The 72,089-nt window shown below is 36.1% G+C and overlaps 1 protein-coding gene across 2 annotated transcripts; it reads right to left on the bottom strand.

Annotated features, from left to right (window-relative positions):
- Window positions 1–24,749: 24,749 nt before the first annotated feature.
- LOC140497115 (cytochrome P450 3A4-like) lies at window positions 24,750–66,988 on the bottom strand. 2 transcript variants are annotated; one of them, XM_072597679.1, is made up of 14 exons: window positions 66,814–66,895; window positions 65,050–65,121; window positions 54,254–54,347; window positions 46,167–46,219; window positions 42,673–42,772; window positions 41,631–41,744; window positions 41,086–41,174; window positions 37,110–37,258; window positions 36,439–36,566; window positions 35,126–35,198; window positions 32,783–32,943; window positions 32,177–32,403; window positions 26,304–26,466; window positions 24,750–25,613 (listed from the first exon to the last, which is right to left on the bottom strand). In XM_072597679.1, exons 4-14 carry the CDS (start codon window positions 46,199–46,201, stop codon window positions 25,518–25,520), a joined length of 1,335 nt encoding a protein of 444 aa, XP_072453780.1. In that variant the 5' UTR covers window positions 46,202–46,219; window positions 54,254–54,347; window positions 65,050–65,121; window positions 66,814–66,895; the 3' UTR covers window positions 24,750–25,517. The 2 variants fall into 2 exon arrangements, with proteins under 2 accessions (XP_072453780.1, XP_072453779.1); XM_072597678.1 differs by lacking the exon at window positions 65,050–65,121 and having other exon boundaries at window positions 66,814–66,988.
- Between the last annotated feature and the right edge of the window lie 5,101 nt (window positions 66,989–72,089).

Below are 72,089 nucleotides of genomic sequence, written 5' to 3'. Positions count from 1 at the left end.
CTATTGAGGAGGGGAAGGGAGATGGGAGAGCTAAAAGCACAAATGGTGGAAAAGAGGATGGAGGGAAATACACAAATTGTAATCATAACTGTGAATGTGAATGGAATGAACTCTCCCTTAAAACGGAGACAGATAGCAGAAGGGATTAAAAGCCATAATCGAACAATATGCTGTTTACAACAAACATATTTGAGACAGGGGGATACACACAGGATAAAGGTCAAAGGTTGGAGCAGAATATATTGTGCTTCAGCTGATGTAGGAAAAGCAGGAGTAGCAATCCTAATCTCAGCAAAGCAAAAGCAGAAATAGATCTAATCAAAAGACATAAGGATGGAAACTATACCCCGCTAAAAGACACCATAGACAATGAAGCAATATCACTACTAAACATGCATGCTCCAAGTGGTATAGCATTCAAATTCTTAGAGGAGAGGTTGGGATAGTTGAAGGAAGAAATTGACAGCAAAACTATACTAGTGAGTGACCTCCTCCTCCTCCTCTCTGAACTTGATAAATCTGACCTCAGAATAAACAAGAAAGAGGTTAAGGAGGTAAATAAAACTCTGGATAAGGTAGATATGATAGATCTCTGGAAAAAAATTGAATGGGAATAGAAAGGAATATACCTTTTTCTCAGTAGTACACGGCACATTTACAAAAATTGACCATGTACTAGGACATAAAAATCTCACAATCCAGAGCAGAAAGGCAGAGATAACCAATGCATCCTTCTCAGATCATAATGCCATAAAAATTATATGTAATAAAAGGCCATGGAAAGATAAACCAAAAATCAATTGGAAACTAAATAATCTAATCCTAAAGAAGGAGTGGGTTAAAGAAGAAATCATAGAAACAATCAACAACTTCATTCAAGAGAATGACAATAATGAGACAACCCACCAAATCTTATGGGATACTGCAAAAGCAGTTCTTAGGGGAAGTTTTATATCTTTGAATGCCTACATAAATAAAATAGAGAAAGAGGAGATCAATGATGTGGGCATGCAGCTGAAAAAGCTAGAAAGAGAACAAATTGAAAATCCTCAAGTAAATACCAAACTAGAAATACTGAAAACCAAAGGAGAAATTAATAAAATTGAAATTGAGAAAATTATTGAATTAATAAATAAAACCAATACTTGGTTTTATGAAAAAACTAATAAAATTGATGAATCTTTGGTCAATTTGATTAAAAAAAGAAAGAAGAAAATAAAATGACTAATATTAAAAATGAAAGGGGTGAGCTCATCTCCAATGAGGAGGAAATTAAAACAATAATTAGAAATTACTTTGCCCAACTTTATGCCCACAAATTCTATAATCTAAATGAGATGGATGAGTATTTTAAAAAATACAAATTGCCCAGATTAACAGAAGAGGAAGTTGAATACTTAAGCAACCCCATCTCAGAAAAAGAAATTGAACAAGTCACCAATGAACTCCCTATGAAAATATTTCCAGGGCCAGATAGATTCACAAGTGAATTCTATCAAACATTTAAAGAACAGTTAATTCCAGTACTATATAGACTATTTTTGAAAATTGGGGAAGAAGGAGTCCTCTCAAATTCTTTCTATGATACAAATATGATTTTGATACCTAAACCAGCAAGAGATAAAACAGAGAATGAAAATTATAGACCAATTTCTTTAATGAATATAGATGCAAAAATTTTAAATAAGATTTTAGCAAAACGAATACAGCATCTTATCACGAGATTAATACATTATGATCAGGTAGGATTCATACCAGGAATGCAGGGCTAGTTCAATATTAGGAAAACTACTAGCATTATCGATCATATCAACAACAAAACTAACAAAAACCACATGATTATCTCAATAGATGCAGAAAAAGCTTTTGACAAAATACAACATCCATTCCTATTAAAAAACACTGGAGAACATAGGAATAAAAGGAACTTTCCATAAAAAAATAATCAGTATCTATCTAAAACGTTCAGCAAGCATCATGTGCAATGGGGATAAGCTAGATGCATTTTCAATAAGACCAAGGGTGATACAAAGATGTCCATTATCACCACTATTATTCAATATGGTATTAGAAATGCTAGCTGTAGCAATTAGACAAGATAAAGAAATTGAAGGAATAAGAATAGGCAAAGAAGAAACTAAGTTATCACTCTTTGCAGATGATATGATGATATACTTAGAGAATCCCAGAGACTTAAGTAAAAAACTCCTTGAAATAACAAACAACTTTGGCAAAGTTGCAGGTTACAAAATAAACCCACACAAATCTTCTGCATTCCCATATATTAGCAACAAAGTCCAACAGCAAGAGATAGAGAGAGAAATCCCATTTAAAGCTAGGGTAGACACTATAAAATACTTGGGAGTTTACCTGCCAAAACAAACCCACGGACTATATGAACACAATTACAAGACAGTTTTTGCACAAATAAAATAAGATTTAAATAAGTGGAAAAACATCAGTTGCTCGTGGTTAGGGCGTGCTAATATAATAAAAATGACAATTCTACCTAAATTAATTTACTTATTTAGTGCCATACCAATTAAACTATCAGATAATTTTGTTCTAGAGCTGGATAAAATCATATCAAAATTCATCTGGAAGAAAAAAGGGTCCAGAATATCAAAGGAACTAATGAAAAGAAATGCTAAGTAAGGTGGCCTAGTGCTACCAGACCTCAAATGGTACTATAAAGCAGCCATTATCAAAACCACTTGGTATTGGCTAAGAATCAGAAGGGTAGACAAATGGAATAGACTTGGCACGCAAGACACAGTAGGCAAGGAATATAGCAACCTCCTGTTTGATAAACCCAAGGACCCCAGTTTCGGGGATAAGAACTCACTGTTAGACAAAAATTGCTGGGAAAACTGGATAACAGTGTGGTGGAAACTAGGCATAGACCCTTGCCTGTCACTGTACACAAGAATAAAGTCCAAATGGGTACATACTCTAGGTATAAAGATTGATACCATGAACAAACTGGAGGAACAAGGAATACTGTATTTATCAGATTTACGAAGAAGGAAAGAATTTTTTACTAAAGAAGGGATAGAAATCATTTTGAAATGCAAGATGTATAATTTTGATTACATTAAACTGAAAGTTTTTGCACAACCAAACCCAATGCAATCAAAATTTGGAGGGATGTAATAAATTGGGAAAGCATTTTTACAGCTAATCTCGGGGATAAAGGCCTTATTTCTAGACTATGTAGAGAACTGACTCAAATGTATAACTATACAAGTCATTCCCCAATTGATAAACGATCAAAGGATATGAGCAGGCAATTTTCAAAGAAATTAAAGATATCTATAATCACATGAAAAAAAGTTCTAAATTACTTTTGATTAGAGAGATGCAAATCAAAAACAACTTTCAGGTGCCACATCACACCTATAAGATTGGCAAACATGACAGAACAAGAAAATGATAATGTTGGAGAGGATGTGGGAGAGTTGGAACACTAAATCATTGTTGGTGGACCTGTGAGCTCATCCAACCATTCTGGAGGGCGATTTGAAACTATGCTCAAAAGGCTACAAAAATGTGCATACCCTTTGACCCAGCAACATCACTACTAAGACTGTATCCCCAAGAGATCATAAAAATGGGAACGGGTCCCACATTTACAAAAATGTTTAAAGCAGCACTGTTTGTAGTGGCCAAAAACTGGAAGTCAAGGGGATGCCCATCAATTGGGGAATGGCTGAATAAATCATGGTATGTAAATGTAATAGAGTACTATTGCACCATAAGAAATGATGAACAAGAAGATCTCAGGGAGGCCTGGAGGGTCTGATGCTGAGTGAAAGGAGCAAAATCAGGAGAACTTTGTGTACAGCCACGACCACAGTGTGTGAGAGTTTTTTCTGGTAGACTTGGAACTTTGTAATAACGCAAGAACTTAAAAAAAAAATCTCAGGGGTTTTCTAAGGCAAAATGCCTTCCACACTCAGAGAAAGAACTATGGAATTCATTCGCAGAATGTAGCAGATCATGTTTGTGTGTGTGTGTTTGTGTGTTATGTTTTGATTTGTTATATGATTTCTTCCATTTATTTTAGTTCGTCTACATAGCATAACTATAGGGAAAACGTATTCAATAGGAAAGTATATGTTGATCCTATATAGAATTTTATGCTGTCTTGGGGAGGGAGGGAGGTAGTGGGGGCAGGTGTGGGGTGGTTAAAATCTAAATTTTATGGTAGTGATTGTAGAACATTAAAAAAAATTAAATTAAATTAATAATAAAAACTATTATGTGCCAGACTCTATACTAGGTGCTTGGACACAAAGACAAATTTAAACCTGTGACAACTGGACTTACTATGAACAACTAAGAAGCCAGTTATATCCCTTTCTATCCCAATTCAATATTCCCCACATATCTATCATATCTTAAATTTTGTAAAATTCTATTCATCTCCTTAATTTTTTTCTTGTGTAATTTTATTAGATTTATCTAGATCTGAAAGAGTTAAATTGAATCCACAACTATTAAAATTTTACTATTTCTCTCTGTACCTCTTGTAACCTTTCCTTCAAAAATTTAGATGCTAAGCTACTTGATGAATATGTTCAATATTGCTATTAATTCATTGTTTATGACATCTTTGAACAAAATTTAGTTTCCTTGTTTATCTCTTTTTATAAGATCTTTTTGTGCTTCTGTTTTGCCTGATATCAGGATCACTAACCCTTACCTGTTTTATGTTATCTGAATTATTGTAACACTTTCTGCTCCAGCTCCTTATTTTAAAGGTTTGTGTAGCTTACTGTTTCAAGTGTGTTTCTTGTAAACACTATCTTGTTGGACTCTGTGTTCAAATATATTCTATTCATTTTCTGTTTGGTAGGTGAGCTCATCTCATTTACATTCACAGATATCATTGCTAACTATGTATTCTCCTCCATCCTATTACTTTATCTTTTCCCCAACCTCTCTTTCCTTATTTTGCTTTTCAATAATTCATCCCTTAATTTATCTTCCCTCTTTCCCCCATTTCCTCAAAATCCCTTTCTTTCCTATTCTCCTTTTCAGTGAGATATGTGATTCCATGAGCAAGTGTGTGGGGTGGGGTAGGGGGGAGAGGGGATGTGTTCCTTCCTTTTTACCACCTAAGATAAATGTTGCCTCTCCCTCTGCCACTATCACATCCTTGTTTTTCAAATTCCTCCTTGCATACTACATTTATATTATTCTTTCTCACCCTTGCCCTCTCTCCCATTGTACTTCTCATTCTTCAAACCTACTTCTTGATTTTGGACTTTTGATAAATATAGTTGGTCAAATGAGAGAAAAATCCACTGAGGGGAACAATATGCAAAGTAAAATTGGCCAAATGGAAAGGGGATGCAAAAGTTAAGTGGAGAAAATAATTCCTTGAAAATTAGAATTGGGCAAGTGGAAGCTTGGCAGTGAGACACAATATGAGACATCAAGAATCAGTTCAACAATGCTTTTAAAAAAAGAAAAAATGGAATAAAATGCAAAATGCTTTATTGGAAAAACAATTGATCTGGAAAATACATTCAGGAGAGATATTTTAAGCAGTATTGGTCTACCTGAAAGCTGTGGTGAAAAATAGAGTCTGGGCAGCATCTTTCAAGAAATTATCACAGAAAACTACCTCCTGTCCTAGAACCAGAGGTAAAATAATCATTGAAAAAATTCACCAATCACCTCCTGACAGAGATCCCAAAATCAAAACTCCTAGGAATATTGTAGCCAAATTCCAGAATTATTGGGTCAAGAGAAAATATTGCAAGAAACAATTTAAACATTATAGAACCACAATCAGGATTACACAGAACCTACTGGTTTCTGCATTAAAGGACTGGAGGGCTTAGAATGTGATATTCCACAAGGCAAAGGAGCTTGGATTACAACCAAGAGTCAACTACTCAGGAAAACTGAGCAAGATTTTTCAGGAGAGAAGATGAAAATTCAATGAAATAAGGGACTTCCAGACTTCATTTATTTATTTTGCCCCCAAATCTCTTAATTTATCTGACCTTCAGTTTTCAACATCCACTTCCATAAGTTTTAAAATTTCTCCCCTTCTCTCCCCCTTCACCTCCCCAAGAGGGCATGCAATCATATATGGGTTCTACCCATACATTTCTATTAAACATATTTTCTCATTAATCATGTGGCATGGAAGAATCATAATGAATGGTAGAAAACATATGAAAAACAAAACAAAAGGGAAAATAGTCTGCTTCATTCTGCATTCCAACTCCACAGTTCTTTCTCTGGATGTGGATGGCATTATATATTCTGAGCCCTTTGGAGATATTTTATGTCCTTGCATGGCTGAGAAGGGTTAAGTATATCAAAATCAGTCATTACACACAGTGGCTGTTACTGTGTATAATGTTCTCCAGGTTCTGCTTGCTTCACTCATTATCAGTTCATATGAGTGTTTCCAGGTTTTTCTGAAGCCTGCATGTTCATCATTTCTTACATCACAATAGTATTCCATTACAATTATATACCACAGCTGCTTTAGCCATTCCACAACTGATTAGCATCCCCCTCAATTTTCAGTTCTTGCCTAATACAAAAAGAGCTGCTATAAATATTTTTGTACATGTGGATCCTTTTCTCATTTTTATGATCTCTTTGGGATACAGCCCTAGAAGTGATATTGTTGGATCAAAGGGCATGCACATTTTTATATCCCTTTGGGTAAAGTTCCAAATTGCCCTCCAGAATGGTTGGATGAGCTCACAGCTCCACCAACAATTGATTTCAATTATTTCCAACTCTCCCACATCTTCTCTAGCACTTATGATTTTTCTGTTTTGTGATGTTAGCCAATCTGATAGGTACGATGTGGTACCTCAGCGTTGTTTTGATTTGTATCTCTCTAATAAATAGTGATTTTGAGAATTTTTTTTCATATGACTACAGATAGCTAAATTTTTTTCCTCTGCAAACTACCTGTTCATATCCTTTGACCATTTATCAATGGGAAATGACTTGTATTTTTGTAAGTTTGACTCAGTTCTCTTTATATTTTAGAAATGAAGCCTTTATCACAGACACTAGATGTAAAAATTCTTTCTCAGTTTTTGGCTTCCTTCCAAATCTTGGTTGTATTGGCTTTGTTTGTACAAAAACTTTTCAATTTAATGTATTCCAAATTATCCATTTTGTATTTCACAATATCTACTTCTTTTGGTCACAGATTGCTCCATTTTCTTTTCTTCTTTTAATATATAATTTATTATATATTATATATATTATTATTATATATTATATTATATTATATAATTTATTATATATATATAATTATTATATAATTTAATATATAATTTATTTATTTTCCAGTTCTTAAGATTTGCTTCAATTCAAAATTTTCTCCCCATCTCTCCCCATCCCCCACCCCAGGACAGCATGCATCCCATGCACCCCTTCTTCCAATCTATTCTCCCTTCTATTACCCGTGCATCTTCCATCCCCTTTTTCCTCTTCGTGTAGGGAAAAATAGATTTCTATACTCCATTTCCTGTATTACTTAATTTCCAATTATATACTGAAACAATTTTTAACATTCATTCTTGAAGCTTTGAGTTCCATATTCTCTCCCTCCTTCCCTACCCACCATCACCGAGAAAACAAGCAATTCAATATAGATCATACATGTATAACGATGCAAAGCACTTCCATAATAGTTATATTGTAAAAGACTAACCACATTTCCCTCTGTCCTATTCTGTCCTTTATTTATTCTATTCTTTCACCTGACCTGTCCTCCAAGAATAGTGTTTGCTTCTGATTATTCCTTTCCCCAATTTGCTGTTCCTTCTATTATTTTCTCTTTCTTATCCCTATCCCTTTGCCTTCCTGCAGGGTAAAATAGATTTCCATATCCAATTGAGTGTGTGTTATTCCTTCCTTAATCCAAATCCCATGAGATTATGTCTCAATTATTTCCTCTCATCTCCCCCTTCCCCTCCATTGTAAAAGCTCTTTCTTCCCTCTTTTACGTGAGATGATTTGCTACATTCTACCTCTCCCTTTCTCTTACTTTCAATATATTCCATTTAACGGTGAATTTTATTTTTTTAGGTATTCTCCTTTCATATTCAGATCACCCTGTGTACATATACATATACCTACATACCCATGTACATATACATACCTATGTATATATAGTAAGCACATATATAAGCTTACATATCTATCTATCTATCTATCTATCTATCTATCTATCTATCTATCTATCTATGTATTCAGATAGTTAGATGGAATATATAATAGAGTCCTTCATCAAGTGCAGTGTATACTCGAGGGACCTGTAAGTTTTCAGTCCCTCTAAGGTGACACAACCAAAGAATAGGAGTCCACCCCACTCCTGGCTTATGTTCTGTTCTGTGAGCCACCACAACCATTCTTATGTGCCCAGGATCTGCGAGTAGGATTTCCTCTTCACAGTCAACACCAGCTCCACCATGCCAGAGCTCTTCTTCACCCCAAGACTGCTAGTCAGAACTGAGACCCAGATAAGCTGCTCAGTTGACCCAGGCTCTTTAGGTGGAGGGCTCCCCCAAAATGGCTGCCACTGTCCTGGATTCTGACTGAAGCTGGACTGTGCTCCAATCTCACCCAGGTGAAAGAGCTTTCTTACTAACCTTTGGAACTGTCCTGGGCATTTGTGCATTGAGAAATCTGGGAACTGCAGTTCCTACCATGATTCCACACCCTGAAGCCTACACCAGTCCTGTCTGTGCTGTGCTGTGTGGCCAAGGATGAACTACGTTCCTCTTTGAGCCTGGTGTGATAGACCCTTCCTGTTGGCCTTCCAGGATGTCTTAGGCTGGATACATCTTTCATTCAGTCATTTTGCTCTAAAATTTGTTTAGACTCATTTTTTACAGGTTTTACGGACTATGGGGATAGAGTTTCTACAGGTCTGTCCTTCTACTCCACTATCTTGGCTTGGCTCCCCGTGCAACTGCAAATTCCTTCATTTTCCATAAATCTGACAAATTAACTATTCCTTTCTCCCTTATTTTATTTATAGCATCAGCCTTTATACCTTGGTGATGTACCCATAGGTATTTTATTCTGGTATGCGGTGTCCAGTTTCTGCCACACTATTATCCAATTTTCTCAGCAATTTTTGACAAAAAGTGGGTTCTTACCCCAGAAACTGAGGTCCTTTGGTTTATCAAATAGTAGTCTGCTATAATTATTGACTGCTCTGTCTTGTGTACATAATCAATTTCACTGATCTATCTCTCTGTTTCTTAGCCAGCAGCAAGTGGTTTTGTTGATTGCTGCTCTACAATACAAATCAAGATCTGGTATGGCTAGGCCACCTTCCCTAGCATTTCTTTTCATTAATTCCCTTGATATTCTGGATCTTTTGCTCTTCCAGATGAATTTGTACATTATTTTTTCTAGCTCTACAAAATTTTTTTGTAGTTTGATTGGTATGGCACTGAATAAGTACGTTAATTTAGGTAGAATTGTCATTTTTATTATATTAGCTCAGCCCACCCACAAACAACTGAGGTCTTCTGATTCTTTAGACCCGACTTTATTTGTGTGAAAAGTGTTTTTTAATTGTGTTCATTTAGTCCATGAGTTTGTTTTTCCAGATAGACTCCAAAATATTTTATAGTGTCTACAGTAACTTTAAATGAATTTTCTCTTTCTATCTTTTGCTGTTGTGTTTTGTTAGTAGTATAAAAAATGCCAATGATTTGTGGGGGTTTATGTTGTATCCTGCAGCTCTGTTAAAGTTATTTACTATTTTAAATAGGTTTTTTCCCTTGATTCTCTAGAATTCTTTAAAGATATCATCATAGTATCTACAAAGGGTAATAATTTAGTTTATTCTTTGTCTATTCTAAATCCTTAAATTTCTTTTTCTTCTCTTATTTCTAACACTAATATTTCTAGTACCAACATTGGTGATAAAGGACACTCTTGTTTCACCCAAGATCTTGTTGGAAATGCATCTAGCTTATCCCCATTATATTAATATTTGTTGATGGTTTTTGGTAGATACTACTTATTATTTTAAGGAAGGCTCTATTTATTCTTATGCTCTCCAGTGTTTTCAATAAGAATAGGTGTTGCTGTTTGTCAAAAGCTTTTTTGCATCTTTTGAGATAATCATATGGTTTCTGTTAGTTTTCTTCTTGGTATGATCAATTATGTTGATAGTTTCCCTAATATTGAACCAGTCTTCCATTCCTAGTATAAATACTACCTGATCAAACTGTATAATTCTTGTGATAAGTTACTGTAATCTTTTCACTAATATTTTAGTTAATATTTTTGCATATTTATATTTACTTTTTCCCCAAAATCTAGTTTGTTGTCAGTTTCTTCCTGTACCTCCCTTAACTTCTCATCTAAGAATTTGGATGCTATACCACTTGGTACATATATCTTTAGTAAAGATATTGCTTCATTGTCTAGGGTGCCTTTTAGCAGGATATAGTTTCCTTCCTTATCTCTTTTGATGAGATTTTTTTTTTGCTTTTGCTTTTTATGAGATCAGGATTGCTATCCTTGTTTTTTATTCTTCAGCTGAAGCATAATATATTCTGCTCCAGCCTTTTACCTTTACCCTGTGTGTATCTCCCTGTTTCAAATGTGTTTCTTGTAAACAACACATTGTAAGATGATGGTTTTTAATCCATTCTGCTATCCAGCTCCATTTTATGAGAGAGTTCATCCCTTTCACATTCAAAGTTATGATTACTATTTATGTCTTTCTCTCCATATTGTTTCACCTTATGTTGTTTATGCTCTTATTTCTCCTTTCTCCCTTCCTCTACTCAAAAGAGTTTTACTGTTGACCACTGCATCCTTCGATATTCTCTCCCTTCTATCAACCCTTCTCCCCTTTCTTTTCCTTTTTCTTTAGGACTTCTTCCCTTCCTTCTAACCACTCCTCCCTTTTTTTTCCCCTGTCCCCTCCTATTGTTTGCAGGGCAAGTTAGATTTCTATACTAAACTGAGCATGGTATTCCCTCCTTGAACTAAATCCAAAGAGAGTGAAGTTCAAACAATGCTTGTCATCCTCCTTTCTTTCCCTTTAAAGTATTGTGTTTTTTGCCTGTTCATATGATGAAATTTACTCTTTTCTCTCTTCTCCTTTCCTCTTCTCCCATTACAATTCATTTGCACTTCTTAATTAGATATTTTATCATCACATCAGTTAATTTATGCCCACACCCTCTAGCTGTGTATATCCCTTTTAAATTTCATAATAAATATACCATTCTCAAGATTAACAATTATTGTCATCCGACATCCTGATTTACAAAGTTTGTCCTTATTGACTAACAATTTTTTTCTTTTTTTCCTGCTCTCCTTTCTATGTCTCTCTTCAGTGTTGTAATAGAAGAGCAAATTTTCTATTGAGCTCTGCCCTTTTCATCAAGAAGGTGTGAAAATCCTTTATTTCATTGAATGTTCATCTCTTTGCCTGAAAGGTTATGCTCAATTTATACTGGCTAATTGATCTTTGGTTATAGTCCAGCAGTACTGCAGATTCCCAAACCTCTCAACATTTTGCCTGACCAAGTATCATATTCCAGTCCCTCTGGTCTTTTAATGTAGAAGCTGCAAGGTCCTGTGTGAGCCTGATTGAAATTCCTTAATATCCGAACTGTTTCTTTATGGATGCTTGCAGTATTTTCTCCTTCATCTGATAATTCTGGAATTTGGTTACAATATTACTTGCTATTTTCAATTTGAGATCTCTTTCAGTAGGTGATCAGTGGATTCTTTTGATGACTATTTTGCTCTCTGGATCTAGAACCTCAGGGCACTATTTTTTGATGATTTCTTAGAAGATATTATCCAGTCACTTTTTTTCATCATGGCATTCCAGGAGACCAATTATTCATAGATTTTTCTCTCCTGGATCTATTTTCCAGGTTAGTTGTTTTTCCAATGAGACATTTTACATTTTCCTCTATTTTTTCTTTCTTTAGATCTTGTTTGGCTGATTCTTCACGTCTCATAGAGTCATTAGCTTCTACTTGCCCAATTTCAATTTTTAAGGAATTGTTTTCTTCAGTTAGCTCTTGTACCTCCTTTTCTATTTTTCCAACTGTTTCTTTCAAGGAATTATTTTTTCCAGTTAGCTTTTGTACCTCCTCATCGATTTGGACAATATTATTTTTTAAGGAACTTTTGCTTAAGTGAATTTTTTTTTCATTTTGTCAATTGTATTTTTAAAATCATTGATTATCAAAATCTAATTTTTCTTTCAACATCCTTCTTGAGCTCTTCCAGAATTGCTTTTTGGGCTTGAGACTAGATCACATTCCCTTTTGAGGTTTCAGATGTGGTTATTGTCAATGCTGTCCATTTCTAGGTTCATATTTTGACCTTCCCTGTTCCCATACTAAAATTCTCTCATCTTTGTTTTTCTAATTTGTTCCTTGCTCACGGTGATTGCCTTTTTCCAGGATTTTAAAGTGGATCTCTGCTTCTGTGGCACAGGAGACTTCATCACACATTTCTTGTGCTGGGAGCAAGGGATCTGGCTACTTTCTTTGTGTCTTGTGGCCTCTGATTCTGTCAGATGGAAGCCATATAATGCTACAGGTTGCCTGGTGCTGAGTTGACTGGTATGTGCCAAGTTGGAGGCCAGGTGAAGTCTTTCTGAGTTTCCCTGGGGTTCCACTTAAGCGTGTGAGGTGCGGGAGGTGAGTGGTCTGGCCACTGGAGATCTCCCCAAGATATGCACAATAGCACAGGCAGGCTCAGGGACTCTTGGACCTCCGTCTGTGTGGTGTCTGTCCAATTCCCCTGGCTGTGCTGAGGCATGCCTGGGGTCATGATGTTGGCAGTTATTGACTACACACCCTTAGGGCTAAAGATTTCCTATTGGTCTTTGGAGGTGGGGCTTGCTGGCATGCCTCTGGTCCTGACGTAGTCTTCTTCAACCACCACAAGAGTGACCCTTCCTATCAATCTCCCTAGGCTTCCAACAGAAAAAAAAGACTGCTGTACCCCTTTTGCTGGTCCCACTATTCCAGGATTTTTCCTGGGGCAATATTTTCTGGATTTTTCAAGGTCAACAAGTGTAAGGTGAGAGCATCCACAGTTTACTCCACTATCTTGGCTCCCAGAAGTTTAAGTAGCTGACCACCTCAGGAATAGCTATGGACCCTGCATTTCTCTCTCACCCAGCTCCACCAGACTCCCAACTTGTTTTGAGAGGTTTGAGGATCTGCACTGCTGCTGAGTCTGTACTGGTGTATTATGCATGTTCTGTGGTTCTCCCTGACTAGTGCAACAGATTCTTCCTGTTGAGTTTCTGGACTGTCCTGGGTTGGAAATCTGTCTCCTAGTCAATTCCATCACTCTTAAATTTGTTCAGATTCACTTTTTAGAGGTATCTGAAGGAATTTGTGGAGCTGAATTCTGCTTTCACTCTGCCATCTTGGCTCTGCCCCCAACTTACAGACTTTTTTTTGGTGAAAAGTCCAGATTTTAACAGAAAATTCAGTTTTCAAATACAAGACTCAAGGAAAGCATAGAAAAGAATCTCCTTTTAAGTTATTGTAAGTCAAATTTGTTCTAATTTCTCTTTGTATTATTGCAGGGACTATCTCATAAGAAATCAAGTGATGTGCGAGGAGATCCCTTTATGCTGTAATTTCACAACAAGTCACTTTCCATTTAAGCTACCCTGACTCCATGTAGCATCCCATAGGAGGGTACAAACACAAGGTCCTCAAGCAAAGCATTCCCACTTAGAGAGAACCTGCAAATGGGGCACAGAGACCCCAAACGATTCCCAATCTGACTGGGTGCCAGAAGTCAAGGGAATGGGCTTATGGACTTACCCAGATTTGGAGAGAGTCTAAGGTGCAGGCAAGCCCATTGGGTGCCAAAATAATGAGGTACACTGGTGCCCAAAATGTTGAGGTGCATGCTATTTGTGGCCCATGGTGGCATCACAAAAATTTTCATTCCAGCTGTTTCCAATTAATGAAAAGGCATTTATTTCAGGTAATGCAACATACCAAGTAGACTCCTTCTTGAGGGAGGTCACCCTTTAAGGGAGACCTCAGCTTAAGGTAGACCCCAGTTTATGGGGGCAACTCCTTAAGACAAAGAGCCCACTTTTAACAGACATACCCTTTAAAGGAGACACCCCTTGGTATTTATTTTGCAACCTATTGTTTTAATCAAGGTACTACCTCTAGCTTCCTGACTGATCTGTGATTGTTTAAGTAAACCACAATGCCATCTGAAAATGGAAATAATTATATCTTCTCTTTTCTAATGTTTCACCTTTAATTTCTCTCACCTTTTTCTTATAGCTCTTGGTAGAATTTTAAAATCTGAGTTTAATAATAATAAGCATATTAATTTTATCCATCTATTTTAGAAAAGCTTTAGTATTTCTTCATTGCAAATAATGTTAGCATTTGGCTTCAAATGTATGCATTTTCTAGTATTAAAATATCCTTCAATGCATATGTTATTTAGGTTTGCATGTTTGTTTTTGGTATAAATGAGACTTTGCATGTTATCATGCTTTTTTTCCCCTAAACCTATTGGTACAATTTTGTGGTTTATTTTTCTTTTTAAAATAAGATGAGTTATGTTAGCTACTTTCTTAATATTGAACCTCCAGGTCCATTCTTCCTATTGCTTTCCCCTCCTCCCATGAAATGGAATTCCCATTTGTGAAACACTGCTGAAAGTATATCCCCATACTAAGATGATTTGTCTTGGTGATGGAGACTATAGAGTCAATGTGATATTCACAGGGCCTAAGACAGCCATGAATATACCGGCACAGTTGTGAATAGAAAAATGCAACAGATTCTCTACATGGAAGACAGAATCAAAAGATTTATTCAAACACCAGAAAGCTGAATCCCAACAACAGAAAGCCAAATCCATCATAGCAGCGAAGAAATCTGTACACAGTAACAATGCAGAGGGCACTACCACCCCCAAGCCTTCCCTCTGTTAGGCTTCCCACAAACCAGTTTCCTTAAATAATTCACAAGCAGGCTCCATTAAACAAAATCACAGACAATCTCTTCCACTCCTGATAGTTGCCTGCTCTCTCTTTCCCACTTCTGATTACTCTTTAACTTCCTCTCAGCTCTACTTTAGCTCCACTTCTTCCTGTTCCATCCTTCCTGCTCCAAAACTTCCTGTATGTGACTTAACTCATGTGACTCAGGCTTCCATGTGACTTAAGCAGGTCAATGGGGCTATTAATGGATGGGAAAGATCTTCCCATTAACAAGCAAAATTACATTAACAGTAAGTAAAATTATTACTTTATCAATTACTTTATTACATTATCAATACATTTAGGCCCCAACTCTATTTTATCCATTACATAGGTCAATTGGGCAACTGGTATCAACAGAAATTTAACTGAGATAACAGAAAATAAGCATATAAAACAATATATTAAGCAACTGGCATGAACAGAATTTTACCACAATATAACAAGGATCATACAAAATAAGCACAAGAAACAATATCTTAGCATGGGGCTTGAGCACAAACACCTCATCATATCCCCTTTCAAAGAATAGGGCACAAAATCTTGGGATAAAGGCTGAAGGTCTCTTCTTCCACAGATACTTTCTATTGAAATTGGAAATAGAGCTGTCCCTGCCCCAAGAGATTCCACTTGAAGAGTCAGTTCTGTAATTGGCATCAGGAGATTAGTCAATGCCAGATCTCAATAGAGCAGTAAACAATTTTTTTTTTTTTGTCAGTCTATTCTGACTTTGAATCTGCTGGCTCTTTACTCTTTTCTCTTGAGGACATTTTATCTTTTTCACTGATTCTCCTCCAAGATAACAATGATTCCCCCATCCTTTAGGTGAAATGACTCAAAATACCTGTGGACTCTTGCAGAGTAAATCCTGAATTACCTATCCAAACACTGCATGGCCTCCTTGATTCTCCTTTTTTTTTTTTAACTTAGTATTGAATGTACTTCTTCTTCCTGGGAGACCTCACATGCATCCTGGGGGCAGGTGTGTGGTCCCCAATCAAGCCTCTTGTTACTTTTTAGCTTCTTTTTGTGAGCTAAACTAACAACAGCTTTTTTTCTTCTACCACTTGAGACTTCTTTGCTTGCTCTTCTAAAGGAGAGTTTGAATACCGCAACATAAAATGCTTCTCATACAAACCAGCCAACTCCATTTCTATCGGAGCTTTCTCCTCCAGCAGCTTTTCTCTGCCTTTGCACATAAGATGATAACTTGTTAGACCCAGCCTCTCCTACATACCCCTGCCATTTATTTCCCTGATTCTACTGGTATTACCTACAAACATCTTACTAAATTTCCGGGTCCTCCATTCTGTAGCCCCAGTTCACCGTTTTCCTTGAAGAAAATCACAGGCATGCTCTTATATTCATGCTAGTTATCTGCTTTCTCTTTCCCAGATCTCATTGCTCTCTAATTTCCTCTCAGTTCTGTTTCCTGTTAAACCCTTCCTGCTCCACCCCTTTCTGTTCCATGTGACTTGACTCATATGACTCAGGCATCCATGTGGTTTAAGCCTATTAATGTATGGGAAAGATATTCCAGTTAAGAAGCAAAACTACATTAACAATAAGCAAAAATGCATCATCAATACACAGACTCATAGAAAGATAATGTATAGTCCTTCATTTACAACCCTGAAACCACTGTCTCATATAAATGGGGCAAGTAAATTTAGTATGTTTCCAGCAGTAGTGGTGCATTTATATCTATCAATTAGCTATGATTTTTGAAAACTTACTAATAAATTATATTAAATAGAGATAGTAGAGAATTTAAGTGAAGAACAAAATGAAGTAGTTCTCTTCAGGAACTTAAAGTCTCATTGTGGAAATAAACATTCATAAGTTAACAAAAAACACCTAACAAAGGGCAATGCAGGACAAATTCAGGGAATAAAACATGAGTGCTATGCAAAGTCAAACATTTCCAGGGACTCTCATGTGATCTCACATGTGTTTTGGAGGGATCCCCAAAACCATGGAAGGACTTGAGGCAGACTTGGAAGAATAGCAGCATTGGATACATTAGTCACATCATTTTCAACTAGAATAACATGAATATAGGAACCAAGAAGGTGATCTCGAAATACAGAGTATATAGCAGTGTGATTTTATTCAATTCTTTCTAGATAAAGAGAGATTTTTATTAGTGTAATAATGATAAGTCAGGTTTACTTGGCACTTTAAGACTTAAATGTGCTTTCCTCATAACAATGTTGAGGGCATAATAAGTATTTCTCCCATTTTAAAGAGGAGAGAACTGAAGCAACATTTGTCAAATAGCTCTGAAGCAACAGTTGTCAAATAGCTTGCTGATGGTCCCAAAGCATATGTTTTTGACAACTGTATTCAATTCTCCTTTTATACTGTATGAGCATTTATTTTACACAAAAATGTTTAAGGTTATTTTTGGTAATGAAATGGAATACAAAATGCCAAAAATTTGTATTTGACTCTGTAAAACAATTAAAAAGCAATGGAGAATTTTATTAGTGAAGTGTTGTGAAAGTGGAATTTTATTTTATTTTTTAAATGTAATATATTTTATTTGTTATTATTCCTATTAATTTTTAGTTTTCACCTTTCACTTCCACAAGATTTTGAGTTCCAAAATATCTCTACCAATCTCTCTACCCATCTCTCCCTTCTCCCATCCCAACATGCATTCTGATTACCCCTTACCCCAATCCACTTTCCCTTCTATTTTTTATTTAGTGCAAGATAGATTTCTGTACCCCATTGTCTATATATCCTATTTTCCAGTTGCATGGAAAAATAATTTTTAATTTTTAATTTTGAAACTACGAATTCCAGATTTTCTCTCTTCCTCCTTCCTCACTCATTTTTATTGAGAAGGCAAACAATTTATTATAGGTTAATCATGTTTAGGAATGCAAAACATTTTCATGGAAGTCTAACTTGTGAAAGAGTATATTTCTCTCCATCTTATTCTGCCCCCTCAACTAGGTGGTGCAGTGGATAGAGCACCAGTGCAGGAGTCAGGGGGACCTGAGTTCAAATATCAACTCAAGCACTTGGCACTCACTAACTGTGACCTTGGGCAAGTCACTTAACCACAATTGACACATCCTGGGTCATCTCCAGCCATCGTGATGAATATCTGGTTACTGGATTCAGATGACGCTGGAGGAGAAGTGAGGATGGTGACCTGCACAGCTCTCCTTCACTCAAAACAAAGTCAAATGCAAGTCATGTCATAATTTCTCTGATGAAATGGCCTTCTTTGGCAACAAAGGACAAACACACAACCTGCCCCCCATTTAGTCTATTCTCTCCTTTGACCCTGTGGTTCCTAAAAAGTGCTTCTGATTACCCCTTCCTCCCATTTTCCCTCCCTTCTATTATCCCCTCCCTCTCTTATCCCTTCCCCCCCTACTTTCCTGTAGGGTAAGAAAGATTTTCATATCCAATTGATCATGCATGTTATTCTCTCTTTAAGACAAATTGGTGAGAGTAAGGTTCACTCATTTCCTCTCACAATCCCCCCTTCCCCTCCAATGTAAAAGCTTTTTTTTGCATCTTTTATGTGAGATAATTTGCCTCATTCTATGTCTCCTTTTCTCCTTCTCCCAGTACATTCTTCTCTTACTCCTTAATGTTATTTTTTGATAGCATCCTTTCATAATCAACTCACCCTTCCAACTACCCTAACACTGAGAAGGATCTCATGAATTATAAATATCATCTTTCAATGTAGGAATGTAAACAGTTCAACTTTAATAAATCCTTTACAATTTCTTTTTCCTGCTTACCTTTTCATGCTTCTCTTGGTTCTTGTATTTGAAAGTCAGATTTTCTATTCATCTGTGCTCTTTTCATAAAGAATGCTTGAAAGTCTTCCATCTCTCTTAATGTCCAATTTTTGCCTTTAAGGACTATACTCAGTCTTGCTGGGTAGGTGATTCTTGGTTTTAATCCGAGCTCTTTGACCTCTGGAATATCATATTCCTATCTCCTTAATGTAGAAATTGCTCAATCTTATATTATCCTGATTGTGCTTCCACAATACGTGAAATGTTTCTTTCTTGCTCCTTGTAATATTTTCTCCTTCACCTGGGAACTCTGGGATTTGGCTAGATTATTCCCTTTGGGATCTCTTTTTAGAGGTTATCAGTAGACTCTTTCCATTTCTATTTTACTTATTTTATTTTACCTATTCTATTTTACTGGCTGGTTCTAGAATATCATGGCAGTTTTCCTTGACAATTTCTTGGTAGATGATGTCTAAGCTCCCTTTTTTTATGGTGGCTTTCAGGTAGATGATGTCTAACCTCCCTTTTTTTATGCTGGCTTTCAGGTAGTCCAATAATTTTAGATTTTTGGAATACAGAAGCCTTGACTTTTATGTCTTTCCCTGATGGTAAGCATTGTTCTTCCTCATCTGAAAGGATGGGAGAAGATATCTGTTCACCAAAAAAGTAGCCTTCTATAGTCTTATTTTTTTCCCCTTTTTTTGGGCATTTTCCCAACCAGTTACTTGACTTTTGGGTCCTTTCTCAAGGGTAGGGTATACTCTGGGAATTTGTAAGGTCTCTGTTCCTCCAAGGCGGCACAATCAAGCATGCACACTGATCTAGAAGCAAGAAGAAATTTTTGTGCCCAGAATCTTAGCAGTTACCTCTCCACAGCCACCTGGTCTCCAGTTCCTTCATGTCAGCACTGGGGGTTGATTTTCAGATAAGCTGGATGGGCAGGGCCACCATTCAGTGTGACATAAAGATCAGCTCCCTCAGGGCCTCTACACAGGGCTGAAGTAATAGTCAGCTGTTCAGTGCCCACAGGGTTTTTACCATCCAACAATGGATGTGGGCTGCTGTAGGGGCTGCCGTGAGAACTGTTCCCATCTGCCTGATGTGGCCTCTGTGGACCATTGCCTGAGGCCAGAGCTATGGGAAGGCCCTTCTCCCTTCCCGGCCAGCTGAAAAAACCCTGTCACTGACTTTTGGCGCCTGTGGGTTGACGGATCTGTGGACCACTGCTGCTGTGATTGGGGATTGTGCAACTGGAAATTCTACCCCCAAGGTGTCATCCTCCTAGAGTCACACCAGGCTGCATGGCCAAGGCTGGGCTAGGCTCCACGCTCTGCTCCATGTCCAGTGCAACTGACATTTCCCATGGGCCTTTCAGGTCACCCTGGGCTCTAAATCTCCTCCACTCTGTTGCTCTCCACTTCCGCTGCTTGAAAATTTGTTGAGAGTCTCTCTCTACAGGTATTTTATGGGCTGTGTGGAGAGACACTGTGTATATGTGTCTTTCTACTCCATCATCTTGGCTTTTCCCTGCTAGTCCAATAATTTTAAAATTGCTTCTCCTGAATCTATTTTCCAGCCCAATTTTTTCCAAGGAGATATTTCACAATGTCTCCTTTTTTTTTTTTTTATATCATTTTTTGGTTTTGTTTTATAATGTCTTGATTTCTCATAAAGTCATTAATGCCCATTTGTTCTATTGTAATAATGAAGAAATTCTTTTCTTCAGTGAGCTTTTGGACCACATTTTCCATTTGGTCAATTCTTCTCTTTAAGGCATTCTTCTCATTAGCTTTTCAGACCTCTTTTGTTATTTGAGTTAGTCCGATTTTTTAAGGTATTATTTTCTTCCCCATTATGGGAGTCTCTATCAGCAAGCTGTCAACTTCTTTTTCATGATTTTCTTGCTTCACTCTCATTTCTCTTCCCAGTTTCCCCCTGTTTACCTTACTTGATTTTCAAAGTCATTTTTCAGCTCTTAAATGTTCTGCAACCAATTAACATTTTTCTTGGAGGTTTTAGATATAGATTTGTTGTCTTCTTATGATTGCATGTTTTGATCTTTTTGTCATCAAGGTAGGATTCTATAGTCTGAGTTTTTCCCTCTGTTTTCCCAGCTAATTAACTGACTTTTTAGCTCTTTCTTAAGGAGGATTCTTCTTCCAGGATGAAGGATAAACTGCCCCAAGTTTCAGGATTTGTGCATCTGTTTCCACAGATACTCCTAGGGACCTGCAAATTTTCATTTCTTCCAAGATGATATGATCAAAGAAGAGGAATTTACTCATCTCCTGGCCTGTGGTCTGGTCTGTGAGTGACCACAAACACTCTTTTCTGCCTTGGAACTGGGAGGAGTTCTCCATTGCTACCACAAACTCCATCACATCACTCCTCCTTATTGCACCAGGACCACCATCCAGGACTGTAAGCCATAACTAAGCACTAACAAAGCAAGAGAATACTGCCTCAGTGCCAGCAAAGAGATCCCCACAATCTCCCTCTGATTAGCCACTTCATACCTGCCTGTGTAGGCCAAGAATGCCAGGGCTGGGGTCAGACCGCACTCCTCTCTCACCAAGGGCCAATAGACTTTTCCTACTGAACTTCTGAGTTGTCTTTGACATTTATATGTTGAGAAGTCCAGAAGTCACTACACCTGCCAGTGATTCAACCCCATGAGGCCTGCTCTGACCCTGTCTGTTTCAGCATAATCCTCACTTGACTGTTCTCTTCTTCAAGCCCAGTGTAACAGAACTTTCCAATTGACCTTCCAGGTTGTTATTTTTTGGGTTCTGCTGCTTTAGAATTTCTATAGTGTCATTTTTCCATATATTTTGAGGGGTCTAGAAAGAGCTAAAGCAAGTTCCTGCTTTTGTTCCACCACTTTTGCTCTACCCCTGAAAGTAGAATTTTAATATAGCAATCTGATGTAGGTACAGAAGATGGAGAAGAGGGAGAGATTCAAGGTAGAGTAATCAGTTCAAAAGCTACTGCAGCACTACAGTGATTAAATGATGTGGATTTTCACTAGAACAGTCAAGTAGAATGGCTATGATTGAGCAAAGAAAAGAAACATTAAAAAATAAAAGTTGAGATGATATGATAACTCATTAGATACAGAAGATATGGAGGGGTGAAAATCAAGCATCTTAAATTTTCAAGATAGATGAACATTTAATCTTTCTACCAGCCCTATTTTGGTGCCTATCAGTGACTTTTCTTGCAAACCATCAAATTCTTCTAGTTTTAAGTTTATTTTAAGAGTATTTTATTTTTTCATTAGTTCATTTTTACAGGATTTTGAGTTTCAAATATTTTCTTTCTCCTTCCCCTCTCATTATTAGCACTGCTGGAAGCTGTAGGATTATGGAAGTTTACTTGGTGTTGAGCTGGGGTCCTAGTAGTAGTGTCTGGCATGTGCTGAGGCTCAGTTGGGCATTTCTGTATTTCCCCAGAGCTACACTAAAGCACGTGGAAGTTCATTTGCCCAAGGGTGGGCTGAATCACATGGAGGTGTGGTCTACTTTCTCGTGAAATTGGAGGATGCCTGTTTGCTCTGAGGCATTCAGTAATCCCTGGGCTATTCTAAGGCAGATGGAGATTCCTGATGTTGCCATTAGTCTGTTCTACCACAGTGGGGCTCAGGATCTCCCAGGGGTTGGCTGAGGTGGAGCTTGCTACTGGTTTGTTGGGATGTATCCTGTCCTGTGATGCACTCCCTGTTTTACCAAAGTGAAATTGACTTTTTCTTGTCTCTCTTCCAAGTTTCTTGGTTAAAAGATCGTTTCACCCTTTTTTTTTTTTTTTTGGTTCTGTTGTTTCCAGAACTTGATTGAGGTGCTATTTGATGGCTGTTTGGAGGTTAATATGGAAGAATTACAACAATTTACTGGTTAGTCTACCAAGTTGGATCCCAGAACCAATGACAATTTTTGAAAGTCAACTGAGAATATGATAGCAAGATAAGCAAATTCTAGAATTTAAATGAAGAATAATACTCTGTCTATTCTTTTCAGGGCATTGTAGCTTCCTTATGTAAAAAAAGATACATGCTAAAAAAAATAACTAAAAACAAAGGCAGTGCAGGTCAAATGAATGGAAGATTTCATGGGTGCTACATGAAGCCCGTAATAATTTGGGCTTCAGTGAACAAATAAGAAATTAAGGTAAACCTAGAACTGTGTCATCATTAGGATAGGCAAAGAAATGATGGATGATCATTCCCAATTAGGAGAACAGTATGTATGTGGTCAAAATAGAAACAAGCGCGGGAATATCAAGGGATTGTCAGCATAGCAGCCTTTATTTTATTCTGTTCTTCCTGGACATGAAGAATCTTGTATTGTGATCATCATTGTAACTCATGTTTATTTAGTACTTTAAAGCTTAAAAACTTTACTAATAATAACTGTGAGTGAAGGTAAAACAAATATTATCTCCATTTTATAGAAAGTAAAAGAGAGTCAAGAGTAGTTAAATGACTTATGAAATTGTCACAAAAGATATAGGTCCATATATTTGAAAATAGTACTGATTTTACCTTTTCTGCTGATGTTAATTTGTTATAGTTTTGTCCAAATCATCATGACTCCATTTGAGGTTTACTTGGCAAAGTAATTTTGAGTGATTTTTCATTTCCTTTACAGCCCATGTTACAGATTAGGAACGATGGCCTACAAGATTAAGTGATTTGCCCAGGGTCACACATCTACTAACTGCCTGAGACCAGATTTGCACTCATCAAAATGAGACTTCATGATTGAAAGCAAGCCCTCTATCTCTTATGTCACCTAGCTGCCAAATGTGATTTTTATCTTTATACTGTGTTAAAATTTACTTTGGAAAAAGATTGTTTAAGGCTACTTTTGGTGAAAGAAACATATACAAAATACTGTGAGTGTATGCTTAACCATGCAGACAATGAACAGAAATGGAAAATTTAACTAGAGAAGTGGTCTTCCAAAAGTAACATTTTAGGAAGAATAATCTGGTGTGCATCCAGAAGATGAACTCATGTAGGGAGAGATTCAAAGAAGGAACAACAGTTATAAATCTACTCCAGTACTGCAACAATGGAGGGATGAGATAATGTAGGGTAATGCTAGAATGGTCCAGTAGAATAGGAATGACTAAACAAGTACAAGAAACATTACAAAAGAAAAATTGATTACTGATTGGAGATGGTGAAAAAAAGAATCAAACACCTTAGAAAGTTCTAGTTGAAAGACCATCTAATCTTTCCAAGAGTACGATTTAATAATCCATCATTGACTTTTCTTTCAAACATTCAAGAGTCCTTAATACATAGGCCAAGTACAAAATATTTATTGGGAGATGATTTAAAATATCATAATTCCATTGAACTTGACTTGGACAGAAGGAATACACCAAGAGAAACAAACTTTGATGGGAGTGGCTTTCTAGTGGCTCCAAATGTTTTCCTGTTTTAATTGTACCTCAACCACATGATATCCTTGGATAAAATAGAGGTCAACCATATATGTAATAAAAGTTGTTTTCACTGTTTAAAAGCTTGGGTATAAATGTCTCTGTTTTTTTATACCAGTTTTGTCATCTGAAAGAAAGCCAGGTCTACATTTGATAAATGGTTAGCATAAATATTGAGGAAACTGAGCAAAGAACATGCAGATGTTCATGGTGACACCCTAAATGGGGACATAGTCAAATGAATATGAGTTGTGAGAAATTCCTAATAGTGAACTCAATCAGTCCATGTGAGGCCAAGTCTTTTCCCAAACTTTATAATCAAATGTTTGTGAAAGGAAAAAGAATCAGCTGAACTATTTTTCCCCTTGCCAGAGCTTTCGGTGTTAAACTGGAATTGTCCATAAATATTCTTATCAGTTGATTGACAATAAAAAAAATAACATAATCTAAACTGACACATTGCCCATCCGTCCAAATAACTTTGAAATAAATTTAGGGCATACTAGACATGAAAGAAGTATCCAGACATATCTTTATTCGTTTATAGCAGCACAACAATTAAATAATGAATATTAAGTAAAGAATATTTATTTTTGTCCTCCAATTACACATGAAGACAAATTTCAAGATTGGTTTAAAATTTTGAGTTCCAAATTTCCTCTCTCTCCCTCCCTCTTGCAAAGACATGAAGCAATTGAATATAGGTTATACGTATTCAATCACACAAAACATATTAGCATATTAGATGCGTTATGAAAGAAGACCCAGGTGCAAAGGAAAAAATGAAAAAAGGAAGTAAACATGGTATGCTTTGATTGAAGGCAAAACGTGAAAAATTAGGAATATGTTCCCCACAATAGTACAATATTGATATAATTGTAGTTGTCAAAGACATTTGTTGATAAAAAATAATGAAAATGCACTCAATTAATGCCTTTCTCTATGTCTATCCATTGAATCATCTAAGCTTAGTAATATCAAGTGGTTCTAATATGGTAGGGGTCATTTCTTTTGAAATATGATCAGCTGGATCTGTCTATGTGACACTTGATACCATCGAGCATCATACATAGGCCTCAAAAAAGGAGATGTCCAAAAGATGATCTGAAATATCTAAATACTCCTCTCCTATAGCTAAAAACATCATTTAATTTTTTTTGATGCATGAGGTAAATTAAGTTACATTTGTAATTGTAGAATTAAATATCTTTAGAACATAGAAGAGAAATCTGGAGCATGATTGCAGATATGGATGAGTACAATGAGAAGGAGAATTTCTAATGTTGATTTCCCTTCTTGGACCTTGGTACAGCCTGCAGGACAATGGGTACAGTTGGTGAAAGGAGTGGCTGATTGCTCAGTTTTAGAGGAATCTGCAACAATTAAGAAAAACAATTAGAGTTCAATAAGCAACCACTACCCTACAATAGAAAGAGATGCAGTTACAAATATTAATGATATCTTATGGAAAAGAAGCTCATACAAATGAAGACAAACCAGTTAGAATATCATACAAAGGAGTGTTAGATTGATATGATTGTAATTGAGACTCAATGTAGATTTGACCTCAGAAACTGTCACAAAATAGACAATCAATAAATATGCATTAACTATATATTTTTATTAGGTTTTATTAATACTAGTCTCTTGTAAGATAAAATCAAGAATCTTAGTGAAATTAAGAGTTGTTTTCACACCCATGACATTTAACACTGCATGTTTTTTTTCTTATAAGACAAAGGAATTAAAAAGGGGCTGCTACATTTTGGTCTTCAAAGTCTATATTGTGTGCAACAAAGAACTATGTATTATTGGTATTGTTATTATAGTTAAATAAAATCAAGTATATACCCAACAACACTTTAATTGATTTTCTTGTAGCCATCTTTATACTTCCATCTTAAAAATGGTAAGTTAACCCCTACTAGCATGCTCACAATAAATAGGCAAATTATGTTCAATTCATTTGCCCATGTGGCATAGGACAATTCTCTACTTTGAAAATAAAAATCATCTTGATAAAAACTATCCTAAGTATCAAAACAAAAGACATGACTCCTCACCTGTGTGTCTTTACAAGTTCTGAAGGAAAATTCCTGCAGGACAAGGCTAGTTGCAACTTTCATACTCATAAGTGCAAATCTCATCCCAATGCAGTTTCGGGGACCAGCACCAAAGGGCAGGTAAACATAAGGGTTCATGCTCTCTCTGTTTTCCTTGCTGAACCTGTTTTTTTTTTTTCCAAAATGAATAAAGAAATGAGATGAGAAAAAAAAAGAGATCCAAGACTTGTCAGAAGAACAATGAATCTGACTAGAAGAAATGCATCAATCAATCAATCAATAAACATTTACTTAGTGCCTGCTATGTATATGAAAAGGCAAATGATATCCTTTGCCTTCAAGGAACTTACAATGTAATAGGAGAGTTAATATGCAAAGAAATCTATATAAAACAAACTATACATAGGATAAATAGCAAATAATTAACAGAGGGAAGAAAGGTACTGAAATTAAGAGGAATTGAGGAAAACTTCTTGTAGAAGATGGATTTTGTATTAGGAATTAAAGGAAGGCAGGGATGTCAAAAGTCAGAAGAGGCAAGGGTGTGTATTCCAGGCAAGGGGAACAGTCAGAGAAGATGTTTGGAGCTGAGCTGGAGTGTCTTGTTTGTGGAACAGCCAAGTGGTCAGTGAAAATGGATCAAAGTGTAAGTAAGTAAGGGAACAAGATGGAAGAAGACTGAAAAATAATTAGAGGCTTAAGGTATTTGCTTCTGGAAGCACTGGGTAACCACTGGAGTTTATTAAAGATGGGGGTTATATGATCATACCTGCACTTTGGCAACATCATTTTCATGGCTAAATGGAGAATGAATTGACATAGGGACAGACTTGAGGTAGGTAGACCCACCAGTAGGCTATTATAATAATCCAAACATGACATCATGGGGCCTTGCATTAGAGTTGGAGCAGCATGTAAGTAGAGATGAAAATATTTTTGAAAACTATTGCATAGGTCAAATTGACAGATCTTAGTAACAGATTAGATTAGATTAGATTAGATTAGATTAGATGGGAAGACAACAGAGAGAGAAAGCATGTGGTCAGGTATGACTCCAAGGTAGTGAATCTGAGTGACTAGTATCATGATGCTGCCAGAAACACGGAAGGTAGGAGAATATTGAATATATTATACATTATCATCATTATGTATTGTTATATTAAGTTAAACTGGCCATCCAGTTCAAGGAGTCTGAAAGGCATTTGAAGATGAGAGATTAAAAGTCACTAGAGAGTTGGGGGCAGGGTAGGTAGGGAGAACATGGGTGGACAAATAGCAAATAAATTCTTAGAAATTGATGAGCTCAAAAATGAAGTAGCAGGGTAGAGCCAAGATGGTAGAATAAAAACAGGGACTTACTTGATCTCCCTCCCAAAACCCTCCAAATATCTGTAAAAAATGACTCTAATGAATTCTAGAGGTGTGAAACAAAAGAATGGTGGGCTAGGGCAAATCCCCAGTCATGCATAGCCTCAGGAGTTGACAGAGTGTTTATTGGGGCAGGCTGAGAGAAGAGCACAGTTAGGGATAGACTGTGCAAACACAGAGCAGGCCTCAGGGGACTGAATCACTGGCAGATGTGACAATTTCCAAACTTCTCAAACAACAAAAATCAAACTCAGCATAGACATTCAGTGGGAAAACTTTGTGGGACCTGGTCTGACTGGGGCCGGCCCCAGCCTTGTGTGCTAAGGAGGAAGGAGAGTCAGCTGCTGTGGCAGCCCCAGTGACTGCTGCTGCAGCAGCTACTTACAGAAAGCTGGGCTCACAGATGATGGGGTATCAACTGCTGATTCAAGACTCCTGAAGCCTGGGACAGTACACTGACCCTCACTGCCACCCCCAAAGCAGAATCCTACCTTGACAAAGATAGAAAATCAAGTACTTCTCTGGAAGCATGAGAAAACAGCATAAAATAACTCAGAATATAGAATCTTACTTTGGTGACAAAGAAGATCAAAATACGCAGCTGGAAGACAACAGAGTCAAAGTTCCTGCATCGAAAGCCTCCAAGAAATATACGAACTGGTCTCAGACCATGGAAGGGCTCAAAAAGCATTTTTGAAATCAAGTAAGAGAAGTAGAGGAAAAATTGTAGAGAAAAATGAGAGTGATGCAAGAAAATAATGAAAGCGAGTTAATAGCTTGCTAAAGAAGACCACCACCACCCCCCAAAATACTGAAGAAAATAACATCTTAAAAATAGACTAACACAAATGGCAAAAGAAGTGGAAATAGCCAATGAGGAGAAGGACACTTTGAAAAGTAGGACTGGTTAAATGGAAAATTAGTTCCAAAAGATCGATGAAGAAAAGAATTCTCTCAAAATTAGAATGGAGCAAAGGGAAACTAATGACTTCATGAAAAATCAAGAAATTATAAAATAGAAATAAAAGAATAAAAAAATAGAAAGCAAAGTGAAATGTCTCATTGGAAAAACAAATGACCTGGAAAACAGATCCAAGAGAGACAATTTTAAAATTATCGCACTAGCTGAAAGCCAGGATCAAACGAAGAGGCTAGGTATCATCTTTCAAGAAACTATCAAAGAAAACTGCCCTGATATTCTAGAACCAGAGGGGGAAATAGGAATTGAAAGACTCCACCAATTGCCTCTTGAAGGGATCTCAGAAGAAAAACTCCTAGAAATATTGTAGCCAAATTCCAGAGCTCCCAGTTCAAGGAGAAAATGTTACAAGCAGTCAGAAAGAAACAATTCAAGTACTGTAGAAATAAAATCAGGATTACATAAGATCTAGCAGCTTGTACATTAAAGAATCAAAGGACTTGGAGTATGATATTCCAGAGGTCAAAGGAGCTAGGATTAAAACCAAGAATCGCCTACCCAGCAAAACTGATTATAAAACTTAAGGGGAAAATGGAATTTCAATGAAATAGAGAACTTTCAAACACTCTTCTTGGAAAGACCAGAGCTGAAAAGAAAATATGACTTTCAAATACAAGAATCAAGAGAAACATGGAAGGGTAAACAGGAAAGAGAAGCCATAATGGAGTTATTAATGTTGAAGCATTCACATTCCTACACAGAAAGATGACATTTGTACCTCATGACACCTTGCTTAGTATTTTGGTAATTGGAAGAGAGACAGAGACAGACAGACAGAAAAAGAGAGAGAGAGAGAGAGAGAGAGGGAGGGAGGGAGGGAGGGAGGGAGGGAGGGAAGGAGGCATAGAGTGAGTTGAATATGAAGGAATGATATCTAATAATAAAGTTAAAGGGTGAGAGAGGAATATATTAGGAAAAGGAGAAAGGGATAGATAGAATGGGGTAAATGATTTCACATAAAAGTGTCAAAAAAATGGTTTCACAATGGATGGGAAGAGCAGAGAGGCATGAGGGAACCTCACTCTCATTCATTTGGTTTAAGGATGGAATAACATACACATCCAACTGGGTATTTTATTCTACAGGAAAGTAAGGAGGCAAGGCATAAGGGAGGGCAAGACAGATGGGAGGACAGATTGAGGAAGGAGTAGTCAAAAGCAAACACTTTTGAAAAGGGACAAGGTGAAAGTGCAAAATAGAATAAGTGGGGAGATTTGGAGGGAGGGAAATATAGTTAGTCTTTCAAAACGGTACTATTATGGAAGTGCTTTGCATAATTACATGTGTAAAATCTATGTTGAATTGCTTGTCTTCTCAAAGAGGGTGGGTGGGGAGGGAGGAAGGAAGAGAATCTGGGACTCAAATTTTAAAAAAAGGTTAAAAATTGCTTTCACGTGCAACTGGGAAATATGATATTGGCAATGAGTTATAAAAATTTATATTCCTCTGAAGGAAAGTAAGGGGGAAGATGATGGAGTAACAGCATTCACTTTTTAGAGCTGTCCTCAAGCCCAGTCAAATACCTGTAAAAAGGGCTCTAAACAAATTCTAGAGCTGCAGAACCCACAGAATAATGAAGTAAAGCAAATATCCAGCCCAAGGCAACCTGGAAGGTCACCAGGAAGTGTCTATCACACCAGGCTTGAGGCAGGACACAGTACAGCATTGACTGCCCAGGAAGAGACAAGACCTGAGCAGGCTTTAGGGAGACTGAATTTCTCGAACCTGTGGCAGTTTTCAGACTTCATGGCCCCAAAACACTGAGGAAAAATTGGAAACTCAGTGGAAAAAGCCTGTGGGACCAGTGTGGGAAAGTACAGTGGTCTGGCCCCAGTCCCAGGCTGGCAGAGAGCAAAGGGGGCAGAGGAACCTGCAATAGTCACAACAGCAGAAGGGGCAGAGACAGAGACTCTTTCTGGAACTCTAGGACTACAGATTGTGAGGGAATTCAGCCGCTGACAGTACATCTCCCATTTCCCACTAGAAGCAGAGATTTATCTTGACAAAGAGCTCAAAAGTCTAGTAAGTTGGCTGGGGAAATGAGCACACACTGAAGAAAGAATCAGACTATAGAATCTTACTTTGTTGACAGGGAAGACTAAAACACACAAACAGAAGACAATAAAGTCAAAGCTCCTCCATCCAAAGCCTCCGAGAAAAACATGATTTGTTCTCAGGCCATGGAAGAGCTCAGAATGGATTTTGAAAATCAAGTAAGAGAAGTACAGCAAAACTTGGGAAGAGAAATGAGAGTGATGTAAGAAAATTATGAAAAATGAGTCAACTGCTTGATAAAGGAGACGCCCAAAATGCTGAAGAAAATAACTGTAAAAAATAGACTAAAACCAAATGACAAAATGCAATCCAAAAGACCAATGAAAAGAAGAACACCCTAAAAAGCAGAATTGGTCAGAAAGAAAAGGAGGTCCAAAAGCTCACTGAGGAAAATATTTACTTAAACCTTAGAATGGAGCAGATGGAAGCTAATGACTTTATGAAAAATCAAGAAATTTTAAAACAAACTAAAGGAATGAAAAAATAGCAATGTGAAATATTTCATTGGAAAAACAACTGGCCTGAAAAATAGGTGCAGGAGAGACTATTTAAAAATATGGAACTACCTGCAAGCCATGATCACAAAAGATCCTAGACATCATCTTTTAAGAAATCATAAAGAAAAACTGCCCAGATATTCTAGAACCAGAGGGTTAAATAAATATTGAAAGAATCCACTGATCACCTCCTGAAAGGGATCTCAAAAGGAAAGCTTCTAGGAATATTGTAGCCAAATTGCAGAGCTCCAGGTTAATGAGAAAATACTGCAAGCAGCCAGAAAGAAACAATTCAAGTATTGTGGAAATACAATCAGGATAACACAAGATCAAGTGAAGGATTCTTTTTCAGGGTAGAAGACTCATGGCAGGTTTGTAAGCAGTAGAAAAATAGTCATTAGGACAGAATGGAAATAAGCATAAGAGTATTAATTGCAGGTGATAAATCTCTTTGAAGAGATAGAATTACATGAATGAGTAAAGTAATTAGCCTTAGGGAGGAATATGATTATTTTCTCATGTGATACAGTCATAAAGGAGGGAATAGTAGCAGAAAGCATATGAGTGATGGGACATGGGGAAGTGAATAAATGAAGGGGTTCAAAGTGAGTAGCCTAATTTTTTCTACTAAAATATGAAGGAAGGTTCTCAGCTGAGAAAATGGAAAGAGGGAGAAACAATGAAATGTTTGAGGAGGGAATAAAATATTTGAAAGAGTCACTGTGTAGAATAGAATCATTCATTCCATGTAAATAAATGGTATCATAGGTGGGCTTTGAATTCACGTCTTCCTGACTCTTCATGTAATACCATGTCTTCTGTCTTATATGTTGTAAAATTTTAATCTCTGCTAAGAGCTTAAACACTTCTACAAAGAAGTGATCCTGTCTCCCAATTCAGTGTTTTCTCCAAACTGTCTCAACTGACCACACTCAATAACCTTTTTCCTCATTAAAAAAAAAAAAAGTGTTTACCTCTCAGGGCGGAACTCCTCTGGCTCTGGCCAATAATCTGGGTCTCGATGAAGGACAAAGGGTGAGGCCATCACCACTGTGCCTTTAGGAATCATCACTCCATTGATCTCAACAGTTTTCTTAGCAACCCTTTCAATCCTGCCAGCTATGGGATACAGTCTGAGAATTTCATGTATCACCATGTCTAGGTACTCCATCTGTACCAGGGCATCATACGTGACTGCTTCCTGGGAAGAGAAAAAAATATTTCTCAGTAATAAGTTTCAAGTACTAGGGTGACATATCACATCTATCTTTACTAACTTGGTCTTAGAATGAGTCTATAATAACTACATTATGCATCTGATCAGAGGACAAGTGAGCTTTTGAAGTATTTTGCCAAGAATTGGTACTAGCTTCTTAAATATTTCCTTCTCTGAAAGCAGAACTTCACGTAAATTTATGGTGTTTCAACATATCTTTGCCTTTTAAGACTCTGGTCAGATGTCAATAACGGGTAAATGCTCAGTCAATACAGCTGATTTGGACAACACTTCTACTAGGAGAATGGGTGAATAGGAAACAAGTTGGGAGGGAGTCTGAATAGTTCTGTTCTCATCCTCTCACCTTGTTGGGCAAAACGGCATCTATCTCCTCCTGAAGTTTCTGTTGGATCTCTGGGTGAGTGGCCAGGTGGTAAAAGAGAAAAGAAAGGACAGAGCTAGTGGTTTCATAGCCAGCAAAAATAAAAATAATGGATTGGGCCAGGATTTCGTCATCACTCAGATCTGAAATAGAGGCAAAGGAGATATTCAGAGAAAGTCATCATATCTTTGTTATTTTACCCAGTCATATCATTAGAAGTTAGGAAAGGCCTCTACCTGAGACTCCAGAAACCTAGAGGAGATCTGAAATACCTTCACTGATACGATGGGAATTTTACATGGAAATCTATCATGACAAGGCAGGAAAGAGATTCAGTCTAACTGGGATTGCTCAACCAAATTTTTTCTATGTTTGTTCCGTTTTTTTCCACACACCTGCCTCATCCTCATTTGTTATTTCTGGGTGGGATAAAAGTAACTTTTTGTTTCAGGGACTGTTCTCTTTTTTCCAGTACACTCTGTCATAGGAAAAACGCATCTGAAGGCTCTAGCAATAGTCCAGAGGACAGGGGACCAGGACCTGTGGTAGTGCGGTTGTGTGTAGAGTGAAGCAAATATGGAGGAGAGTTGTTTGAAGGAGATCACAGATTTAGAGCTCGATGGGACCACAAAGCCATGAAATTGGTAACCTGAAACCTGAAGAGGTTAAGTGACTTTCCCAAAGTCTCACAGGTGAGAAGCTGAGGATTTGAACCTAGATCTTCATATTTCAGATTCCACTTTCTTCCCATAATACCTCACTACATCCTATCTGTGATGAGCTCCATGAAGGGAAGATATCCAGAAAATAACAGTGAAAATAGGCAACATTTCTATACATAGTGCCTTATATTTTTGGATTGATTTTACACATTATTTCATTTGACCACCATTACAAACCTATGAAATTGCTAATGCCAAGAAAGCTTCTCTCCATTCTTCAAATAAGGCAGATGAGGTGTAGAGCAATAAGATGACTCTTCCAACATCACTGAGCTAGGAAATGGCTGAAGCTGAGACTAGAATCTAGTCTTCTGATTCTCAACTCCAGTTCCACCTTCACTTAACAGTGCTACATTTATCAGGTTGTGCAGCATAGGAGAGTCTATATCCTACTTATGTTTAAATGAGAATACAGCATATTAAAACACATTAAAATACAATTTGAGCCATTTGCCCACAAATTTTATATTGCAAGAAAAGCTTGTATCTTAAAATCAGTCTCTTTTTTTCTTTCCTGTACTGCTGTTCAGTTGTTTCAGTCACGTCTACATCCTGGTTCATCTCCAGTCATTCTGATGAATATCTGGTCACTGGGATCAGATGGCTCTGGAGGAAAAGTGAGACTGGTGACCTTGTACAGTCCTCCCTCACTCAAAACAAAGTCAAGTGCAAGTCATGTCATCATGTCTCTAACGACATGGTCTTCTTTGGTACCAAAGACGAACACAACAACATATCTGACTCCTTGTCATCCCCAGTTGGGGTTTTCTGGGCAAAGATATCAGAGTGCTTTTTCCATTTCCTTCACTAGTTCATTTTACAATTGAGGAAACTGAGGTGAAACAGGTTAAATGACCTGCCCAGTGTCACACAACTATTAAGTGTCTGAGACCAGATTTGAACTTAGGAACATGAGTTTTCCTGACTCCAGGTCTGACACTTTATCCTATGTGCCATCATCTGTCGAGCTAGCTAAGCATAAGTATACACAGTCTAGGTCAGGAAATAGAGTAAAATTAGAGCATTTTGAGTTAGAAGACAACTGACATGCAAGTCCAGACAAGTGAAGTAATGTATGCAGGGTCACATACGTACTTAGTAGCACAGTTAGAATAAGAAAACACATTTTCCTTTGATCTTCATAAAAATCCTCTGTGCTTGTGTCATCCTTATTTCCATTTTAGAGATGAGGAATTCAAGGCTGAGAGTGTTTAGGCAACTTCCACAGGATCACAGCTATTAAAACTTTGAAATAGGATTTGAACTGGATCTGGCTTTTGTAGAATGAGCTCAATAGAGAAAAATTTTAAATCATATTTGAATTTGTGATGGTTATGTTAGTCTGAAGCATGCAGAATAAAGTCCCTTTTTCATCTATACCTAGGACAACAATGTGGCATAGTAAGGTGCGGAAAGATTTTTCCAGAGGGAAAAAATTTATGTAAAGTGCTGTGCAAATCTTAAAACCCTGTAACATCCTGGTCATCATTCATGTTGTTAATGCCATTTAGTATATCATAGAAGCAAATTGGAAATTTTTTCATACTTCTACAGATAATGGCTTCAGAATTCCAATTCATGATTGCCTTCATTCATAAGTTACCTTTTTGAGAGTGCATCTCCGAATTTTTAGAAGTCTGAGAATCCATCATAAGCTGAAGGAAATCTACCCGGTTCTGGAAAAAAGGTTGGAAAACAATAATGTGGAAAAAGTACTTGGGAGCACAGAAAATAGTTATACGTGCAGAAAATTAATATGCCAGCAGTATGATAGACCAATGAAGATCTCAAAGATTAGAAACATTGTGACTTCAGCTCGGTAGCAGAGTTAGAATTCCATCCAAGGCACTTCCATCAAAGACCCTGTATGGTTAGTCTGAGTGTCAAGTGAATGATATAAGAGCTTAAAATCTCATTCCCAAATTTTAAAAGATGATGTCCCAATCATCAAACCAGGGTTTTTGGAGGGAAGCATACCCTGAAGAACCTAAGAGAAAATATTAAGTATTCCAGAAAATTCTCTTAATTCTGACAGAAAGGATAGACAAATAATGCTTCAACAGTTTATAATATCGTTGATGTGGACACCACTGATCACAATCTTACAATAACTTGATGGATGATTTCTCAGGATCATTATAGGCAAAGAAACTGATCTCATTGTGGTCAACAAATAGACAAAGTGGGACCTAGATTGGTCCTGGGTAAGCAGAGATATAATGAACCAACGTGTTCAAGCTTCAAGACTGTGTAGCTTGCAAGGGTCAACTGAATAGGTTGTAGTTTTCTGATCTGGCTTTCAAGAATTAAGAGTCATAGCTTTTCCAGAAAAGAGGCTCACAGTAGAAGTATTGTGAGAAGATGAAAAATGTTCCAAATGTAGACCAAGAGTCCACACAGAGAATCTGAATGCAACATTACTGGCACAATTATAATTTTTGTGCCCATTCTTATACAGCTTTTGGTATTGTTAGCAAGACTATTTTGAGCGTGTATAAATAAAGGAGAAATGCACTTTCTTCTTTCTTGGGTTCTTACTATAAATCACATACTAATTTGCAACATAATATTGGGTATGTGTCTTGTCCCACTTCTGTGGTTGTAAAATATTTGAGAGCTGGAACAGTGTCTTTTTTTCATCTTTGTGCTCCCCTAGACATAGATCACTCAAGCTAGCAAATATTAAATAAGAAGAGCATAGAGTTAGAGCTGGAAACAAGATGTCAACAAGTAACACTTCTTCAGGTTACAGTAAATCCTCAAAAATGTGACAATTGGAATTGAATAAAGATTATAGTGCACAAAGATGAATATCAAGTAAAATTGAACACCAGTTTTGTTTGCTTTACCCTGAGGATATAATACCACTATTTTTAATGGACACATACTCTTATTCTGAACACTGTAGAGACTTACCTTTTGTGAATTTTTTTTTCGGTCTTCCTTTATTTTTTTAATTGATTTTGTTAAGAAATCTATTGTTTCCTTTGGAAATACAGTTACATCCATTTTTTTTAACAAAGGAATAACGAATGGAAAAATTGCTGAGGAAAACAAAAACAAAATATCCTTATGAAACTAGAATTTTATGAGTGACATTATCACCTTTATTTGGAGTGCAGATGGGGAGATGGCAACAGAGGGACAAATTGTAATCTGATTTATTCATTTTCTTTTTAACATCATCGATTATCTGTAAACTGTTGGAGGTCAATGAAAACCCCAACAGTGAAGCGAATCTCCATAATTCGGTGTCCTGTGCCCATCTTCTAGGTTAACTGCTAAATTACCTATAACTACCACAAACAATAAGTAATTCCCCTGGGAATTTAGGTCAGTGGCTCTCTGAAAGCCCTGATTTCCTAACAGCAGCTAAAGTACAGAATTTCCAGAATTCCTGATGTTATGTTGTAATCTCTCTATGCTTTGGTTTAATCTCCGTTGAATTAAGAGGATAGACTTAAGGGTTCCTAAGTTTCTGTCCATCTCTAAATCTATGGTCCAACTTGGTGAGTCACTGAGTTATGTTCAGGAATGTCAGAACCACTGAAATTTTATTTTTTTTCTGTAAAGAAGAATCAACTTACTTATTGTAAGTAAAAGTGGATCCAGAAAACTGAACTTAATTAACTTCTTGATTTCTCTCACAAAGGGATCATCTTGTTTATTCAAGGAATCAATTTTGACACCAAATGAAGTACTGGTGATCACATCCATGCTGTAGGCCCCAAAAATGCTGAGGAGAGAAAGCAAAAAAAGGCTCAGAACAGGCACTGTTTCTTTCCTCTCCAAGTAAATACAGGAATTGAGCCTCTAAATCCCTGGTGTGAAACTCAATAGAAACCAGGGTCACTAAACCATTCCAAAGGATACTTGAGCGCCACATATTGAAAGTACAAAACCACATATTAATATTGCTTTTTTCTATTTTTTATATTATTATATATTTCACTGTTGTATTTTAGTGTGTTCTGACCAGGTTTAACAACAAGACTCTAGGTTCAAGTCCAAAGTCATATTTAAAAATGATCAGTAGCATTTATTAGCTGAGATTTTTCAGAAAAATGTTGATTCTTTTCATCAACTTCCTAGAAGTCAAAAATCATTTTATAAATGAACGAGTGAATGAATGAAGGAATGAATGGAAAATTCTTGGAAATACTTGGAAAATTATGGGATATAATGTATGGCAGTGCTTACTGGCATTATCACTTCCCTTTCCTAAGCTATTAGAGGAGGTTAACCAGGGGTACATTTTCCTCCCCACATGGTGAATACTCTCTACTTTAGAACATAGACGTTCTTTTTCTTTTTCCCTAATCATTTGTGGAAATAGATCTCATTGTGTTATTTCTGGGTCAAAGGATATAAGCAACTTAAAAACTCTTCTGACATATTTCCGGTATGCTATCTAAAATTGTTGGATCTCTTCACAATTACATACACGATGAATTAGTGTGCAGTTTTTCCAAATTTCCTTCAATATTTGACTCTTTCCTCTTCAATGTTTTTTAGTCAATCTGACAGGTACAAAATGAATTCTCAAAGGTGTTTCAATTTGCATTTTCTAATAAATAATGATAGAAACTTAATGAGCCCATAGAATGTAGGAAGAAACGCATGGTATGCAGAATGAAAGAGGCAATGGTTCTGGTGCTTTCAGCCATGGTCAGATCATATCTATAGCACTGTGACCAAAGTTCTGGGCATCATATTTGGAGAAGGACATTAATAAGTTGAAGGTAAATGGTATACAATGACTAGTTTGGTGAAATGATTTAAAATTAAAAGTTTGTTAAAGAAACTGAGGGTACTGACAGTTTATATAAAAGACAATTTAAAGAAGAGATTAAAAAAATGATTTATAGCACTTTTTCATATGACCATAATTTTTTATTTCTTTATCAGAAAGCTGACTGTTCATATTCTTTGATGAGTTATTGACTGGAGAATGACTCATATTCTAAGAGATTTGACAAAGGTCATTATATATTTGTGATATGAGAACTTTATATGAGAAACTGTTCAAAAAATGTTTTTTTTCTTTCAAATCTCTGCTTTCCTTCAGATCTTGAGTACAATTTCTACAAAATTTTTAAATTTAATATAATCAAAATTATCCACTTTACACCTCACTGTGCTCTCTTGTGTTTTGCTAAATTACTTACCTGTCTATAAGTCTGATAAATAATATGTTCCAAGTTCTTCAAATGCTGTTGGAATATCTCTCTTTATATCTAGGTGGAATATTCATTTTGCCCTTATCTTAGTAAATGGTGTGAGATATTAATCTATTTCCTGTTTGTTCCATCCTGCCTTCTAGTTTTCAATAAAATTTTTACCAAATAATACACTCACCTCAAAATCTTGAATCTTTGTATTTTTCAAATAAAAGGTTACTATAGTCATTTAAGACTGAAAGTTGCATATCTACTATGTTCAATTGATCTACCTTTCTATTTTGGAACTAGTAAGAGATAGCTTTGATAATTACTTCTTTCCAATATAGTTTAAGATATAGTACTTTCTTTGCATTTTTTCATTATTTCCTTTGATATTTTTGAGTTTTTGTACTTCCAAATGAATTATCTCTCATTTGTTTCTAATTCAGTAAAATATTTTTAGTAATTAAATTAGAATATATAAATATATGAGAATTATATTATATTTTGAATATATAAATTAATGTCGGTATAATTGTCTGATTATATTTGCCCTGCCTATACATGAACTATGAATATATCTCCAGTTGCTTAAACCTGATTTTACTTGTATAAAACTCTTTTAAAATATTTTGTTTGCAAAGTTCCTAAGTTTGTTTGGCAAGTGTACTCCTAGGTATTTTATACCATATAGAGTTATTTTAAATAGGATCTCTTTTCCATGTTTTTCTTAATAAATTAAATAACAATGAATTGTGTTTGAGTGACTAAGCTGCAATTAGTAGGTGCTCCACAGATGGGCATTCCACAAAGGATGTTGAGAAAACATGATAAGACAGACAGGAGGAGGACCAAAACTGAGAAGAATCACAAAATAGAGAATAGAAAGCATTCAGAAAGAGAATACTGTTAACAGTGTCAGATGATGCTATGGAATTAACAAAGATTCAAATCCACAAGAAATCATTGATTTGAAAATGAAGAGAGGAGCAACAGTGACAGAGTTAATATGCAAGAGAAGCAAGAAGCACAAAGAGCTCCTCCACTTGAAAACTACTCTAGAATATGGATCAAACTGGTTAATGATGGAGAAATCCAAGAAGGAGAGAATACAATGACTTTTGTCCAGTTCCATTTGTCAGACAGAGACATATAAAGATCTTTAGATATTGGCCAGAAATTAGTCTTTAGAACATTCAACAGCTAGAGAAATAAAAAGAAAAAAAGGCAAATTTCTAAGAGAAATAAAAGATTTTTTAAAAAAAAGTACTGGGATACTCTGTAGGGTAGGGAAAACTGTGCCAAGGGGCAGGTTGTCACTTCCAATAGCTTTCTGGGTCACGGATGTACCATGGACTATGAAGAGACCAGGACCTAGATGTAAGGGTCAGTTACAGGTCCCCGCAAGCAAGGGGGAAGTTCAGAAGGAAGCAAGAAAATGTGCTTCAGACCCCAGGAAAACAGTTTGTTTTCAGCTCTAATTCTTAGATAAATCTGAAGCCTACTGAGGAATAGTAATGAAAAGTATCTCAGACTAAAGGGAAACTATTTTCCACTTGGATGATAATGCCACAGTCTAGGAGCAGTTTATTACTACTCAGATCCAAATATAGGTCAGGAGCCTGCAAAGCTCAGATCTCCCTGGTGAAGGGTGAAGGACAGAGGAATCAATCAGACTTTGCCCTGGAAAAGATTACTTAGCACAACAAAACCTTGTAAGTTCCCAGAATGAGTTGAACTTTGGAGCATGGAATAACAAAACAACCAACAACTCAAAAAACCTACAGCAGAAGCAACCCAGATATATCCTCTAGAAGTGTGTAGATCTTGGAAGTAGCATAAACTCTAAAGTCAGGAAATTTTGGCGGGGAGAGCACAAACAAAAAGAATCCCATAAAAAAAGCTTTTATGGTGACAGAGAGACTCAACACACAAACCCAGAATAAAATAGCAATGAAAATATCTCCAAGCATAATCTCAATGGAAAAAAACAACTTAGACACAAATTCAAATATAATTTCTGAAAGAGACAAAGCAAGAATGTAAGAAAAGAGTTTAAATATTTTCATAAATATAAAAATGTTTATTAGTAATTTGGAGACATTAAAATAGTTTTATAAAAGCCTTAGTGGAAAGATATATTTGCAAGGCAGATTACATAGAGTTCAGAATATAAAAAGAAAAAGGAGGAAGAGTAGCGTGATCAATTGCAAATGGCTTAATCAAATTGTTTAGCTTCAGAATATCTCACCATGTTGTCCTTTACATTTCCCTTTTTAATGAAAAAGTTAACAGAATAGCTTTAAAAGTGGCTACTTCACTTTCTGAGGAAAGATGACAGAAGGCGAGCAGTTTTGTCCTGTTGTTCCTCAGATTCCTCCAGGTGTTGTCCCATACTTACTCTTTCAGAGTTACAGGCTTGCTTTTCTCTGCTTCCTTCCCCATGTTCTTCACTAACACATCTCCATATTGCTTAATGATGGGAAACATCTAAATGCCAAATGACAATAATTCCATGTGAAAAACCTAGTTCCAAAACAAATACAATTTCCCAAGCTTGAAGAAGCACAATGGTACTTCATAAGATCATTTCTCTTTTAAAATGTAAATTATCATATATCTATAGGAAGAAGAGTCCTTTTGGGCCATTTAGCAAAACTACTTCATTTTAAAGATGAGGGATCTGCAGCCAAGGTGGTAAGTACCCTATCAATGGTCACTCAGGCAATAGGCATCAGAGGTGACATTGCAGATCAGGTTCTCTAATTCCAGAGACTGTACTATCTCCATTGGAGCACCACAAACTAGGACAAAAAATATTCCCTTTTAGGAAGTTCACACTTGTGGGCCTGTTAATTAGGTTTTAGCTATTAAAAATCATTGGAACTTTTTTAACCTTCCCCTGGACTCAATTTTCTAAAATCTGACCAGTTTTCATTACTTTACCTCCTTGAGTTTTCCACTTGTAAATGTTGGAGACAATATTGTTCTAATCCTCTTCCAATGGTCATCTTCAGCAATTGAGATAGCACTCTCCATAATCCCTGCTGGACCAAAATTCTAGGAGAAATAGGTAAAAGGCAAGACTATTCTTGTTTTAAATGGTAGAACCAGAAGTTGAGACCTATTACACTTTTCAGTACAAAAACTAATTCTTTCTAATTATCTAGATTTTTTTAATCTGACCCTTTATAGCTCCTAGACTTTGATGGCAACAGTTTTCTTTTCTGGATACTTAAATGGTGTAATTATTATACCTGTACGAGCAGTTTTCAGACTGCATCACTAGAGAGGTTGTTTCCCAGGAAGATAGCTGATTGTACTAAGGACTACCATCACCCACGATCTTGGGTTACATATCCTAGGCTCTCTCTCCATGTCCGAGGTGAAGTAATTGATGATGGTGGTGGTAATTTGAACTATCTGACACATATGACCTCCTATCTCTTCTTCACAGTTATTCTGACTGGCCTGTAATACACAAGATAATTGACAGTTGGTGGGTATGACCAGCCCTTCCTCCAGAGGATTTTCCCCTACTATTATGACTGGGAATGCCTAGCCAAAAGCAGAAAAGGAGACTTGGGGGGAACATTTCGCACTATATCTCCTTTGACCATCAGTTCTTTGGAGACAGCTGGTCAACAGCTGATGAGCAGAGCAGGCCCATTTTCCACAGTGACATTTTCCTTTAATAGCCCTGGGGGCTACATTCTAAGCAAGTCTAGTTCTGCTGAAGGCATTGCCACTCCCAAATTTTGGAGGCCCAAGAGATGTAGATAGGGCTTACATCACCCAGCAAAAGTAGTCTTCTGTCTCCAGTTGAAGAGGCATTTTCCTCAGCTAGGCTGTCTTGCCTACTCTGTCTTCTACAAGAATATTAATAGTGAAGCTAGTATTTATAGATGGCTTAAAAACTGTGTGATCCTTAAGATGCTCAACATGACTTCCCCATTGCTGACAATTTTAGTCTTCCACTGTCACTTACCCGACGATTGGTGAAGACAGAAAAGCACTCTTTTACCAGCACCAATTTGATAGTCTCTGGGTCCATGATGGATAGTACAGGCTGTCTGCCATCAAAAAACCTGTACCCCAAATGGAAGAAATTACATCAGTCACCAAGTTACATTGTTGGAAGCAGATGTTGCAAGTGGAAATTATAAATTCATGGCCATGAGCTTGCTGTCAGCTTATGTTTATTTTGATCTGAGATGTGGGAGTGAACCAGGAATCTAAAATAAAACTCATATTTATGAAATACTTGGTGCATGTTTAAGTAAGAGCCCTGCCTTAGGCATTACTTACTCTGTGATCTCATGCAAGTCTTTCAGTCTCACGTTCCTCATTAGGAAAAGAAGAGCATCAACCTTAGAGGGTTGTTGTGAGGACCATTATGACAACATATATAAAGAGTAGATTTTGTTGTTGTTGATGATGTGGTTGAGTTACGATGGGAAAATGCAATGGCTTCATTGAGGAGGTAATATTTGAATTGAGTTTTAAAGAATGGTCAAGTGCTCAGTAGGAAAAGGAAGGGAAGAGGGCATTTCAATGATAGCCAACAGCCTGAGCAGTCACAGTGGCATGAGACTGGCAAGTGTATTTGTGAGGCAAAGTCTTCCAGTTTGGATAAAGAACAAAGTGGATAGAGGGGACTAATAGGAAATAAGCCTGGGAAAGTGAGGTGATAGCATGCAAGAAGAGTCGTAAATATGAGAAAGTAGTTTTTAATTTTTTTTAATTTTAGTTAATTAATTTAGTTTAATTTTAGTTTTTAATTTTACTTAGGAGGCAATAGGGAGTCAGGAAGGATGTTTGGGCAGAAGTATGAGTATAAACAGATTTACAGACAAGAAAGATTATTCTGGCAATTGTATTAAGAATTACAAAGAATTAGTTCATGATGAAAAATGCTGTCCACCTGCAAAGCGAGAACTGATGTAACTATTGTTTTTCATTATTTTAATTTTTTTATAGACTGATTATAGAAATATGCGCTCATGACTTCACATATATAATTGATATAATATCACTTGCCTTCTCAATGGGTTATGTAGGATCTGCAAAGAGGGTCATTATTATGAACTCAAAATTTTAAAAAGAACATTAGTAGTAAATAAGCACTTTTTAAAAATAAGCACTTTTTTTTAAATAGGCCAATTAGAAGGGAGAGTGGAGGCAAGAAGAATCCTGTCAGTAGGCCACAATAATACGAAAGGAGGTTGGGATTGATGCAATAGAAGAATTTGAGGGATATTAACAGGTAGGAAAGCACTAAAGTAGCAAACAATATGGTCAAAACCAAGCATTGAGACAAATAATACCCAAAGGGAGCAAGCAGAACAGGAAAATGGTCAAGGACTGCCATGTACAATAAGAGTGAGGCCTACTAGGTTTAGTGAGAGTGAATAGGGCATGTAAAAGAAAAAAAATTGGTGGTTAAATTGTGGGATTTAATTCTAGATTTTTATATGAGTTATAAGTTGATATAGGGAACATTAATTCCAAGGTGTGTATATGCTACCCGAATATGGGACAGAAGAAACTCTTTGGAATTGTAGAGTTTGAAGACTGGCAGCATGATCAGGCTATCTACTGAAATATTATTTTGTAGCCCAAATCAGGGGATGAGTAGAGGAGAAGATGTTGAATTACCAGCAAGGTCATTGAAAAACTTGAGAAAGTTACTTGGGTGCGAGCAGATAAAAAAGGGAATATTTAGGAAATAGTGGAAGAAGAATGATCTGGAAACAACAGTAATGATTAAAATATATGCCTTCTCCATTTTCTAACCCTGTGAATAGGTGGTGGAGGAATTAGGAGACTAAGCAGAAAGCATTTTAAGGGATATGATATTTTCAGGAGGGTGTCAGGTTTCTATTAGATCAGATAAGCAGAAATCAAGCTGGCTGAGAAATTTGCAGATGTGTAGGAAAGTTGGCAGATGATAAGATGAGAGTTCCTTGAAGGACAGAAGCAATAGGTGATGGAACATTGAGTTGGAGTGGGCCTGGGAAGTAATTGGAGTGATTAGAATAAGGAAAAGTATTCAGAATGAAGCATTGTGGGCAATTGCAACTGAACTGATGAGAATGGATGACCATGATTATGAAGACAATATAAGAAGCAGAGTACATGGCATACTTTTCCAGAACCAGTAAATAGATTGACTTCCTGAGAGCTTAAGATAGAATTTAGAATCTTGGTGTTCCAAAGCAACTAAGATCCAACACAAGAAGGAAAGATGCGGTGGAAGATGACTGGCAGGGAATATGTTTAACAGAGTAGCACAGTCATAACAGAAAAGGCCACTGACCTCTATGTAGCTTTGTCAATGTGAGGTGTCCCTATACATACGTGTCTTGTTCACATGCTCCCTATATACTTATCCCTTCATGCATGTACTCTACCCACATGTGTATCAATGTGTAGTTGTCCAAGCATAACTTCAAAAAAGATCTCTTCTTCTCATTTAATTTTATTATGTTTGTGAGAGAGTTAGCTCACAGAGAACATGTTATATTGCTCATTAATTTTTATTGCTATTTAGTTATATTCCCTGTTAGGGAGTGTGTGCCGTATGGCTGACTAGCAAAAGTGCAATCTTTGTGTTAGTGCTCAAGAGCTAAGATTTGAAGATTTTGGTCATCTTCCAAAATCTCTAAAATTTGGAGTAGCTAATAGGAGCTTCAAGACTGACAGGTTATCTGGTGCTATACTAATATTAACCAGCATATCACTGGTGTATCATGGAAAATATCACCATTATATCACGGAAATTAAAGTGAGATTAGTTCATATGATATTATGCAATTTGCAAGTGCATAAATAATCATGTATCACACAATATTTCTAACAGTTCTAACAATGCACCTGTTGTTTATCTCCTGATACTCACTAAGAATGATAGTTACTAAATATGAGTTATCACAAATTCTTTGGGTCTGAATTCACGCCTCAGAATTAACAAGATTTTAGACAATAAATTGAAGAAGGTGGAAGAATAGTCTTCTGAACTAGAATTACTTCTCAAAGAAATATTATTTATCTTCATCTCAACATATATTATTACTTCTCTGATCATCTTTTTAATTACTATTCTATTTTACAACTTGAATTGTACAAAAGAATAGAAGCTCCTTCAGGACATGAACTCTTTTTTAGTTCTGTCTTTGTATCTGCACTGCTCAGGAGATCTGTATGTGGTTGTCACTTTATTCAATGTTTCTTTATTTCATCAACATTCACATTCTCATATCACTACACTAAATCAAGGTGATATATCCAAAATCCATGACCAGGGTAATATCATACTAGGGCATCTGTTATGATGCCATTGGCCTGAATAAGAATTCTATGGCATTGAACACATCTCTAATACCTCTATTTTCACAAATGTTATTGGGTTGAGTGGGAAGCTATGGGTGACTGACCATTGAAACATGGATATATAATGGAAAAATAACTTAGAATACTCACCCCCAGGTTTTCCCATATTTTTTAAAGCAAGTCATGTCAAAATCTGTAAAACCCTGCAAAAGGTATTTTAGAATTATGTCAAAATGCATTATATTAGGAAGTTGAATATAGAATAATGTATTTTTTACTATCGTGTTTATGGTCTTCATTTTGCCTGCAGGTTGTTGCCCACCCCAATCTATACTTGCTGACATATGACCCAGCTCAAATGTAATCTTTTCCATTAGGCTTTTCCTGACGTCTCCAGCAGAAAGATTTCTCCAAGATCTCTGATCTCTTGATTTTAATTCTAATGCCTTTTTCCTGTGTTGTGAAAATCTATTTAATATAAAGCTTTTACTATGGACTGTATTTGTAACCTGGTGCCTAGAACATTGCAGGCACTTAATAAAAACTTCATGATTAATAGATTGGTACACTCTATAAATGTCTGCTCTCACTCTATTCTCATTTAAATTGCAATTTTCTTGATGTATGTCACTTTCTACTGCATAATAGGCTCCCTGAGGTCACGTAACATGGATTTTTCCTTTGTATTTCCTCTATATCGGGAGTTTAAGCATCATATACTTTTATAGCGGTCCAGAAAAGCCTATGAAATGATGTTTTAAAATGGGCAAAACACAAAGCATCACAAAATAAACCACTTTTTTCTAAAAATAGTTATTAAAAACCTTCTTATTTCCCATGTTAAGAATCATGTATTTGTTGCCCAACACATTGTATCATTCAAAGTAAAGACAGTATTCATATTCACTTTTATAAGATTTTTATTTCAAAATTTTTGTCCCTCCCTCCCATTCTCTCCACCCCCCTTCACAAGATAGCAAACAGTCTTATATAGTTATATATGTATAATCATATTAAACATATTTTCACATTAGTCATGTTGTGAAAGAAGAAGCATATGACAAAGAAAAGAAAAAAAAGAAGTGAGGATAGTATGCTTCAATCTGCATTCAGATTCCATGGTTATTTCTCTAGATAGGGATAGCGTTTTCCAATATGAGTCTTTTGGAATTGTCTTGGATCACTGTGTTGCTAAGAGGTAAGTATACATTAAATGGTCATCACACAATGTTGCTGTTGCTATGTACAATGTTCTCTTGGATCTCTCTACTTCATTCACCATCAGTTTGCATATATGGTGGTTTTTTTGAAATCATTCTGCTCATCATTTCTTATGGAAGAATAATATTCCATTACTTTCATATACCATAACTTGTTTAGTCATTCCCCAATTGATGGGCATCCCCACCATTTCCAGTTCTTTGCCATCATGAAAAGAGCTATTTTTGTGCATGTGGAATTTTTTCCTTTTTTTATGACACCTTTGATATATGCACCTAGTAGTGGTATTGCCGGGTCAAAGTGTATGCATATTTTTATAGGTGTTTGGGTGTAGTTCCAAATTGCTCTCCAGAATGGTTGGATGAATTCACAGCTCTGCCAACAATCAATTAGTGTTCCACTTTTCTAACATCTCCAACATTTATCATTTTTCTTTTGGGTCACATTAGCAAATCTGAGAAGTGTGATTTGGTTACCTCAGAATTCTAGATTACTACAGACAATTATTACTGTACTTGTGTATCTAACCCACTGATTCATCACTCTATTTCTTAAGCAGTGCTAAACGGTTTTGATGATTACTTTATTATGTAGTTCCATATCTGGTACAGCTAGACCACGTTCCTTTGCATTTTTTTTTATTAATTATCCTGATATTATGAAACTTTTGTTCTTCCAGTTCAAATTTGCTATTTTCCTAGTTCTGTAAAGTAATTCTTTTGTTGCTTTGGCATGGTCCTCAATAATAAACAAATTTAGGTAGAATTGTTACATTCTTATATTTGGTCAGCCTACCCATGATCTATTGACAATTTTTCTAGTTGTTCAGACCTGACTTTGTGTGAAAAGCGTTTTGTAATTGTGTTCACATAGTTCCCAGGTCTTTCTTGGCAGGTAGACTCCAAAATATTTTGCATTTCCTACAGTTATTTTAAATGGAATTTCTCTTCCTGTTTCTTGTTGCAGGGATTTGTTAGTAATATAAAGAAATGCTGATGATTTTTGTGGATTTATTTTATATCCTGCAACTTATAGTTGTTTATTATTCCCAGTAGTTTTTTAGTTGTTTCTCTAGGATTCTCCAAGCACATTCTCTGCGAAGAGTGATAACTTTTTTTCCTCATTGCATATTCCAATTCCTTCCATTTCTTTTTCCTTCAGACACAATATTGACCAATAATGGTGATAATGGACATACTTCTTTCATTCTTGGTCTTGAGGGAAAGCTTCAAGCTTACCTCCATGACATAAAATGCTTGCTTATGGTTTTAGATAGACATTACTTATCATTTTAAGGGGAGCTCCCTTTGTTTCTATGCTCTCTAGTATTTGTAATAGGAATGGGTATTGTATTTTGTCAAAAGATGTTTCTGCATCTATTGAGATAATCATGATTTTATTACTTTTGCTATTACTTTGGTCAATTTTGATTATTTTTTTTCCTAATACTGATCCATTCCTGCATTTTTGATATAAGTCGCAACTGGTCATAATATATTTTCCTTTTGCTAAATTGCTGTATTTTTTGGCTAACTTTCTAATTAATAATTTTGCATCAATATTCATTGAGGAAACTTTCTCTGTTTTGGCTGCTCCTTGTTTAGGTATTAGCACCATATTTCAGTCATAAAAAAAATTTGGTATGACCCTGTCTTTGTCTATATTTCCAAATGGATCATATGATATTGGAATTAATTGCTTGTTTTGCTTTGTTTTTTAAGTTTAACAATATTTTCCCCCTAGCTACAGGTTAAGAAAAATTTTGACATTCATTTTTATAAGATTTTGAGTTCCAAATTTTTATCTCTTCCTTCCTCTCCCCTCTTCTGAAAGTATTAGGAAGTTTGATATAATTTATACATGTGCTATCATGTAAAAATATTTCCATATTAGTCACAGTTGTAAAAGAAGAAACAGATCAAAACCATGAGAAAAAATAAAGTAAGTGAAAAAGAAATGCTTCATTCTGCATTCAGATTCCAGTTCTTTGCCTGGATATGAATAGAATTTTCCTTCCTGTGTTTTTTGTACTTGCCTTAGATCACTGTGTTTCCGACAAGAGCTGAGTTGGTCATCACATAATGTTCCTGATGTACACTTTGCATTAACCTGTATAATCCCTTCCAAGTTCTTCTGAAATCTGTCTGTTAATCATTTCTTATTGCACAGTAATATTTCATTTTATTCATATGTCATTCCTTATTTGGACCTTCCCCAATTGATGGACATCCTTTCAGTTTCTAATATTTTCTACTATGAAAAGAACATTTATAAATTTTGTTGTACATGTAGGCTCTTTTCCATTTTTTAAAGATAATTTCTTTTTTTTAAAATTTTACTTATTTTTTTAATGTTCTACAATACTACCATAAAACTTAGATTTTTACCCCCCACACCTATCCCCCACCACCCATCTCCTTCCCCAAGATGGCATACAATTCTATATAGGATTTACATGTACTTTCCTATTGAACACGTTTTCACTGTAGTCATGCTATGTAGATGAACTAAAATAAATGGAAGAAATCATATAACAAATCAAAGCATAATACACACACACATACATACACACACACACACACACACACACACACAAACATGATCTACTACATTCTGTGAATGAATTCCATAGTTCTTTCTCTGAGTGTGGAAGGCATTTTGCCTTAGAAAACCATTGGGAATTTTTTTTTTTTAAGTTCTTGTGTTATTACGAAGTTCCAAGTCTACCAGAAAAAACTCTCACACACTGTGGTCATTGCTGTGAACAAAGTTCTCCTGCTTCTGCTCCTTTCATTCAGCATCAGATCATATAAGTCCTTCCAGGCTTCCCTAAAGTCTTCTTGTTCATCATTTCTTATGGCACAATAGTATTCCATTACATTCATGTACCATAATTTACTCAACCATTCCCCAGTTGATGGACATCCCCTTGATTTCCAGTTTTTGGCAACTACAAAGAGTACTACTATAAATATTTTTGTGCATGTGGTATCCTTTCCCATTTTTATGATATCTTAGGGATACAGTCCTAGTAGGGATATTGCTGGGTCAAAGGGTATGCACATTTTTGTAGTCCTTTGGGCATAGTTCCAAACTGCTCTCCAGAATAGTTGGATGAGTTCACAGCTACACCAGCAATGAATTAGTGTTCCAACTCTCCCACATCCTCACCAGCATTTATCATTTTCCTGTCTGTCATATTTGCCAATCTTACAGGTGTGATGTGATACCTCAGAGTTGTTTTGATTTACATCCCTCTAATCAAAAGAGATTTAGAGTATTTTTTCATGTGATTATAGATATCTTTAATTTCTTCCTCTGAAAATTGCCCGTTCATATCATTTGACCATTTATCCACTGGGGAATGATTTGTACAGTTGTACATTTGAGTCAATTCCCTATATATTCTAGAAATGAGGCCTTTATTCCTGAGATTAGCTGTAAAAATTCTTTCCCTATTTACTACATGCCTACGAATTTTGGTTGCATTTGGTTTGGTTGTGCAAAAACTTTTCAGTTTAATGTAATCAAAATTATACATTTTGCATTTTGTAATGCTTCCTATCTCTTGTTCAGTAAAAAAATTCTTCCCTTCTCCATAAATCTGATACATACGCTATTCCTTTCACCTCCAGTTTGTCCAAGGTATCAATCTTTATACCTAGAGCATGTACCAATTTCCTTTTCCATTTTTTAATTATCTTTTTGTGATATTAATCTAACAGTGGTATTACTGAATCAAAGGAAATGCACAATTTGGTTGCCCTTTATAGTTCCAAATTGTTTTCCGAAATAGTTGGATCAGTCCATAACTCCAACAACAATGCATTAGTGTCCCAAATTTCTCACATCCTCTTCATTATTTATCATTTTCTTTTTTTTTTTTGTCAAATTAGTCAGTCTGATAGGTGTGAGGTTAATTTTTTTAACATGTTTGGTAGAATTCATTTGTAAATTCATCTGACCCTAGAGATTTTTTTTCCAAGTGCATTGATGGCTTGTTCAATTTCTTCTTCTAAATTTGGGTTATATAAGTATTTTACTTTCTCTTTTGTTAATCTGTGTGATTTATATTTTTCTAAATATTCATCTATTTCATTTAAACTGTCAGATTTAATGGCATGTTGAATTTAGTGGCATACAGTTCAGCAAAGTGGCTCTTAATTATTGCTTTAATTTCCTCTTCCGTTTTGGTGAATACTCCCTTTTCATTGTTGATACTGGTAAGATGTTTTTCATTTACTTTTTAAAATCAAATTAATCAAAGATCTGTTTCATTGGGTTTTTTTTCGTAAAACCAACTCTTGATTTTATTTAATAACTCAATAGTTTTCTTACTTTTGTTTTTATTAATCTCTCCATTGATTTTCAGAATTCTCATTTGGTATTTAATTTGGGATTTTTGAATTCTATTCACCTCATTAATTTCTTTCCTGATTATGTAGCTGTTAGATTTACCTAGTCTGAGAGGGGGGCAGGGAGGACTCCCACCAGTATAGTTTACTGTCTATTTCTTCACTTGACTTTTTCTTTAAGAATATGGATACCATGTCATTTGTTGCATATTTGCTTAGTTTTCATATTACTTCATTGTCTATGCTACCTTTTGGAAAGATGTAGTTTCCTTCTTTTCCTGTTTTAATTAAATTTATTTTTGTTTTTTTGGTTTCAGATCAGGATTGCTATCCCTGTTTATTTTTTTCTTTTCTTTTAAATTGAGCTGGAACATAATGTATTCTGCATCAAGCTTTTACCTGTACTCTGTGTGCACCTCTCAGATTCAAATGTGTTTCTTGTAAATAACATATTGTAGGATTGTTGGATTCTTTAAAACACTATTTTATTATCTGCTTCAAATATATCAGGGCAGTTTTCCTAGGCAATTTCTTGAAAGATGCTGTCTATGTTCTTTTTTGACAATGGTTTTCAGGTAGTCCAATAATTTATAAATTATCTCTTCTCCATCTATGTCCAAGTCATTTGTTTTTTTTTTTTTCAGTAGATATTTTACATTCTCTTATTTTTTTTTTACATTTTATTTTGTTGGACTGATTCTAGAGATCTCTTACTGTCATTGCCTTCCATTGCCCAATTCTAATTTTTAATGAATTATTTTCTTCAGTGAGCTTTGTACCTCCCTCTCCATTTCACCAACTTTTTAGGGACTTGTTTTTGTCTGTAGATTTCTTTTTTTCCCATTTGGCAAACTGTATTTTTTAAGGGATTGTTTTCTTCAAGCAATTTCTGCCTTGCCTTTTTCCAAACTCTTGACTCTCTTGTATTCATCTCATCCTTTCCCCTAACTTTTCATTCTTGTACTCTTCCAGGAAGACTTTTTGGGCTTCAAAGTCATGCATATTCTGCTTTGAGGTTTCCTATGTAGGCATTTTGACATAGTTGTCTTCTTCTAAGTTTGTGTTTTGATCTTCCCAGTCATAATAATAGCTTTCTATGGTTAGGGATCTTTTCTATTTGTTGCTCATTTTTAGCCTCTATTGTGGCTTTTAAATTGAGCTTTGTTCCTAGGACACAGAGGGCATGGTTCCATGCTTCCTGTGCTGGAGACCAGAGGCCTGGTCACTGGCTTTCTGCCCTGGGGTCTCAGTTACTAATAACTCTCCCACTGTGCTGGCGTGGCCTGGCTTAGTCACTTCTGTTGTGCCATGGGTTCTTGGGATGGCAGCTTGCCTTCTGCACTGGGACTGGGGGCCTCACAGCTGGCCTGAGACACCACTGGCCTGCTGAGCGAAAACCAGTGAACCTCAGTAGCTTATCTGTGTTGTGCTAAGAGCCTCTAACTGGCCATCTTGGACACTATCTGTACTAGGCTGTGCTACCTGTCTAACCAAATGACCATTCCAGAAGTCTTTGTAAGTTACTGTAAACTAGAAAGTTGTTTCACTCAGTTGTTTTGTACAGTCTGTTGCTTCCGAATCCATCTAGAGGCTTGCCTTTACACTGTTTCTGAAGGATAATGGGGAGAGCTCAGGAAACGTCCTGGCTTTTCTTTGGCATCTTGACTCCAGTCCACTAAAACATCATTGTTAATACAATTATGATTATGAAAACCTTTTGCAAATCCCTTTTACATTTAATAGTATCTTACAACTTTCTTCAGCTATTTCACATCCATTTCATGAGTCAATGTGTTTTATTTGATTCTTACAAGAACCTGATTAGGCAGTTAGTAAACTACTGACCCATCAGTCTGAGCCTTTGGATTCTATCCCTTCCCAAGATTTGACACATCCTCTGACCTAAAGCTTCACATGGAGTCTCTCCTATCTGTGTATCAACATGTGGAGATAAAAACTAAGTGGAAAGTGCTTGGTAATCAGTGGGAGCTTATAGAGATCTTTCGAACTTAGCCTCAAACTCAAGAATTCCTGGGTTCAGGCTCTGCCTGTCACACACGCTAGTTGGGTGATCCTAGAAAAGATAACTAATCTATACTGTAAGAAACTCTCTAAGACTGAAAGTTGTGGGAAAAGTCATGTAGTGATAGCCATTTCCTCACCTGGAAATTATCGTGTCAGTAAAATTACAGGTCTAGTCATTATTCTCTGGAGCACTGAGAGCACAGGACCCAAAAGGAAATTCCCTTTGATTCAAGAGCTAAATCTGCCAAACAGTATTAATAATAATGACAACCACTCAGGTAGAATTTAATGTAAAGCATTCAGTATCTAAGACTTGTTAATGAAGTCCTCTTTCCAGTGTAAAGAGTGCCTGAATACTACTATTCCCTACATCTTAGAGCACCGGACACATGCATTATACCTTATTTTTAAGAAATCTGCGATGATACAAAGAATCAGAAGATCCTAGACTCAAATTGAAAATCCAAGGCTCTCACTGCACAGATGCGAAGGCTGAGGACTACAAAGAATAATTTATTTGTCCAAAATCATTTAGGTAACAATCATCAGAGCTGGCATTTGTGCCCAAGTCTCCTGAGTCCAAAGGAAATGCTTTTTCCACCATACAAAGAGAATAAAGAATTCATGGAAACTTACTTTGCGATAAGAAAGAACAGTGCCAAAGAAAGGAAGAGGTGCTGGTCCAGGAATTCCCAGGTCCTTAAAGAGTTTGTGTGTCCAGGTGCCATATCTATAAAGTGAAGGGAAAACACTAAAGCACTGTAGTCAAGGCAAAGAGAGAAGACATAAATCATGCAGTTCACTTGTTGGTAAACAGAAGTGCAAGTGCTATAACGGTATATTTGAAGTAAGTCTTTTTTTAACTCAGATTCATTAGCCAAGGGGGCACTTACAGAAATATTTCATGGTTCTCATCACCATCCTGAGATGTCTCACAACCTTACTGAGAAATTCTGAAGTCTCAGCAAGACTCAGTAAGGTTTGAGACAACACATTAGGTGTGGTCATGTTTGACAAGCTTTGAGTAAACCATCATCAGGATTGTTGCTGGAATATACTCCCTCCCTATTGTGCTGTGAATGGTACAAAGTCTGTGTTGCTAGAAAGGACCAAGTCCAGGATCAGTGCACCTTATGCACAACTAAGAAAGTTCAGAAAACATCTCAGACATGAAGAAATCCTCTTTAAGACCCAACCCTATTCTAGTACCTCAGACACATTTTTAGTATTTTTTACTTTTTCTTATTTTATGTATATTTATTTTTAATTTTCAACATTCATTTTCACAAAATTTTGAGTTCCAAATTTCTCTTCATCTTTCCGCTCCCCCACGCCAAAACACCAAGCATTCTGATTAACACTTTCCCCAATCTTCCCTCCCTTCTATTACACCCCTCCCTTCTGTTATCCTAATCTTCTCTCTTTTCTTGTGGGGAAAGATAGATTTCTATACCTCATTACCTGTATTTCTTATTTTCCAGTTGTATTCAAAAACAATTCTCAACATTCTTTCCTCAAACTATGAGTTCCAACTTCTCTCCCTTCCTCCCTCCCCATCCATCCCCACTGAGAAGGCAAGCAATTCAATACAGGCTACATATGTGTAGATTTGCAAAAGACTTCCATAATAGTCATATTGTGAAAGACTAGCAATATTTCCCTCCATCCTATCCTGCCCCCCATTTCTTCTATTCCCTCTTCTGACCTTGTCTTTCCCCAAGAGTGTTGGCTTCTAATTGCTTCCTCCTCCCATTTGCCCTCCCTTCTATCATACCCCACCCCACTTATTTCCTTCTTCCCTACTTTCCTGTAGTGTAACATAGATTTGGGTACCAAATTGAGTGCGCATGTTATGCCTTCCTTAAGCCAAATGTGAGAAGAATAAGTTTCATTTTTTTCCTAACACCTCTCCCCTTTTCTTGTCCACTGGAAAAGCTTTTTATTGTCTCTTTTATGAGAGATGATTTACCTCATTCCACTTCTCCCTTTCTCCTCGCAATATATTCTTTGACCACCCCTTAATTTTGTTTTTTTAGATATCATTCCTTCCTATTCAACTCACTCTGTACTCTCTGGACATATATATATATATATATATATATATATATATATATATATATATATATATATATACACACACACACACACACATATATATATATGTATACACACATATACACACATACATATATATACACATGCATACTTATATATATGTTTGTATGTATATATAAAATATGTATATGTGTGGTGTGTGTGTGTATGTGTGTGTGTATAATCCTTCCAACTGCCCAAATACTGAGAAAAGTTTTGAGAGTTGCAAATATTATCTTTCCATGTAGGAATGTAAACAGTCCAACTCTAGAAAGTCCTTTATGATTTTTCTTTCCTGTTTATCTTTTCATGCATCTTGTGATTCTTGTCTTTGAAAGTCAAATTTCCTATTCAGCTCTGGTCTTTTCATCAAGAATGCTTGAAAGTCCTCTATTTCATTGAATGACCATTTTTCCCCTGAAGTAATGTACTCAGTTTTGCTGGGTAAGTGATTCTTGGTTCTAATCTTAGTGGCTTTGACTTCTGGAATATCATATTCCAAGTATTTCAATCCCTTAACATAAAAGCTGCTTGATCTTGTTCTATCTTGATTGTATTTCCACAATACTTGAATTTTTTCTGGCTGCTTGCAATATTTTGTTCTTGATCTGGGAACTATGGAAATTGGCTACAATATTCCTAGGAGTTTCTCCTTTTGGATCTCTTTCAGGAAGATATTGGTAGATTCTTTCAATATTTATTTTACCCTCTGGTTCTAGAATATCTGGGCAGTTTTCCTTCATAATTTCATGAAAAATTATGTCTATGCTCTTTATTTGATCATGGCTTTCAGATAGTTCCATAATTTTTAAATTTTCTCCACTGGATCTATTTTCTAGGTCAAAGGTTTTTTTCTAATGAGATATTTCACATATTCTTTTTTCATTCTTTTGATTTTGTTTTGTAATTTCTTGGTTTCTCATAAAGTTATTACCTTCCATCTGCTCCATTCTCATTATTATAGAACTATTTTCTTCAGTGACCTTTTGAACCTCCTTTTCCATTTGAATAATTCTGCTTTTTAAAGCATTCATTTCGTCTTTGGCTTTTTGTACCTCTTTGACCAATTGAGTTAGCCCGTTTTCAAAAGCGTTATTTTCTTCAGCTTTTCTTTGGGTATCGTTTATGTTTTTTATTATGTTATTTTTTGTTATTTTTAATTTTTTCCTCTTTTTTTATTATTTTATTTGTTTACAGTGTTTTACAATCACTTCCAAATATCTTAGATATATCTGTCTTACCTTCCCTACCACCTCCCCACTCCCTCCCTGAGACAGTATACACTTTTACATAGATTCGACATATACATTCCCATGAGATATATTTTCACCATAGTCATGTTGCATAGAAGAATCAAAACGAAAGGGAGAAATCATAAAACAAACCAAAACATAATACAAAAGAAAATGATCTGCTTCGTTCTGTGGTTATAATCCGTAGTTCTCTCCCTGGATGTGGAAGGCATTTTGCCTGAAGAAATCATTGGGAATTATTTAAGTCCTTGCATTGCAATGAAATACCCAGTCTACCAGAAAAATTCCTCATGCACTGTGGTTGTTGCTATGTACAAAGTTTTTCTGCTTCTTCTCCTTTCACTCAAGATCTCTTCATATAAGTTTTTCCAGGCCTCTCTGAAGTCCTCCTGCTCATCATTTCTTATAGCACAATAGTATTCCACTACCTTCATATACCTCAGTTTATTCAGCCATTACTCAAATGATGGGCAGGCCCTTGATTTCCAGTTTTTTGCCACCACAAAGAGTAATGTTTTAATATTTTTGCACATGTGGGACACTTTCTATTTTTATGATGTCCTGGGGATGCAGTCCCAGAAGCAGTATTCTGAGGTCAAAGAGTATGCACATTTTTGTACTCCTTTGGGCATAGTTCCAAATTGCTGTCCTGAATGGTTTGATCAGCTCATAGCTCCACCAACAATGTGTTAGTGTTCCAACTCTCTCACATCTTCTCCAACATTTGTCATTTTCCTGTTTTCTCATGTTCGCCAATGTGATACGTGTGAAGTGGTACCTCAGAGTTGTTTTGATTTGCATTTCTCTAATCAATAGCGATTTAGAGCATTTTTTAATATGAGTATAGATAGCTTTGATTTCTTCCTCTTAAAACTGCTTGTTCGTATCCTCTGACCATTTCTCAATTGGGGAATGACTTGTATTTTTGTACGTTTGACTCAATTCTCTATATATTTTAGAAATGAAACATTTTTCACAGGCACTACTTGCACACATTCTTTCCCAGTTTTCTGCTTGCTTCTTATCCTTGGTTGAATAGGGTTTGGTTGTACAAAAACTTTTCAACTTAATGTAAGCAACATTGTCCATTTTTCACTTCGTAAATCTTTTTATTGCTTGTTGGGTCAAAAATTCTTCTCTTCTCCATAAATCTGATAAATACTCTATTCATTCTTCCACTAATTTGTTTACAATATCAATCCTTATACCTAGATCATGTACCCATTTGGACTTTTTTCTTGTGTATGGTGTCAGGCATTGGTCTATGCCTAATTTCTGCCACACTTTTATCCACTTTTCCCAGCAATTTGGGATAAGAACAGTAAGTTCTTATCCCAGAAGCTGGGGTCATTTTATCAAACAGTAGATTGCTATATTCATTGACTATTGTGTCCTGAGTCCCTAACTTATTCCACTTGTCTACCCTTCTGTTTCTTAGTCAGTACCAAGTGGTTTTGATAATTGTTGCTTTATAATAAAATCTGAGATCTTGTAGAGCTAGGCCATCCTCCCTGACATTTCTTTTCATTAGGTCCCTTGATATTCTGGACATTTGTTCTTCTAGATGAATTTTGATATAATTTTTCTAACTCTACAAAATGATTTCCTGATAGTTTGATTGGTATGGCACTGAATAAGCAAATTACTTTAGGTTGTATTGTCATTTTTATTATTTTGGCTCCGCCCACCCATGAGCAGCTGATATTTTTCCACTTACTTAGATCTAACTTCATTTGTGTGAAAACTGTTTTGCAATTGTGTTCATATAGTCTCTTGATTTGTTTTTGGCAGGTATACTCCCAAATATTTTATAGTGTCTTCACTAGCTTTAAATGGGATTTCTCTATCTCTTGCTGTTGGGCTTTATTAATAATATATAGAAATGCAGAAGATTTGTGTAGGTTTTCTTTGTAACCTGCAACTTTGCCAAAGCTGTTTCTTATTTCAAGTAGTTTTTTTACTTCAATCTCTGGGATTCCTCAAGTATATCATCATGTCATCTTCAAAGAGTGATAACTTAGTATCTTTTTTGCCTATCCTAATTTCTTCAATTTTTTTTCTTCTCCTATTGCTGCAGCTAACATTTCTAGTACCATTTTGAATAATAGTGGTGATAATGGACATCCTTGTTTCACTCCTGATCTTATTCAAAATGCATCTAGTTTATGCCCATTGCATATAATGTTTGCTGAAGGTTTTAGGTAGATACTGCTTTTTATTTTATGGAACATTCCATACATTCCTATTCTCTCCGGTGCTTTCAATAGAATTAGTTGTTGTATTTTGTCAAAAGCTTTTTCCTCATGTATTGAGGTAATCATATGATATCTGTTATTTTTTGTTGATATGAATAGTACTACTAATACTTTTCCTTATATTGAACCAACCTCGTATTCCTGGCATCAATCCTACCTGATCATAATGTATTATTCTTCTGATAAGTTGCTGTATTCTTTTTATTAACATCACATTGATATTCACTAGAGAAATTGGTATATAATTTTCTTTCTCTGTTTTGGCTTTTCCTGGTTTAGATACCAGAACCATATTTGTAACATAAAAAGCATTTGGGAGGACTCTTTTGCCAAATAGTCTATATAGTATTGGAATTAGTTGTTCTTTAAATGTTTGTTAGAATTCACATTTAAATCCATTTGATCCTGAAGATTTTTTCCTTGGAAGTACATTGATGGCTTGTTCAATTTCTTTTTCTGAGATGGGATTACATACGTATTCAACTTCATCTTCTGCTAATCTGGGCAACTTTTATTTTTTAAAATAATCAAATTTTGTCAAATTTTTGAGCATACAGTTGGATAAAGTAATTTCTAATTATTGTTGTAATTTCCTCCTCATTGGAGGTGAGTTCACTCTTTTTGTTTTTGATATTGGTAATTTGGTTTTCTTCCTTCTTTTTTTAAAATCAAATTGACCAGAAGTTTATCAGTTTTCTTTGTTTTTTTTATAAAACCAACTCTTAGTTTTATTTATTAGTTTAATAGTTTTCATAATTTCAATTTTTAAATCTCTCCTTTAGTTTTCAATATTTCTAATTTGGTAATTATTTGGGGATTTTCCATTTGTTCTTTTTCTACTTTTTTTCAGCTGCATGCATAATTCATTGATCTTCTCTTTCTCTATTTTATTCATGTAGACGTTCAAAGATATAAAACTTCCCCTAAGAATTGCTTTTGCAGTATCCCATAAGATTTGGTAGGTTATCTCATTATTTTCATTCTCTTGAATGAAGTTGATTGTTTCTATGATCTGTTGTTTAACCCACTCATTCCTTAAGATTTTTTAGTTTCCAATTAATTTTTGGTCTATCTTTCCATGGCCTTTTATTTCATATAATGTTTATTGCCTTATGATCTGAGAAGGATGCATTGATTATCTCTGCCTTTCTGTACTGAAGTGTGAAGTTTTTAAGCCCTATTACATGTCAGTTTTTGTATATGTGCCATGTACTGCTGAGAAAAAGCTAAATCCTTTCTATCTGTATTCAATTTTATCGAATCTATCATATCTAACTTATCCAGAGTTTTATTCAATTCTTTAACTTCTTTCTTGTTTATTTTGAGTTTAGATTTATCAAGCTCAGAGAGGGGGAGGTTGAGGTCCCCCACTGGTATAGTTTTGCTGTCTATCACTTCCTGTAACTCTCTTAACTTCCCTTCTAAGCATGTGGATACTATACCACTTGGAGTGCATATGTTTAGTAATGATATTGCTTTGTAGTCTGTGGTACCTTTATCAGGATATAGTTTCCTTCCTTATCTCTTTTGATTAGATCTATTTTCGTTTTTGCTTTGTCTGACATTAGGATTGCTACTCCTGCTTTTTTTACATCAGCTGAGGCACCATATATTCTGCTCCAGCCTTTTGCCTTTACTCTGTGTGTATCCTCCCATTTCAAATATGTTTCTTGTAAACAACATATTATTAGATCATGGTTTGTAATCCATTCTAATATCTGTCTCCGTTTTATGGGACAGTTCATTCCATTGAAATTCACAGTTATGATTCATAACTGTGTTTTTTCCTCCATCTTCTTTCCCATTGTTTGCGCTTTTAGTTCTCCCTTTTCCCCTCCCCTACAAAATACTGTTTTAATTTTTACCACTACCTCCCACAGTCTTCCCTTCCTTCTTTCAGTCCCTCTTTCTTTTATTCTGCTTTAACCTTACTGCTTCTTCCTTCTGGTTTAACCTCCCCTCCCCTTTCCTTCTCCCTTCCTCTCCTACTGCCTAGAGAGCTAGTTAGATTTATATATTTCATTAAGTTTGGTGTTTCCTCCTTGAACCAAATCAGATCAGAGTAAATATTAAACAATGCTATCTCCTTCCCCACTTTCTCTCTACTGCAATACAATTTTGGGACTCTTCCTGTGATGTAATTTACCATTTTATGCTTTCTTCTTTTCATATCATGTGTTACAATCCCTTCACAACCTTCAATCAGATTTTTATCATGACATCATTTACTTTATATCCATTCCCTTTATCTATGTATATCCCTTTTATATTTCATAATAAATATATAATTCTCAAGATCAACAAGCATCATCTTCCCTTATAGGGATGTAAACAGTTTGCCCATATTGAGTAACAAGTTTTTCTTTTCCCCTGTTTACCTTTTTTGCCTCTCTTGAGATCTGCGTTTGAAGATCTAATTTTCTATTGAGTTCTGGCCTTTTTATAAGAAAAGTCTGGAAATCCCTTATTTCATTGAATGTCCATCTCCTTCCCTGAAATATGATGTTCATGTTTGCTGGGTAATTGATCCTTGGTTGTGGTCTTTTGCCTTGTGGAATATCATTTTCCAGTTCCTTTGATATTTTAATGTAGAAGTTGCAAGATCCTGTGTGATTCTGACTGTATCTCCTCAATACCTGAATGGTTTCTTTCTGGCTGCCTGTGCTATTTTCTCCTTCACTTGCTAGTTCTGGAATTTGGCAGTGATATTCCTGGGCATCTTTAGTTTGGGATCCTTCCAGGCAGTGAACAGTGGATTCTTTTGATGATTATTCCTCCCTCTGAACCTTGGACTTCTCAGCAGTTTTTCTTGATGATTTCTTCGATGATATTGTCCAGGCTCTTTTTTTCATCATGGCTTTCTAGAAGACTAATAATTCTTAGATTTTTCTCTCCTGGATCTATTTTCCAGGTCAGCTGTTTTTGCACTCAGATATTTTACATTTTCTTCTACCTTTTTGGTCTTTAGATTTTGTTTGACTGATCCTTAATGTCTCATAGAGACAAACTTCTACTTGCACAATTCTAATTTTTATAAACTGTTTTCTTCAGTTAACTTTTGGGTATCCTTTCCACCTGTCCAATTATTCCTTTTAAGGAGTTATTTTTTCCAGTTGGTTTTTCTACTTCCTTTTGCATTTGTCCAGTTTTCCCAGTTAGGTTTTCTGTTTCCTTTTCCATTTGTCCAATTTTCCTTTCAAAGGAGATGTTCTCTTTAGTGAATTCTTTTTTCGTACTTTTGAAATCATTGGCCAGTTTTTCTTCTATTTCTCTAATTTAGCTTTTAAAATTCTTCTTCAGCTCTTACAAGAGTGCTCTTTGTGCTTGCGACGAGTTTGCAGTCCGTTCTGAAATTTCACATGAGAGTACAGCCTAAATGCTGACCTCTTTGGTATTAGTGTTTTGGTCCTTGTTCCCATAGAAAGATTCTATGGTCTTTGCTTTCCTTCTTTCCTTCTTACTCCTGATGATGAGGTTTTGTGTGTTGTGGCCTCTTGTTCTTTCAGGTAACAGCTAAAGTGCTGCAGCTTACTTGGTAGTGAGTTGGCTGGTGTGGGAAAGCAGAGGCTAGGTGATGTCTTTTTGTATTTCCTCAGATTTACCCTGGAGTTAGCTTGTTAAATGTGGGACGTGGGTGGTCTGACCACAGCAGGTCTCCTCTGCTGAGCTAGAGCATAGGCAAGCTGAGCAATCGGTGATCTGGGCTGTCCTAGTGTCTTCCCATTTCCTCTAGGGTGCTGAAGCATACCAGGGACCTTGGTATCGATGGTTGCATGGCTCCACCCCCCGGAGGCTCCAGATCTCCTCTCAGTTGACTGAGGTGGGGCTGTCTGTGACAGCTCTGATCCTGTACTGATGTCCTTCTGTCCCAGAAAGAGGGATTCTCCTTAGTGATTTTCCTAGCTACAAGATTGTTTGCCCCTTCATCCCACTGTTGCAGGATTTTGCTGGGGAAACATTTTATGGTTCTTTAAAGGCCAACAAGGGGAGGAGGAGAGGGAATATATTTGTCACTGTGCCATTTTGGTTCCTGGAAGTTCAAATAGGTGACTTCCAGACATTTAATCTGTGGGCTGATAGTCTCAGTAGAAGCCTCTGCAGATACCTGGGGCTCTGTGGCTCTCACTTGCTTAATTCTTCTGAACTCCTTTCCTGGGCTTATATTCCTGAGATTCTGCAGTGCAGCTGCTGCTTCAGACCACTTAGGCCTTCCTGCTGGGCTGTTCTCCATAACTGGTGCAATAGACCTTTGCTGTAGGCCTTCAGGGTGTCTTGGGTTGGAAATCTCTTTCACTTTGTCGTTTCGTGGCTTGTGCTGCTCTAGAATTTGTTTAGAGTCATTTTTACAGATATTTTATGGGCTATGGTGAATGAATTTGTGGAAGCCCAAATGTGCAACCAGTACATGCTGGATCTGTAGAAACACATTGGGAGTTTTCCATCTGCCTTCATATGTGACAATTAGGTTTCCACAACTTCCATGTCAAACACTTCTACTCCCTCATAAAACTCAGTTGCCTCTTCTATGTTGCCTTCAACATGTAGCACAATTGCTACTCCCTCCTTCACACAAATGGAGCACCTCTTCCTCTTGGAAGCTATCTCTTTAACATCTCTAACATGTTTACTACTAATTACAAACAAAATGTATTCACTCACACATAAAAATTCAGTAATTATGCAAGGATGTGGGGAGATGTGTGACACCTTTCAGGATATAGTTGTACCATTACTTCAATACTAGGTGGACTGGTGGATAGAACACTGGATCTAGAGTGAAGAAACCCTTGGTTTAAATACAGCTTTCAACAATAAGTATATGTGCTATCCTTGGCAAGTTGCTTAATTTCTATTTCCCTCAGTTTTCTCAGTTGTTGAATGGAATTAATAATGGTAGTTACTTTTCTGGTTTTTTTTGAAGACCAAATGAGTATATTGTTAAAGTGTTTGCCACAGTACCTGGAATATAGTACATGCTTGGAGAAGTCTTACTTCCATATTTCCTTTTTTACTTTCCTTCCTTACTAAATATCTTCTTTTAGAATCAAGAAAATATTTTGGAGAGCAATGTCCCAATACATTACAAGAGTCACAAAGCAGAATATTACTTTTAATCAAGCAATTCCTGTACAAGTAGAGTATCACAGAAATAAAGGTAAAATTTTAAAATTACTTATGCATATAAAATATATATTCATTTGTTCTTTATTTTGGAACGCAAAAATTGGACACCAATGTTATGTTCAATGTTGGCTAACCTAATTATGGCACTTTATAATCAAATATAATAAATGTTCCCTCAATAATTAAGGTTAATGAATACAAGGAAATAAGGAAGGTCACTTATGAGATAAAGTATAGCAAAATCAACAAAACTACAATGGCTACAACCTTATGTCATGTGTTCATCTACATAAAAAAAATGAAAAGAAGAAAAGAAGAAATGAAGAAAGGAATATGTCCTGAAATATGGTAAACATTTGTAAAACTCCTGGATGGAAAATATGCTATTTTATTTCATTTTTATTTATATGATACTTGCTGTGATTCTACTTCAGTATGGGCTTCAGTGGGGTAAGATTATGATTCTTGTTTCAAAGGATTAACTCATTAAAATTTTACCTCACAATAGAGTTTAAAAAAATTTTTAAAAAAGAACCTTGGTTCTTTAAAAGAACTTCTCATTGTCTGTATATTTACCATTGATGTTACTTCCTCATTTAGGGTATAACTTCCCATATTTTTTGCTTACCCTATCTGTTTGCTGTTTATTACTTCAAAATAGCCATGTTTCAAAAATAAGCGATATCATATCATGTTACTTTATTACCTCTGGGATATGTTGCATTATATTGAATCCTTATGCATATTCCTTCTCTTGCCTCAACCTCAAGGTCCTTATCTGTCAAATGAGGGAGAAAATCAAGGAGTTGTAGAGGATAATTCCAGAAATGGCACAAAGTAGCACACATTGGCTGCTCTGACTTTCATTATGGGACTCAAGATGACAGAATCATAAATTTAGACTGTTAGGTGGCTTCCATGTCCATCTAAAAAATCCTCTTATTACATGAATGAGGAAAGTAAGGCTCAGCAATTTAACATCCTTGACAAGGTCACATAGATAAGTGAATATCAAGAGAAGAATCTGAATTTAGGCCCTTTCACTCCTGAGTTCATTGTCATTTAAGCGTGCTAGTAATCTAATCCATCAGTGTTGCTGTGACTTTAGCATGAATGTAGAAGGATCCCATGACATCTACTGGTCATATTTCCCCAGGTTTGTGACCTTATAATGTTTCCTGATAGCTCTAAGAAAGAAACCTGTGTATGCGTATTATGTTATTAAACTATCTCCCAGTTCAATCACAACTTTATTTTTTCCAAGCTGGTAAATTTTCATATCAGTGTGGAGAATTACCACCAAGTTCTCTCTACTCTTTTATAAGGAATTTTGAAAATCCTACTACACAAGACGTATATGAAATCAACTTCTGTTACTTGAATTAACTAGTATGATTCAAAGTCTATAGAAAAAATAAAAAGGAAAAATTATGAAGTTAGGTGATTTTTCCTCTAACATTTAGTGGTGATTGCTCCCACATTTTGTGTTAAATAAACCAGTGTACCCAGAAATAAACAAGACTTAAGCACAAAGCATCCATATCCTATAGAACATAATTAAATAATAGTCTTTAAAGTCCTCAGAGCTTTAAAATAAAAAAAAGACAGAAAACTCTAAGGTTTAGTCGTTTGCAATGTTGGGTGTCTAACTGTTACCCTGCCAATATGGACCTTGAGTCTCATCAGCTTGTGGAGATTGCAATAATAGATATAATTGTATTGTTTGTACAGAAAGACTTCCATCTCTGATTTATATCCATTACATTAACCAATTTTCTAGTTCCTTACGTTTCCAGGACAGTGATTCTTTAAAAGAGATAGACGGAACAGAGCAAAAATCAACTTTTGGGGACATCTCAGTCCCAAAATCTTTGAAAAAAAGAATGTAGAAACACATCATACAGAATCCCTAGAAAGTGGATCATAGAAAAGAGTGGTGATTTGGTCAAAATGAGCATTAGTAAATAAAATGTAATTTTTTGAACAGAAGGAAATACCTTTTAAACTATGAAAATTAAAATAATAAGGAGAAAAAACTGAAAAGGGAAAAAGAAAACTGACATGAATTCAGGTTTCTTTAAGGACTTGTCTTCACTTTTAAATTACTTGACCAATACCACAGGAATATCCTCAAAGTCTATTCTTTTAGGAAATGACAATACAGCCTTTAATCAAAGAGTTTAAAATTTTCTTTTTTCCCAAAAATTGTGTCAACTCATTTATATAGACAAAGAAAATCAGCATTTCTAGTTACAGAAATCAAAGTATGTGTGTGTGTGCATATATATATATATATATATATATACACATATATATATACATACATACATATATCTCCTAATATACATTATGTACAGAGTAGAAGGAAGTAGAAACCAGTCATTGTGAAATGTTCTGTCACAGTCACAAAGGAGCTGCATCTAATCTCTTGATAAATTGTAAGGGGAATAAAAAGGAATTTATCACTTACAGAAACAGGAGAGTTAGGAAGAGAACAAGCAGTGCCCAGGTGCCAGCACTTAAGCTAGGGATGATGTTCATTGTCACTCTCTCTAGTCAGCTTTTTATTTCTGTCTCTTTTCCTTGTCTCCTGGTGCTCCTTAGTTCTTAACAGCTCAACTGCTGGTGCTGTTCTAATTCCCTGACAAATTCTGGAAGGACTATATAGCCTGTAAAATAAGGGGTGGAGATAAAGGGATGACCAACGAAACTATGACTCAGCTGGGAAGTTTTGCAGTCCTATACAAATCGTCGTCTCTGAGGTCTCAGAGTTTATCTTTATTGACATATTGTAGCAAATAAGTACACGGAATCCTGTGACAATCAATTAAGTTCAGAAAACAATAATTAGCTTTAGCCATTTTAAATATGTAATCATGATAGAAACATCTTTGATCCTTATCAGAAATTGTGCTGACAAAATAAAAGTGGTATTAAAGTTCTGTGGAGGTCTGAAGTACAAATGAAGGAGTAAATAAGCATATATTAAGTTCCTGTATGTCCCAGGCACTACACTTAGTCCTTGGGATATAAAGATGACAATTCTTTCTGTAACAATTAATAACTGCGTGAGCATAAGATAATCATAAGTCAGAGAACCACGCAGAAAAGAGGTGAACTCTGATTCATTAGGCATGAGTTTGATTGCAAAGTCTGCCACCTATGGTCAGCTATTATTAAGACTGTTCTTTTCTAGTGAGGTTTTATCATACATAGCTAGAGCATGCAACTCCCAGATGTATTGGGAGGAGGAGGAAATGCCCACCTTGAGTTCTCTAGCCATCCACAGAAAAACGTACCTGGATGTAAGTCTCTATAGAAGATTCGCAATGTGACCAAATCCCAGATGCTGACCAAGGTTAAAGTCATCATCCCAAAGCAAATTAGAAGTCTCAGGTATGAATTAACTGCTAGCTTCCAAGTACTGACGGGAAAATAAATTCTCTTCATTCTCTTCCCTAAATCATAAAACCTATGATTTAAGTGTAGAAGGGATCTGAAAAACCCTCTTACAACAGCAAATATATGAACAAACATCTTGCTGCAGCAGGCCAACCAAGTGGTCATTCTACCTTTCTCTTTTTAGTTCCTTAGTCATTTCAGTTATACCTGATCCTTAGTGAGCACATTTAGGGCTTTCTCGGCAGATACTGAAGTGGTTTGCTATTTCCTTCTTCATCTCATTTTACAGATGAGGAATTAAGGGAAACGTAATCACACAGCTAGTAGGTATCTAAAGCTGGATTTGTACTTATGTCATCCTTACTCCAGGGCTGGCACTCTATCCATTGCATCACCTAACCTTTCTCTGAGGACTTCCAAATATGGCAATACTTCTACTTTCTGAGGTAAACTAATTCCAATTCTGCGCAGTTTTAATCTTCAGCAATTTTCCACTTCATTCAAGGCAGCATCTATCTCCTTGTAATTCCCATGATTGATCCTAGTTCTGTGCTCTGCTGCCATGTAGATCATGTCTAATCCCCCATCAATGTGGCAACCCTTAAAGCACTTGAAAATCTCCCCTGAATTGTCTCTGCCCCAAGCAAAGCATCTTCACTTCCTTCAGTTGAATTTCAGATGTCAAGGATTAAAGCTCCCTGCCAGTCTTTGTTGTCCTTCTTTAAATATTTTCTTTTTATAAGGACCATTTCTTAAATATGTTGGCTCTTACTGGCACAGTATTTTGTATTGGATATGACTATGGTGGAGGACAGTGTAACTGACATCTTACTCATGCAATATATACCTCTTTTCTTTTTTCAGTTCAATTTTCTTCTATTTTCAGCTCCAAAATCTCTTCCTGTATCTTCTTCTCTAACTTCTACCCATGAGGTATGCAAGAAAAAAGCTACTTACATTTATGTATATTGATGTAAAAATCAATTCCTACATTAGTCATATCCATATTCCAAAAATGGAAAAGAAATTTTAAAAAAAATGTGCTAGAATATGCACTCTGAGGACGTTAGCTCTCTGACCTGTAGCTGGGTAGAATATTTTTTTGTGAGCCCTTTTGACATCATTGGTCATAGTGCTTAACAGCATTCCATAGATTTAAAGTTGACTACTTTTGCAATACTGTGATTGGATGAATTGCTCTCCTAATTCTGCTCACTCAACTGTGTATCAGTTCAAATACGAATTACCCTTCAACTTTTCTTACAACACATTATTTATTTCACCATACTATTATACCAGAACTTTTTCTGCCGTTTCCAAACTGATGAATATACTCAGTTTCCAATTATTTGCTGTAACAAATAGAACTCCTATAAATATTTCTGTAAATGTGTATCATTTTTCTCATTCTTTAATTTCTTTGGATTATAAACCTAGAGCTAATATTGATGAATTATAAGTGTATGGTGAGATTTATGGCTTTTTGTGCATACTTCCAAATTGTTTTACTAAACGGTTAGATCAGATGACAGATTCGCCAGTAGTGCATTATTATACATGTTTTTCCACAGCCTCTACAGTATTTATCATTCCTCCTTTTGTCAACATAGCCTATCTAATATGTGCAAAATGGTACCTCAGAGTTACTTTAATTTGAATTTCCCTAATTATTAGTGACTTGGAACATTTTTCATGACTAGTTATGTCATGGTTTTATTCCTTTGAAAACTGTTTATTCATATCATATTCACATCATAGGGAATTTACCCCTTTGCAAATGGCTTTGTTCTTATAAATTTGCCTAAATTCCCTGTATGTCTCAGAAATGAGATTTTGGATAGAATTCTGGGAAAATGACAGAGTAGTAGGTCAGAAAATTCCAAACTCTTTAGATTTCCCCCACAAACAAGACTAAATAGTGCCTTATGGTGAACTTAGAGCAGTTAAACACACACACACACACGCACACACACACACACACACACACACACACACATACAATTTGGAACAGAACAGTGGCTGGCCTTGTTCAATCAGAGAAGATATGAAGAAAAATCCCAGGACTGAGGTTTTGGCCCTTTGAAGTCTAGACACCTACAGACTAGTTACACTGTAACACCAAGTGGCTAGACGTTCAGCTAGCTGAGTTGAGGCATATCCTCAACCTTAGTCACAGGAATTTTCACATCCTGGATTTTGTGGTGAACTAGGCTTCTAAGCAGTGGAAAATTGAGAGACCTCTGCTGATAATGAAAACCAGGCCCAGTTGTGTTGCAAACATGTGACCATGGATTGAGAAGGAACAAGTGAGATGGGGATGACAGTAATTGTGGGCACTTACAGCAGCCTGGAGGTTGTGGTTTCTGTTCCAGGCCAGAAGACAGGAATGAGGGAGGATCTGAAGTAAAGGTACAATGCCCCCATACCCTATGGCTAGTGGTGATTACAAAAAAATAAACTGCTGCAAATTATTTAAAAATGAGCAGGCAAAGGAGAAAGTATCCAACCAAAGAAAGTTAGTGTAGGTATAGGGAAGACCAGGGTTCATCTCCAGAGGGTTTGTTTCAGCAAAGAACCCTTCTTCTGACTGAAAGAGTATTTTCAGATGCTCACTTGCCCAAAAAGAATTCTTAGAAGAACTTTAAAAAACTTCAAAAATCAAATTAGAGAAACTGAGGAGAAACTAAACAAAAACAATCCCAAAATCAAGAACATTATGAAAAGAAAATCAATCAATTAGAAAAAGAAATCCAGAATCTAAATGAAGCAAATGACTCCTTAAAAATCAAAATCAGGCAAAGAGAAGTAAGTGCAATCTTAAGAGACAAAGAAAAAATAAAACAAAATACAAAGAAGAAAAAAATAAAAGGGACTGTGAAACATCTCATAAGAAAAACAACTGATCAAGAAAGCAGATTGAGAAGAAAACCACCAGAATAAATGGACTGCCTGACTTCTACAATAAAAAAAAGGAATCTTCATATAATAACACAAAAACAGTTGACAAAAATAGTTCTGAAGCATTAGAACCAGAAGGTAAAGCAGAAATATAATAAATCACTGATCACCACGTGAAAGAAATTCTGCAAGGAAAACCTATACAAATATCATAGGCAAATTCTGAAACTCCTAACTCCAAGAGGAAAGTCAATGAACCACAATTAGAATCACACAAGACTTAAAAGAAGTTATATTAGTAGATAGCAGGTCTTGGAAAACTATATAGTAAATATCAAAAGAACTGGGGTGACTGACATGAATATCACACCCAGGAAAAGTAAGAATAATCCTGAATGAAAAACAAATAGACATTCAGTGAACTGCCAGACTTTCAGGATATTGTTGCCAAAAATAACCTGTACTTAATTGAAATTTTGACTTAAATATCAAAGACAAATCCTTTCTTTTCTTTCTTTATATTGTATTTAAGTTTTAGCATTTAAATTTGTTTCTTTTTGTTTTCTCATTGTGTATTTAAGTTTAATATTTCCTTTTAAAACTAAATTAATAAAAGAGAAATGAGATTTTGTTAAATTTCCTCCAAACATGTTCTCCCAGTTTCTTTCCTCTAAGTTTAGCTGCATTAGATTTATTTCTGCAAATTTTTTAACTTTATGAAATCAAAATTGTATATTTTAACTTCTGTGAGTCTATCTTTTTAATTAATTAATTTTATTTATTTTCAGTGTTCTACAATTACTGCCATGTTGGGGGTGTAAGCTCAGTTCTCACGTGGACAGTCTCGGGCAGGTAAAAGTGAGGACTTCTAAACCTTAGAGTTCTCATGAGGCCCCCCAGGGAACAGCTGGGAATTGAGGTGTGAGACCCGGGCTATCTCGTGCATTTCCGCCTCTTCTCCGTGGGATGTGTGCTGGGGAGAGCATCCCACACTTGAGATTGGCCCGGGGTCTGAGCATACCTGTTGCTGTCTAGCTAAGGGCTGAGAGCAGGCACAGTATTCAGGTGCAAACTATGTGGCAGGAGAGCTTAAGTAGGGTCAGGAAAGCCTGAAGGCGCTCTTAGAGCTGAAGGGCCCTTAGAGAGCAGAGGGTCCCTCCCCTCTCCCACTCCCATTCTCTTACTGTACGATCTTTGCCTCCCTGGGAGGAGGATTTCTCTCTCCTGAGGAAGAATTCACCCTGCACATGTAACTAAGACCCTGAATAAAGCCTAACCCTTGTTCGACTCTGGAAAGTCTCTTCTCTCAACACGTTTATCCGGTTTGGCCAGCCAAAGACCTGCGACAGGTAAGGAAAGATTGGGGTAGCCCTTCGGCTTCAAGGCCTGACACTACCAAATAACTTAGATTATTATTTTTCCCTCCCTCCCTCCTGCCTCTTCCCT

Source organism: Notamacropus eugenii, chromosome 3 (genome assembly GCF_028372415.1).
Source record: "Notamacropus eugenii isolate mMacEug1 chromosome 3, mMacEug1.pri_v2, whole genome shotgun sequence".
NCBI classification, from domain to species: Eukaryota; Metazoa; Chordata; class Mammalia; order Diprotodontia; family Macropodidae; genus Notamacropus; species Notamacropus eugenii.
Note: the sequence above shows the minus strand (reverse complement) of the source record. Positions and strands in the feature narration are given on the sequence as shown.

Excerpts from the sequence above, each read along its gene's own strand:
- LOC140497115 (XM_072597678.1), bottom strand. The coding sequence starts at position 66,884 with ATGAACATCATCCCTAGCTTAAGTGCTGGCACCTGGGCACTGCTTGTT. Across the intron at positions 46,220-54,253 it reads CTGTTCTTTCTTATCGCAAA|GGTTTTACAGATTTTGACAT; the intron begins GTAAGTTTCCAT and ends TACCTTTTGCAG. Across the intron at positions 35,199-36,438 it reads GAAAAAAAAATTCACAAAAG|AACCGGGTAGATTTCCTTCA; the intron begins GTAAGTCTCTAC and ends CCTTTTTTCCAG.